This window comes from Salmo trutta, chromosome 23 (assembly GCF_901001165.1).
Source record: "Salmo trutta chromosome 23, fSalTru1.1, whole genome shotgun sequence".
In the NCBI taxonomy this organism is placed as follows: Eukaryota; Metazoa; Chordata; class Actinopteri; order Salmoniformes; family Salmonidae; genus Salmo; species Salmo trutta.
In genome coordinates this window covers 17,704,313-17,776,401 of record NC_042979.1, presented here as the reverse complement: position 1 = coordinate 17,776,401, position 72,089 = coordinate 17,704,313, and the positions used below count along the sequence as shown (strand labels likewise).

The 72,089-nt window shown below is 42.9% G+C and overlaps 1 protein-coding gene across 1 annotated transcript; it reads left to right on the top strand.

Annotated features, from left to right (window-relative positions):
- The first annotated feature begins 12,347 nt into the window (after positions 1-12,347).
- On the top strand, positions 12,348-50,268 carry LOC115159506 (hamartin). The gene is made up of 22 exons (XM_029709291.1): positions 12,348-12,438; positions 31,466-31,711; positions 31,869-31,972; positions 32,156-32,308; positions 32,496-32,640; positions 33,753-33,907; positions 34,058-34,131; positions 34,283-34,461; positions 34,792-34,910; positions 36,070-36,235; positions 37,736-37,851; positions 37,979-38,072; positions 38,223-38,330; positions 38,514-39,141; positions 39,784-39,827; positions 43,457-43,623; positions 43,959-44,141; positions 44,265-44,375; positions 44,578-44,700; positions 45,654-45,841; positions 46,067-46,240; positions 46,634-50,268. The coding sequence occupies exons 2-22, from the start codon at positions 31,603-31,605 to the stop codon at positions 47,295-47,297; spliced, it is 3,804 nt and encodes a 1,267-aa protein (XP_029565151.1). The 5' UTR covers positions 12,348-12,438; positions 31,466-31,602; the 3' UTR covers positions 47,298-50,268.
- The last annotated feature ends 21,821 nt before the right edge of the window (positions 50,269-72,089 follow it).

Sequence of the window (72,089 nt, the reverse complement as noted above, 5' to 3'; positions counted from 1 at the left end):
CATGTCATCCTCATGATTGTATTTTGTTTGGCCACATATAGGGCTAATGGTTTTCAAATTGTTTCAAATTAGTGACAGAATATTTTACAAACTTTAATATGGATTAGAGAAACAAAAATAAATCAAATCCAAATGTTTCACTCCTTAGCCTACAATTTGCAATATTTGATTTACAAGATTTACAGTAGTAGTTTCATTCTCACTGTTGTGTAAATGAAATTGCCAATACATCTTGGGAGGCTAAGATTTAAATAAGCAAAACTGGGCCCCAGCACCTCCATAGATACACACACCAAACCAGTCTCCTGCGATTATTCATGTTTACACAGTCTTGTTTGCACTGTACTGTATTTTGTGTATAGCTGTTCATCAGTTAGCCTACCGACATAGAAACAAATCTATCTAAACTCTGTCATAACTTTTGTCAGTTGGTCTACTCTATCCAAACTGTCATAAAGAAGGCTATTTCACTTGAGGGCAGGGATACTCTTAACGAAAATATTATTTTGAAAAATATAATACAATAAAGTATAGATATATAAATATATGTGTTACAATAACAGTATGTATAAAACAATAAACGGCACATTTGTAAGCTACACTAATTATATCTTGCCAAGACAAGAATTCCTTTTCAGTGCATGAACTCACGATGTCATGAAGTGCAGAGGCATACTTGCGACATCATGTGGCTGTTTTACGTCAATATATTATTCTCATGCGGGCGTCTCGACGACTCTAGAGCAGGAGTCAGGGGCGAAAATCTGATATCAACTTTGGAGGGGACAATTACATGAAATTTTCTCAAGAGCAATTCCTGAGGGGGACACCAAAAGTAGTGCTGTAACACATAGTCTACGTTGTAATATGGTAAATGTATATTGAGGAACCAAAGAAATAAGGTGTTTGCCGTACTCCTAACTACCTGTACCCAAAACTACACAACTAATCACAACAGCAATACCATTGCCTTTAACAAATCTTAGTTCAGTCACCAGTTTAAGTTGAGAGTGGGGGTATCCATGGCATTTTCCAATTATGTTCCTATTTTACAAGTAAAAAAAAATTGAGAACCTTTCATAATGTTGCCAAGCAAAGACTCAACAAACTTACCTGAGACTCCCTGTCTCTGCCAGTCTGTCCCTGCATATCTGTCCCCAACTCTGCTGTCTGTGTGCCATCTGTTGCCTGCTCTGCCTAATGACATCATTGTGAAACATTTCCATTAGAATTTCATTTCTTTCTTATGAACATTTTATCAACTAGTCTTTGAGATATTAGGCTACTAGGGTTCTTACTATGCGTTTTGGTGTATTGAAAAATACTCTGATGTCCGTCTTTTATTTTTCTGCCATTTTTCTACCTGGCTGGCTGGCTGGCTACACACACAGTGTGTAGGTTATTTACAGTAGGAGATGGGCTTCTATCATCTTCAATCATTCTATTTGGGCTTCGATCTAAAAGGTAGCTAGCAAATGTGAAACGGATTAAAATGACAAGAGTTGACAGCTGTATGAGTTCACCATTTACACAACATATGCTGCAACCTTTTGTAATTTTAATAGTTTGTTTCATATTGGCTGGCTTCCAACAATAGCTGAATTTGCAAAGCTAGCGAGCACCAATTCAGTTTCAGTGGTGTTTGCTATAATCTTTGCTACCCAAATCAAATCAAATTTATTTATATAGCCCTTCGTATATCAGCTGAAATCGCAAAGTGCTGTACAGAAACCCAGCCTAAAACCCCAAACAGCAAGCAAAGCATGTGAAAGAAGCACGGTGGCTAGGAAAAACTCCCTAGGAAAAACTCCCTAGAAAAGCCAAAAACCTAGGAAGAAACCTAGAGAGGAACCAGGCTATGAGGGGTGGCCAGTCCTCTTCTGGCTGTGCCGGGTGGATATTATAACAGAACATGGTCAAGTTGTTAAAATGTTCATAAATGACCAGCATGGTCAAATAATAATAATCATAGTAGTTGTCGAGGGTGCAACAAGCACGTCCGGTGAACAGGTCAGGGTTCCGTAGCCGCAGGCAGAACAGTTGAAACTGGAGCAGCAGCATGGCCAGGTGGACTGGGGACAGCAAGGAGTCATCATGCCAGGTAGTCCCGAGGCATGGTCCTAGGGCTTAGGTCCTCCGAGAGAAAGAAAGAAAGAGAGAAAGAGAGAATTAGAGAGAGCATATTTAAATTCACACAGGACACCGGATAAGACAAGAGAATACTCCAGATGTAACAGACTGACCCTAGCCCCCCAACACATAAACTACTGCAGCATAAATACTGGAGGCTGAGACAGGAGGGATCAGAAGACACTGTGGCCCCATCCGATGATACCCCCGGACAGGGCCAAACAGGCAGGATATAACCCCACCCACTTTGCCAAAGCACAGCCCCCACACCAATGGAGGGATGTCCACAACCACCAACTTACCGTCCGAAGACAAGGCCGAGTATAGCCCACAAAATCTCCGCCAAGGCACAACCCAAGGGGGGGCGCCAACCCGGACAGGAAGACCACGTCAGTGACTCAACCCACTCAAGTGACGCACCCCTCCCATGGACGGCATGGAAGAACACCAGTAAGTCAGTGACTCAGCCCCTGTAATAGGGTTAGAGGCAGAGAATCCCAGTGGAAAGAGGGGAACCGGCAAGGCAGAGACAGCAAGGGCGGTTCGTTGCTCCAGCCTTTCCGTTCACCTTCACACTCCTGGGCCAGACTATACTTAATCATAGGACCTACTGAAGAGATAAGTCTTCAGTAAAGACTTAAAGGTTGAGACTGAGTCTGCGTCTCTCACATGGGTAGGCAGACCATTCCATAAAAATGGAGCTCTATAGGAGAAAGCCCTACCTCCAGCCGTTTGCTTAGAAATTCTAGGGACAATTAGGAGGCCTGCGTCTTGTGACCGTAGCGTACGTGTAGGTATGTACGGCAGGACCAAATCGGAAAGATAGGTAGGAGCAAGCCCATGTAATGCTTTGTAGGTTAGCAGTAAAACCTTGAAATCAGCCCTTGCCTTAACAGGAAGCCAGTGTAGGGAGGCTAGCACTGGAGTAATATGATCAGTGTTTCCTTCATTTTGGCAGTTACCTGTAGAATGGACGGCAAGGTATCGCTTGAGTCGCAACAAAATGGAATATAACATTGCGGATAAGGTTTGTAATAACAATGTCGTGTATAACATCTAAAGACCTTCAGCACTATACTGAGAACTTTGCAGTTTCCAAAAGGACATATTTGGGTGTTTTTGGAGCCTTTGTTCATGATTTTTCAGGGCCCCCATACAGCACAGCATGGATGAGGAAGTGATTTTATGTTTGGGGTAAGTTTCTAAAAATCGTGAAATCCCAAAAAAGGTGTCTAGACTCTTCTGTAACATGCCCTGTACATCAAAAATAAAGATTTGGTTGTGAAAAGAAAACGTGTTTTTAACCAGAAATTGTGGCAAGGTGGAACAGAATTAGAGGAAACTTCACAAACTGATGTACATGTATATATACAGTCAGATGTTCTCTCAAAATATCATAATGTATCTGTATCTGAAGCTTCCTATAATTCCGTTCTACCTTGCAACAATTCCTCTAAACAGGGGTTTTGTTGTGTGTAGGTGTGGTTGTGAGAGGGAACGAGACGAAACCTCGAGGGGACCATGGCACAACGTCCCAAGAATGTTCTAAAAAGGTCCTGACATGGTCCTCAGTGACGTCCTGGGAACTAGACAAAGGTTTCCCAGAGAACGTTCCCTTGGGACATCATGCAATGCCCTAAGGACTAGTAAAATAAATAAACATCCTAAGAATGTCCTAAAAGGTCCTGACATGGTCCTCTGTGACGTTCTGGGAACTTACAGGGAACTAGACAAAGGTCCCCGAGAGAAAGTTCCCTTGGAACCATCATGTGATGTTCAAAGGACTAGTAAAAAATGAAAGTTCTAAAAACGTCCTGACAAAATTATAGGAACTAGATAAAGGTCCCCAGAGAACGTTCCCTTGGGACCGTCACGTAAAGTTCTTAGAACGTTCTCAGAACTTCCGAGTGATAATGTCTTTATCTTTAACCTAGCGATTACATCACCAAAACAGTTGCACTTGAATGATAATATTGCTAAGAAAATGCATTTTAAGACTGAGTAGCACAGCACTACAAACTAATGGTTGGCACGCCCAAAACCAAATGGCTGTCGGCGTGAACTCTAATGTGCATTTCTCTTTCGTTACTGGTGAACATTGGCCGCACCGAAGGACATAGCTGAACACATTAAATTCAATAAATTAATGTGCATTCTCATAAACCCATAAAGCGTTTCAAATGTCTGGTTATTTATATAAGGCATGTCTTTAGATTATGTGACGGGATCATAGGACAATCGTCACATTAACAATGAAGTACCTTACTGTGATTGTTTTCAATTAAAATGGTCAAAAATTAACAAAATAGCTTCTTAGCAAAGAGCATTTTCTCAAGCAAGAATTTTGCTAGGACTGTCTGGGAGTGGTCTGAGTGGGGAGGGATAACTGAAAACGAGCTGTTATTCGCAGAGAAGTTTGGAACTCCCTTTCTTATTGGTCTATTAACTTTTCAAAGATGCTCTTACACTAATATGGCATTATCATCATTTTCACAATTCAACAGTATTTTTACAACCTCATTGTGTGGAAATATAAATAAAACACAAGAAAATCAAGTTGAAGATTACACTGGGCCTTCAACAGTTCACATGTCCAAGCAGTCCACTGGTTGTTGTCAGTTCTTCTGGTGAAGGTATAGAATAGCAAGGATTTAATCTCTGATTTATCTCAACAAACACTACATGAAATCACGTGATAAGAACAAGCTTCAAAAAGACAGCATAATATTTGAAACTGTCTTTTAATTGAGTCTTGAGTCTTTAGTATGTTTAGAGGGGTGCATTTTCAAAATGGTAAAGATTATTTTGAACTGAATTATCCATTGAGTTTGCTGAGTACATATTTGTAACGGCCCTTTAATTTAGCATTTACACTGAACAAAAATATAAACGCAACCTGTAAAGTGTTGGTCCCGTGTCTCATGAGCTTCAATGAGTCGGACGGGGGGGTATATAATACAAACTCCCGACCAGGCCCAGATCCCCGTTAGGCGACGAGCTGAAATAAAAAATCCCCAAAATTTTCTATAGACACAGAAAGCTTATTTCTCCCAAATGTTGTGCACAAATTTGTTTACATCCCTATTAGGGATATTTGTCCTTTGACAAGATAATCCATCCACTTTATAGGTGTAGCATATCAATAAGCTGATTAAACAGCATGATGATTGGGCTCCCGAGTGGCGCAGGGGTCTAAGGCACTGTATTTCAGTGCTAGAGGTGTCACTACAGACACCCTGGTTCGAATCCAGGCTGTATCTCAACCGGCCGTGATTGGGAGTCCCATAGGGCGGCGCACAATTGGCCCAGCATCGTCCGGGTTTGGTCAGTGTAGGCCGTCATTGTAAATAGGAATTTGTTGGATAGTGGATAGTTAAATAAAAAGAAATAATAATATTACACAGGTGCGCCTTGTACTGGGGACAATAAAATGCCACTTTAAAATATGTTGTTTTGTCACACAACAGATGTCTAAAAATGCTTTGAGTCCATAACATAGAGAGTAGAGTAGTTGTTCTACATGAATCCATTGAGTTTGCTGGCAAAGTATTTGAAAGGGCCCTTTAATTGTGTCTCCAATATAGGATAAATGCCATTATCGCATATGCAATGTAAATAGGTTTGGAGGGGTGCATTTCCAAAATGTTAAATTAAAAATGCTTCTAGTGCATAACATAGATAGTGGAGTACTTGGAACCCTGACTTGTTCACCGGACATGCTACTTTGTCCCGGACCTGCAGTTTCGACCCTCTCTCTCTTTCGCTCTCTTTCTCTCACTCTCTGTTTTTCAGCTGTCTCAGCTTCTGAATGCTCGGCTATGAAAAGCCAACTTACATTTTCACCCTCTTTAACCACTGATTATTATTTGACCCTGCTGGTCATCTGTAAATGTTTGAACATCTTGAAGAACAATCTGGCCTTAATGACCATGTACTCTTATAATTTCCACCTGGCACCCCTCAGAGCCGGGTTCCTCTCTAGTTTTCTTCTTAGGTTCCTTATTTTCTAGGAAGTTTTTCCTAGCCACTGTGCTTCTACATCTGCATTGCTTGCTCTTTGGAGTTTTAGGCAGGGTATGTATATAGACTGTTTTTCTGACCTATTTCATGATTTCCAAATGCAATCAGAGTTATGTGCAATATCAATCACTGTAAAGGGTTGCGCAACTGGTGGCAGTGAAGTCAGACACAGGAGAGCAGAACTAGGTAATAGCCGGAGCAGTTTAATTTCAAAACCATCGGCATAAAGAAATAACCGACATGGGTACAAAACCCGACGCGCACCAGTAAACATGCGCACAAGCACTTACAACAAACAATTCCACACAAAGACATGGGGGGGAACAGAGGGCTAAATACACAACACTTAATGAGGGAAATGAGAACCAGATGTGTAGGAAAAGAAGACAAAACAAATGGAAAATGAAAAGTGGATCGACAATGGTTAGAAGACCGGTGACGCCGACCCCCGAACGCTGCCCGAACAAGGAGTGGAACCGACTTCGGTGGAAGTCGTGACAATCACTAAATAGGGACTAACCGAACTACCTCCTGGGAGGCATGTGCTTCCTACCGTTTGGGAGGCATGCAGACCCGGCGTCAGAACGATTCAGTTGGATGGGCCTTTGATTTCCATAGGCGGGCCCATTTTTCCACGCGACCTCCTATGTGTGCACGTGCTTTTTAAATGGGTATAATAGTACAAGACAATAGGCAGCTCATGAGTTTCAAGTTTGGGGATTTGATTTATCCTACCATTTCTACCATGCATGCCAGGTATGATTATTTTTATATGCACATTTTCGTGGAACAGTTTCATTTCAATAATAGGGCCTAACATTTTTGTTTCTCAAAATCATTGTCACGTGGTTAATCATACAGATCTGAAGTCAAATCTAAAGTAAAAATGCAACTATGGTGAGAGCACTAGCCTCTGCCATATGGACGCATTAATCCTCTGTGATCCATTGGCGGCTAAAGAAATGAGAGCATAGAACTCAGAGATAGCCTATAGGCCAATGCAGCAGTAGGCTCATAACTTTCATCATCAACTAACTAAAATACATAGGCCTAAAGCCGACAAATAAAAACAGCAGAAAATATCCTGATGAAAATGTTGGTTCTTTCAATCACATGCATCTCCGCCTTCCTTTCTATCTGTCTTGACTTGAGCTATTGCTAGTGAAGTTCAACATTGCATCAAATCATCACAGGGTCCAGCCAGAAGCTGTTGCTAATGAACTTGCGACATTGTATCAACTAGCCTATTACGGGCTCTCAAAGTTTCCTGCACCAGTGAGCTCGGGACAGAAAGCTATTTTTATGACGTTTCCAATGAGTGGTGAATGTGGTGGGTTAAGACAATCAGAAACGAGACATTGCCAAATGGGCACCTTCCTACATATTCATTCTGGAGAAAGATGCACCATATCTTTGCCCCCCCACCTTCTTCTTGATGCAACATTTTAAATTATACTCAAGACACATGATCATCACACATATTTTAGACGTTTTTCATTGACAGACACAACTCAATACTACCCAATTTGCGGGCTTCCCAAACACACTTGTTATTTGAAACAGTCCACAGCCATTTTTTTTAAATAAGCTAATGAACCTCTGTGGCTAAGTCATGCTCCCTGGTGAAGTATTTTGAATGACTTTATTTAGACAGGATTATATAATTATTATATAATTTTGGTGAAACAATTTACTTTAGGGCCTTCCAGCATCCTAACAGGGCACACTGTGCACCCGGCAACTTTCCTTTTAAATTCGCAAGAGGCTGAAACCAGAGATTCTTGTATATAATGACGAGATGCTCATGTCTGCCGCCCTAACAATGGGAGTCGTTGTCCCAAAAGTGGGAAGGCAGGCGACAAGCTTAAGTCTGCATATTATTCCTATAAAAATGCATTGGGCTTATACTGGACAGATTTTAGCGAGAGTGAGGTCTCTCGCTTCCCCTCTTCCTTTCCGCTGAAACTATACCACCGGAGAAATCGCTTCTTCCCCTCTGCTGAAACTATATCACCGCAGAAAGCATCTGAGCGAACGAAACAGCGCCCCTCTATATGTAGCCCATGTATCTGATGCTGTCTGGTCAGAAATGGTATGACATGCCATGATATTTTGGTCCAGACCGTATCAGGTACAAGGTCTACACATACTGAGACAGAGGGGCACTGTTTCGCTTGTTCGGATGATTTAACTGAGATTGATGCGTCTTTCTGTTTGCAAGGAGGTACGGTAGGGCGGGCCAGGCACCCTAAAGCCCACCCTTAACTCCGACACTGGAGGCATGTGTTTCCAGGGATGATGCATGATACTACCAAACTGAAACCAAAAGAGTTTGAATAAAGTCAATACAATTTGCCTCACTTTTTGAATGAAGCTACTGGGTATAAACATCACATCATCATCATCATCACACAATTCACTGCTGTCAATTATAAATTACTCCTGTCAAGCGTATTCCCCGTAATACCATAATGTGCAGTGCATGCGCGCACACTAATTCTACAGTGCGGATGGCTTGATCGATAATTTTCATTTGCAGGATAGGTTGACCGCTGTTGGCTATTGTTGAGGGTAAAACAGATATTTTCTTGCAAACATTTGAGTCTGCTTTATTGCTCTGTGTATAGACTATTGAATTGGTTACAGAGCAGTCGGCCTATAAATCAATCCATAAAAGGGAACTCATAGTTTTAAGAGGCTTGATGACTAGTAGCCTACAATTTTGAGTTAGTTGCAGGATGGTTTGACTGACACAATGTCTGAAGAATGTTGGGGAAGGAAGGATTGTGAGTTTAAGCCTTCATCAAGAGAAATAGGCCCAGTTACATCTTATGTGCCTTGTATTTCTATTGCCATGCTCAGTTAGGACATGTCATGGGAGCACCAATTATCCTGGGTGGTTGATTGTAAAGGTGACCAAGTCCCAAGGGGCAGTGTAGGCTATCACAGTATATTACTGCTTAATGCAGGGTTCTACTTAATTGAAGCATAGGGTAATTGTGGATGTGTAACCTTATTTTTTAAATAAGATTCCATGCTTAAACCAGATAATTATTGATTGGTTAATAATGGTATGGTCCTATTGATTGAGTGTTCCAGCTATGCTATTTACCCCAGGTCATTCCCTTTCTGACGAGACAGGGGTAACGTTGCCATACTCAGGGTATGTTTCAGGTATGATTGAAGCCTCTTTGATTTATTGACTGGTCAGCTTGTTTTTTAGTTTATCTTGAGTGTACTCTGTGTCCTTTTATAGTCCTGTTTGTTATTTTTGTTCTAAAAGTGTGTAGTTTGTCGCCTTTAATTCTTCATTAATAAAAGCCTTCACATTGGGCATTTCACTGGATCCATCCATTTGTAGGCCTCCACTGAAACCTCCACCGCCAAGAGCGCCTCTGTCACAGAGTCAATGTTTTTATTGACAATATCTTGATCATCTTGGGATATTTTCTGGTCCCAGAAGAGGGCAGTGCAAGCATATTGAATGGTTTGATTATTGGTTTATCAAGCGGCATTGTGGGGCAGTAGCGCCCTTATGTGCAAGCCAATAATGTACTATTGGGTTTTGGTATCTCCTGTATTATTTTAAGCTTCTTTTTAAATATACAAAGTCATAAACAACATTATGCTGCCATTGTTTGTTCACTACTACATTGTAGCCCTTGCCTACTGTGCACTTTTCACGACAACATTTAGTTAATCAAATGTAATGTCCATAGAAAGCTACTAATAGGCTAGAAAGAAGGGAGGCATGGTTTTATAGGGAGGCAACATCTGATGGAACAGTTAAACAATGCCTCCACATAAAACCATGTCTCCCTCTCTCCAGCAAAACCTGGGATCTCCTGCATTAGATTTATGTTCACAAATCTTTCTTTATCTAAACTAATAGCTGTGGTCAAGGAAATCATATTGATAGTTAAACTGCTTTGAGTGGTAAATAAATTAAGAGATGCTTGGTTTGTATAATGTAATAACACCATCAGCTAACATTTTGAAAATATTTCTGTGTTGCAAATTTCAATTTGTGAGCACAAGAATCGGCTATGATTCATTGATTGGATAATATTCCAGAAATGTTTAAAAAGAAAAAAGTTTGCCCTGCCTACTATTATGATTATGGTCTTTCCGGGATCCTTGGGATAGCATCATACCCTAAACCCTAACCTTATCCTAACCATAACTATAACTCAAACCATTTTTCATTTCTACTTCAACGGGAGTCGGAACTAGGAAACTCTTTCATTTCCGACTTGCTAACTGCTTGTAATTATACACGTGCGGCGTTCAATCAGTTAGCAAGTCTGGAATTTCCGAGTTTCGACAACACGTGAACCCGGCATTACTGAGGGATTCTTTTAATCTAGCCTGGGAGTGTTTTGCAACGGGTGAATGTTGATTGTATTTATTTTGGAACCAGGTTCCCCGTTCAAATCCCATGGCGAAATTGACTAAAACAAAAGTGACGTAGTTAAGAACGTGGAGTAGACTAATTAGTAGGATTCTGTGTTTTCACATGCATGTGATTGCTTTTTATAAAAACGCGTTATCTGCCTTCCTAACGAAAATGACGTTGAAAATTCAAACATGTATTTTATGGAAAAGAGATGTTTCAGGACGATGCACCATGCTGCCTTTTTGACGGAGATAACGCAGATTAGGCTACTGTTAGATTTGAGAATGGTGCTCCTCCTTCACCGTTTTTGCCCATTCACGTCACGGGCCATTGAACGGTGCCATGAAGGATTGTTTTTTTTCCCCAAAAAGATATTGTATATGGAATAATGGGGACATATTGTAAAAAAATACTTCTTCGTTTTTAGAATATTGGTTCCGAAATAATATCCAATTGGTGAGCCAACTTGTAAGGGTATTTTACAAGGCATTCTTATCACTTTACAAGATCCTTGCAACACCTAAAGATTTTGCAATTGTTTTAGATGCCATTCCCTCAGGTGCAACCCTGTTGACTCATCAGTAGGAAAGATTTGTTTTTCTTTAAGTCCATTCAACAACAATAGAGCTATATATGAGCCTTGTTTCAACAGGATGTTGTATCTAAACCTTATGTCATGCCTTATTGGAATGGTTTTATTGATAATATCTGTTGGGAAAAAGTGTGGATGATTTTTACATTTTACATTTTAGTCATTTAGCAGACGCTCTTATCCAGAGCGACTTACAGTAGTGAATGCATACATTTCATGCATATTTTTATTTATTTTTTATACTGGATGATGCCACACACACCTACTTTTTAAACAAATGAAGGAAGTTTCCTTTAAAATTATTCAGAAATATTATCCTGCCAACCACTATATGAAGATGTTTTAATAAAACATCAATTAAAATTGTACCTTTTGTAATGACCACACAGAAACAGTGTTGCATCTTTTTTGTCATTGTATTAATGTAAGGAATCTGTGGCATGACATCAGTAGATTTATAATTGAATACATTTATGAAGATCTTACACCATTATGGAGAGATGTACTGATTGGATTCTTTACTTATGATATAAGATTGTTTCAACTTATTTCTATAATTAATTTCATATTCACCAAATTTCATATTCATATTCACCAAATTTCATATTCACTAATGTACATTTACAAACTAAACACCACATTTTGTTATCTTGCAAAAATAAATTGAACTATATTTTAAGACAATTAAATACTCTGCCAACAAAAAAGATGTTAGAATTATAAATGTGTGTATGTCCCTTAGGTCCTTGTGTAATGGGATATTGTACCCCCTAGCACAGATGTCCTTTGTATATTCTTTATACATACTTGTGTTCGCCATGTACTTTTTGTATTGATTTGTTGTTAATAAAAAAAAAATTAAAAAAAGGATTGGGAACTATTTCAAACTGGGAAGATTTTTAAATGACACTGTGTTTTAGCATAATCGAATCCGGCCATTCTTAGAAAGTTACCATTCTATTCAGCGCATGCGCTCACTACCTGACTCATGCCCGTCACGCGAAAACCGCAGTACACATAAATTCATCCCTCCACCTATGACAAAAACAATGCCAAGTTTCTCGTGGAGTGAGCACATGAGGAGTGTGGTTCACTGAAATATGATTGAAGCAGAATGGAAATATTTAAATGAGCCTAGCTGTAGCATTATTTAGGTAAATAGACTAGTCAGTGTCAGATTCTGAATGGCTCGCTAATAAGGGATTACTTTGTGTGCGAGTCAGCGGAGGTCGATTAAAGAGGGATGGGCTGTGATGTGTTCAAGATGGCGGCGCCCTGTGGAGTGTAGAGACTCTAACAGGTAAACAGGTCCAGTTATTGATATATAGAAATATATACTGGTGAATTTCAAACGGGAAAAAAATCGTTAGTGTAAGGCATGTGCATTATTAGGAATTTCTGATGCTCTTTCATGACTGTCAAATATATATATTTTTTTTCTCCTGGTAGTTGTCGGTAATGACTTGTTTTTCTGAATGACAGCTACCGTTAGCTATATAACGTGTATTATATTTCTACAGACACTGACAATAATGGTTTGAGTCATCGCTACTTTCATGAACATGTATCTGTTGAAATCGTTTTCAGCTTACCAATAATAATTCCTGTGAAACAATCGGCTAAAACAACAAAAACCCTGCCCATTGTTCCCCTGAGTTGTTTACGACAGTCAGTGGTCATTCCAGATAGCTAGCCTGCTTGCTGGCGACACAGCCAGCTAGCTAGCATTTGACTGTCATGGTGAGTTTAGTTACAGTGAATGATGTAACTAACCATTTTGTATTCAGCTGCAACTTCTTGAAATGTTGCAGCTGCTTTCTGCGTCACCTCCTGAGCAAATATTGAGGCGTAACGTAGCTACATCTCACATCAAGCTAGCTAGCTAGGCTAAAGCTAACCCATTCATAGACGCTAGCTAACTACCTTCAGTGCCCATTGAAGATAACTTCTCCGGCCAGAAGATACTTTAAGAGCCCGACGTTCTTTCTGAACGTCAAAACGCATTGAATTCGTACAGTTTTGTTAACATAAGGGACGTATTTTTCATATCAGTAATACTTTTTTTCTCGTAACTGTGCTAATTGGCTATCTGCGTCTTCGAACACCTGTGTGTTAACGAGGACGGATGCCGACTTGTCCCTGAAAAATACTGTGTTAAAACCAGTTAAAACGGTGTACGGCACAGTAGTTTGCTGAGGGGAGGATTGCTCATATTAGTGGCTGGAATGGAATTGTATTAACCAAATGGAAACCATGTTAATGTATTTGATACCGTTCCATTATTCCAGCCATTACTTTGAGCCCGTCTTCCCCAATTAAGGTGTCACCAACCTCTTGCTCTACAGTAAGTGTATATTTTGTCTTTGTGAAATTATTTTTATGTGATATGGAAGTAGAGTGCTTTGTTTCTAGAACAGTCCCGCAATTAACAGTCGATTCACGTTTAGATGGACTATTAGTCTGTTTTGGCTGTCAAAGTCAATTCACCTCTAAACAGAACATGTAAGGTCCTTGGACCATAAAGAGTTATGTTAGGCTCCTTTAGTCCATTATTAGGCCAAAGCTACTGCAATCCTAATTTTACTAAGCATCTTCTGTTGTTACCATACCAACATTTTGACTTCGATACCAGGTTTAGCACTAAGATACTTGATACAGTCACAATACTCGATACCACAGCTAAAAAGAAGGCATATTAGCCGAAGTCACAGAATATTAGTTAAATATCATTACATTGTAATTTTTTTTATGTCAACATTTGAGAGGCATGTATGCATTAATGAGTCAACTAAACAACCAATTTGACTTTGTTATTACTAATCTAACTACAGAACACCCTAATGGTAATAGTTTATTTGAATGGTAAATCTTTGTCAAACTGGGTTAATCAAGATGTAGCCTAGGCCTATTCACAGTACAGGTGAATGTATATTTAATAGTAGTGTGTGCATTTATTGAGCTTGTTTTGGCTTATTTCATGGGGCTACAGATGACAATCTGTTTCCCTTCCTTTTGGGTCTTTTCTTGTACTGATCAACAACATTTGCATAGATTTTATAAAAGTGTATGCTGTCTCTTTAACCAGTAATGACATCATTCACGAGGTAAGAGGGGGTGGCCCATCTGAGCCCTATTTTTCTCTCTCTCTCTCTCTCTCACACACACACACACACACACACACAGTCTTGTACAGCTAAACTTGTGGGGACACACAATTCCGTCCAATTTAAAATTCTATTTTCCCTAACCATAAACCTAAGCCGTACTCTTACCCTAGCTCCTAACCCTTAAACTAACCCCAAAACCTAACCCTAGCTCCTAATTCTAACCTTAACCCTTTAGAAATAGCATTTGACCTTGTGGGGACAAACAAAATGTCCCCAGTTGATCAAATTTTAGTTTGTTTACTATTCTTGTGAGGACTTCTGGTCCCCACAAGAGTAGTTAAACACGTCCACACACACAGGAATCATCTTCTTGCCTCCTTAAAACCCATTGGAGGAGAAGGTCAGAGGAGAAGGACCTATGACTTTCTCAAACAATTGGTTTTGAGGAGTTGAATGCAATTGAGATTCTCTGTCAGTTCGCTGAGACAATAGATCATCTTTGGAAGAGACGTGAGAGAGCAACTGCAAATTAATATGGTTTTGGTGGCATCAGCTTTAAAATCAGCTAATTTTGCGTTATGGTATCACAAAGTCCTAGGATAGTAAATAGATTTTTTAGCTTCAGCTGTGAGCAAGCAAGGAAAGTTACCACTAGCTTCCAGCTTTGTAGGCTGGATTCTTGCATTGTAAAGTAACAAATTCTAGTTCCAAACTGTTTTTTTATGTTCTATTACTGAAAAAGTACCTAAATGTCGGTATACTGTGCAACACTACTAGCTACAGTAGATGACCATACTATAGCTAATTAATTCATTGCATTCAACTGTAAATAAAAAGGCTTAGCTAGCTACCATAACATAATCATTATTTATTTTCTTTGTGTATTTGGGATTGACAGTGCCTTCAGAAAGTATTCATAACCCTTGACTTATTCCACATTTTGTTGTTACAGCCTCAATTCAAAATTGATAAATAATTTTTTTTTTCACCCATTTGTACACAAAATACCCCATAATGACAAAATGAAAACATTTTTATAGAAATTCTAGTGAATTTATTGAAAGAAATACAGATCTAATTTACATACGTTTTAACACTCCTGAGTCAATACTTTGCAGAAGCACCTTTGGTGCCTGGATTGTGCAACATTTGCCCATTATTCTTGAGAAAATTCTTCTTACTCTGTCAAATTGCTTGTTGATCATTGCTAGACAACCATTTTCAGTTCTTGCCATAGATTTTCAAGTAGATTTAAGTCAAAACTGTAACTCGGCCACTCAGGAACATTCATTGCCTTTTTGATAAGCAACTCCAGTGTAGATTTGGCCTTGTGTTTTAAGTTATTGTTCTGCTGAAAGGGGAATTAATCTCCCAGTGTCTGGTGCAAAGCAGGCTGAACCATTGTTTTTGCTTGTGCTTAGCACCATTACCTATATATTTTTTAAAAACTCCCCTGTCCTTAATGAGCATACCCATAACATGATGCAGCCACCGCTGTGCTTGAAAATATGGAGAGTGGTACGGTAATGTGTGTCATTGGATTTGCCCCAAACATAATACTTTGTATTCAGGATAAAAAGGGAATTGCTTTTCCAGATTTATCTGCAGTATTATTTTCGTGCCTTGTTGCAGACAGGATGCATGTTTTGGAATAATTTTATTCTATGTACATTTACATTACATTTAAGTCATTTAGCAGACGCTCTTACAAATTGGTGCATTCACCTTATGATATCCAGTGGAACAACCACTTTACAATAGTGCATCTAAATATTTTAGGGGGGGGGTTAGAAGGATTACTTTATCCTATCCCAGGTATTCCTTAAAGAGGTGGGGTTTCAGGTGTCTCCGGAAGGTGGTGATTGACTCCGCTGTCCTGGCGTCGTGAGGGAGCTTGTTCCACCATTGGGGTGCCAGAGCAGCGAACAGTTTTGACTGGGCTGAGCGGGAACTGTGCTTCCTCAGAGGTAGGGAGGCGAGCAGGCCAGAGGTGGATGAACGCAGTGCCCTTGTTTGGGTGTAGGGCCTGATCAGAGCCTGAAGGTACGGAGGTGCCGTTCCCCTCACAGCTCCGTAGGCAAGCACCATGGACTTGTAGCGGATGCGAGCTTCAACTGGAAGCCAGTGGAGAGAGCGGAGGAGCGGGGTGACGTGAGAGAACTTGGGAAGGTTGAACACCAGACGGGCTGCGGCGTTCTGGATGAGTTGTAGGGGTTTAATGGCACAGGCAGGGAGCCCAGCCAACAGCGAGTTGCAGTAATCCAGACGGGAGATGACAAGTGCCTGGACTAGGACCTGCGCCGCTTCCTGTGTGAGGCAATGTTGTAGAGCATGAACCTACAGGATCGGGTCACCGCCTTGATGTTAGTGGAGAACGTCAGGGTGTTGTCCAGGGTCACGCCAAGGTTCTTAGCACTCTGGGAGGAGGACACAAGGGAGTTGTCAACCGTGATGGTGAGATCATGGAACGGGCAGTCCTTCCCCGGGAGGAAGAGCAGCTCCGTCTTGCCGAGGTTCAGCTTGAGGTTGTGATCCGTCATCCACACTGATATGTCTGCCAGACATGCAGAGATGCGATTCGCCACCTGGTTATCAGAAGGGGGAAAGAAGAAGATGAATTGTGTGTCGTCTGCGTAGTAATGATAGGAGAGACCATGTGAGGATATGACAGAGCCAAGTGACTTGCTGTATAGTGAGAATAGGAGAGGGCCTAGAACAGAGCCCTGGGGGACACCAGTGGTGAGAGCACGTGGTGCGGAGACAGATTCTTGCCACGCCACCTGGTAGGAGCGACCTGTCAGGTAGGACGCAATCCAAGCGTGGGCCGTGCCGGAGATGCCCAGCTCGGAGAGGGTGGAGAGGAGGATCTGATGGTTCACAGTATCAAAGGCAGCAAATAGGTCTAGAAGGATGAGAGGAGCGAGAGTTAGCTTTAGTAGTGCGGAGAGCCTCCGTGACACAGAGAAGAGCAGTCTCAGTTGAATGCCCAGTCTTGAAACCTGACTGATTAGGATCAAGAAGATCATTCTGAGAGAGGTAGCAGGAGAGCTGGCCAAGGACGGCACGTTCAAGAGTTTTTGGTGAGAAAAGAAAGAAAGAAGGGATACTGGTCTGTAGTTGTTGACATCGGAGGGATCGAGTGTAGGTTTTTTCAGAAGGGGTGCAACTCTCGCTCTCTTGAAGACGGAAGGGACGTAGCCAGCGGTCAAGGATGAGTTGATGAGCGAGGTGAGGTAGGGGAGAAGGTCACCGGAAATGGTCTGGAGAAGAGAGGAGGGGATAGGGTCAAGTGGGCAGGTTGTTGGGCGGCCGGCCGTCACAAGACGCGAGATTTCATCTGGAGAGAGGGGGGAGAAAGAGGTCAAAGCACAGGGTAGGGCAGTGTGAGCAGGACCAGCGGTGTCGTTTGACTTAGCAAACGAGGATCGGATGTCATCAACCTTCTTTTCAAAATGGTTGAAGTCATCCGCAGAGAGGGAGGAGGGGGGGAAGGGGGAGGAGGATTCAGGAGGGAAGAGAAGGTAGCAAAGAGCTTCCTAGGGTTAGAGGCAGATGCTTGGAATTTAGAGTGGTAGAAAGTGGCTTTAGCAGCAGAGACAGAAGAGGAAAATGTAGAGAGGAGGGAGTGAAAGGATGCCAGGTCCGCAGGGAGGCGAGTTTTCCTCCATTTCCGCTCGGCTGCCCGGAGCCCTGTTCTGTGAGCTCGCAGTGAGTCGTCGAGCCACGGAGCAGGAGGGGAGGACCGAGCCGGCCTGGAGGATAGGGGACAGAGAAAATCAAAGGATGCAGAAAGGGAGGAGAGGAGGGTTGAGGAGGCAGAATCAGAAGATAGGTTGGAGAAGGTTTGAGCAGAGGGAAGAGATGATAGGATGGAAGAGGAGAGAGTAGCGAGAGAGAGAAGGTTGGGACGGCGCAATACCATCCGAGTAGGGGCAGAGTGAGAAGTGTTGGATGAGAGCGAGAGGGAAAAGGATACAAGGTAGTGGTCGGAGACTTGGAGGGGAGTTGCAATGAGATTAGTGGAAGAACAGCATCTAGTAAAGATGAGGTCAAGCGTATTGCCTGCCTTGTGAGTAGGAGGGGAAGGTGAGAGGGTGAGGTCAAAAGAGGAGAGGAGTGGAAAGAAGGAGGCAGAGAGGAATGAGTCAAAGGTAGACGTGGGGAGGTTAAAGTCACCCAGAACTGTGAGAGGTGAGCCATCCTCAGGAAAGGAACTTATCAAGGCGTCAAGCTCATTGATGAACTCTCCAAGGGAACCTGGAGGGCGATAAATGATAAGGATGTTAAGCTTGAAAGGGCTGGTAACTGTGACAGCATGGAATTCAAATGAGGAGATAGACAGATGGGTCATGGGAGAAAGAGAGAATGTCCACTTGGGAGAGATGAGGATTCCAGTGACACCACCCCGCTGGCTCGATGCTCTAGGGGTATGCGAGCACACGTGGGCAGACGAGGAGAGAGCAGTAGGAGTAGCAGTGTTATCTGTGGTAATCCATGTTTCCGTCAGCGCCAGGAAGTCTAGGGACTAGAGGGTAGCATAGGCTGAGATGAACTCAGCCTTGTTGGCCGCAGACCGGCAGTTCCAGAGGCTGCCGGAGACCTGGAACTCCACGTGGGACCACCAGGTTAGAGTGGCAGCGGCCACGCGGTGTGAAGCGTTTGTATGGCCTGTGCAGAGTGGAGAGAACAGGGATAGACAGACACATAGTTGACAAGCTACAGAAGAGGCTACGCTAATGCAAAGGAGATTGGAATGACAAGTGGACTACACGTCTCGAATGTTCAGAAAGTTAAGCTTACATTGCGAAAATCTTATTGACTAAAATGACGAAAATGCTAGCTAACTAACACTAACACTACACTGATCAAGTCGTTCCGTTGTAATGTGATAGTTTCTACAGTGCTGCTAGTCGGTAGAGGTTGGCTATTATACAAAAGCAACTTTGTAGCTAGCTAACATAACACTAATCAAGACGTTCCTTTGTAATGTATTTAGTTTCTACAATGCTGCTCGTCGGTAATAGTTGGCTAGCTATGGAACAATGGCGTTGCGGGGGACGGAAATAGCTGGCTAGCTAACCTCAATAATTACTAAACTACACAATTATCAAGCTATGACAAAGACAACTATGTAGCTAGCTAGCTAACACTGCACTAGTCAAATCGTTCCGTTGTAATGTATTAGTATCTACAGCGCTGCTAGTCGGTAACGGTTGGCTAGCTAGCAAACCCACTAGCTAGCAGTGGGTTTGATGACTAGGTGTGTTGACTAAGTCTGGAGTCAGGACAAGGCGTCGCGGCTGGCTAGCAAGCCTCGATAATTACTCTAAACTACACAATTATCTTAAATACAAAGACAGCAAAGCCAACTATGTAGCTAGCTAACTAACACTAACACTACACTAATCAAGTCGTTCCGTTGTAATGTAATAGTTTCTACAGTGCTGCTAGTCGGTAGAGGTTGGCTAGCTAGCAGTGATGACTAGCTAGCAGCTAGCAGTGTTGACTACGTTAGGAGGACGAAAAAATAGCTAGCCTCGATAATTACTCTAAACTACACAATTATCTTTGATAGCTAAGAAAAATTGCTCAGATCAAACAAACCAAACCGTTGTAATGTAAAGAAGTGTAATATTACCTGTGGAGCGAAGCGAAGTGCGACTGCTCGCTCCGGACCGGAAGTGTATGTAGGCTTCTTTCTTTTCACTCTGTCAATTAGGTTAGTGTTGTGGAGTAACTACAATGTTGATTCATCCTCCGTTTTCTCCAATCAAATCTTTTATTTGGCACATGTGCCAAATACAACAGGTGTAGACCTTACAGTGAAATGCTTACAAGCCCTTAACCAACAATGCAGTTTTACAAAAAAATAAGTGTTAAGTAAAAAAATAACAGTAGCAAATAATTAAAGAGCAGCAGTAAAATAACAATAGCGAGGCTATATACAGGGGGTACCGGTACAGAGTCAATGTGCGGTGGCACCGGTTAGTTGACGGGGGATGGGGCAATGCAAATAGTCTGGTTTGTCTTGATCATCTCCTTTGTCTTGATCACGTTGATGGAGAGGTTGTTGTCCTGGCACCACACAGCCAAGTCTCTGACCTCATCCCTATCGGCTGTCTTGTCGGAGATCAGTGTTGTGTCATCAGCAAATTTAATGATGGTGTTGGAGTCGTGCCTGGCCATTCAGTCATGAGTGAACAGGGAGTACAGGAGGGGACTGAGCACGCACCCCTGCGGGGCCCCCATTTGCGGATCAGCGTGGCGGATGTGTTGTTACTATCACAGCCATTATTAAACTCTAACTGTTTTAAAGTCACCATTGGCGTCATTGAGAAATCCTTGAGCGGTTTCCTTCCTCTCCAGCAACTGAGTTATGAAGGACGCCAGTACCTTTTGTAGTGACTAAGTGTATTTATACACCATCCAAAGTGTAATTAGGGATATACCTCAAAGGGATATTCAATGTCTGTTATTTTTATTTTACCCATCTACCAATAGGTGCCCTTCTTTGCGAGGCATTAGAAAACCTCCCTGGTCTTTGTGGTTGAATCTGTTTGAAATTCACTGCCTGACCTGAGGGACCTTTACAATTATATGTGTGTGTGGGGTACAGAGATGAGGTAGTCGGTAAAAAATCATGTTAAACACTATTATTGCACCGAGCCCATGCAGCTTGTGACTTGTTAAGCACATTTTTACTCCTGAACTTATTTAGGCTTGCCATAACATAGAAGTTGAATACTTATTGACTCAAGACATTTCAGCTTTTCATTTTGAATTAAAAAACATTATTCTACTTTGACATTATGGGCTATGGAGTGTAGGCCAGTGACAACATAACTCAGTTTAAACCATTTTAAATTCAGTCTTTAACAAGAAAATGTGGAAAAAGACAATTGGGTCTATATAATTTCAGAAAGCACTGCAGATAGCTACTCTGAAATAAGTTGATACAAATTGTAGTAGGCTAGATAGGGTCTCCCTTTGTGCAAGTAGTCTATTGCACTGAATAGCCTAGCTAACTCATCATCCTCCCTCCCTTAGCATCAGGTCCATTGTCTCAGATTGTGGAGAGCACAGAGCACAACTAGGAAATAACAGAATTATTATAAAATTCTAGTCCAGTGGAGTCCATAGAACTTGCCTAATGGCTGCTTCAAATGAATTGAGCTAACTATAATGCTTCAGTGATGCCTCTTGCACTGTAGTGACACCTCTTGCCTAAGGCACTGCATCTCAGTGCAAGAGACGTCACTACAGTCCCTGGTTCGAATCCAGGCTGTATCACATCCGGCTGTGATTGGGAGACCCATAGGGTGGCGTTCAATTGGCCCAGCATGGTCCGAGTTTGGCCAGGGTAGGCCGTGATTGTAAGTAAGTATTTGTTCTTAACTGACTTGCCTAGTTAAATATAAATTATAATAGATTTTGTTTCTGGTCATTTATGAGAGAGAGTGAGGGTGGCGCTTAAACGGTAGGAAACATGAGTTTTTACCCCACCAATTTAACGTCATAGTGTGGTCAAAGACTTAGTAACTTAGTTGTCATCACAATCTGGTTACTTGTAAGTACAAACATTATTATGTTTTTGAGTTATTACATATTTCTGAACGTATTTACGGATATCTTCTGAACTACCCACAATGCACTATTTGTCAACGTCATATGGAGGATCTTCTCTACTCAAAAAGCTGGGGTCTTTTAATGTTGACTACTATACTGACTCAGTTTTACAAATCTTTCGGCAATAGTATTTTACCTTTTTGTATTGTTTGTTGGTTTGGCAATTCCACTGTCAGCCAGGAAAATATGTGAAGAAGGATTCACCACAGCACGCAAGGTATTTGGATAGAAATATACATGCTTGGATGAGATTTTTAAGATCAGGGCCCTCAAGACTCAAAAATTACTTTAAACCTGAGCCACACCCTCCCTGTACAGTGGTTTGTCCTTTAAAAGTGGCAGCGTACTGCGGCACAGCGTGTATGGTGCCGCAGAATTCTATGGCACATTATTTAAGTGCCAATCACTGGTACCATTAAGGCTAATTTGACCAACAGCGGCCTTTTTTGAGAAGCATTTGATAGCCTTCAATAGTGGCTGTACTAGGGAATTGAAAACCTTTTTTGTTAGAACATAGTATATGGAACTGATTTTAAGAAATTTTGCTTAATTAATTTGATTAATATTATGGTGTTCTATTTGAAGAAAAACTGAAAAATCCTCTGAGTTTCCGTTAGGATGGAATGGAAAATATGGCGCTGTACAACAAGACGGTCGGGAGTAGGCTACAGTACTGGGCTATTAAGCTAAAGAATCCCCGTGTCGTGCGGGCACATGGGAGACCGGGGGTCAATTCCCCGATGGGGAGGAAGGAGTAGGCTGTCCTTGTAAATAGGAATTTGTTCTTAACTGACTTGCCTAGTTAAATAAAGGTTACACTAAGAGCATAACATTTCTACACCCTAATTGTATAATTGTAGTCTAACCAATCCCCAAATGGAGATTCAGTCAAAATAAAAATCTCAGCGATTTATGAAGACCAGTCCCTAAGCTTGTCTCAGAGTAGCGTGAAACGGTGCTAAAATAGTTGTAGGCTATTGCTTCAAATCCTTTTGCTTCTAACTTCAATATGCTCTTTAAATAAGATCTACACCACTTTTAACAGCACATTACTCAACACTAGTGAGACTCATGTCGCCTCCCGGTGGCGGCCGGCACGGGTATCTGTAGCAACGCATTTTGCACTGCGATGCGGTGACTTAGACAGCTGTGCCGCTGGGGAGGCCCCATCCACAAAGTATCAAAATACAGAGAGGCGTTGGTAAAGGTATATTGTCCTGCTAATGGGCCATAATGGGCTATTTTAATACTGTACATGGTGTCCAGGTCAGGATAACCAAAACATTTCTTTATTAAAGACTATCAGAAAGATTGTTGGTACTTATTTATTTTGATCCAAAGCTATGAATGAGTGAGTCACTCAGCTTTATGTAAGTGCCGGCTATATGACTGTTTCTTAAACTTGATAATATGTAACGATATTTTGGAGGTTATTTTGTTTTTAAAAAAATGAAAGTGAGTGATTGTAATCTGAATGAAGGGTCAAATAATATTTGTAAAGGCCAAAAAATATATTTCTGTTTTTAGAGGGAGAGAAACGCTGGGCCAGTTGTGTGCCGCCCTATGGGACTCCCAATCCCAGTCGGCTGTGATACGTAATAATACTTTTTGTTGTATTATTAAACTGAAATTGCAACAAATCATGGCCGGTTGGGATATAGCCAACCTAAGAAATACATTTGACGATATAATTCTCCCCTTACCCTCTGTCTTGGCAAGTCTATTGTCCAGCTACCTGCTAATAGCCATAATGGCGCTGTACAATGTGACCGTGTGTGTTTGAAAGAGTATTTTTCAGTAAGCAACAATTTGTTTACCTTCAATAGACAACTTTGTTCCAATATTTCTGTAATTCAGTGATATTTATTCCCATAATAATTTGTTATGGATCCGTAACTAAATAAACATTGGCAATTTCAAAGAGTATTTTTATCAGTATTTTGTTAACGAAAGCATGAAGATGCCATTATTAGTTACATTGTTTTAGTTTGAACGTGCAGACTGGCACTAAGAACAGCGGGAACGTTTTCCTAGTCAGCGCCATTATCAGTGCAATGCCCCTTAAAGTGTTTGGGGGAAAAAGGGGGAGGCTTGTAAGTCAAAGAACACCATCCCAACCGTGAAGCACGGGGGTGGCAGCATCATGTTGTGGGGGTGCTTTGCTGCAGGAGGGACTGGTGCACTTCACAAAATAGATGGCATTGTGAGGAAGGAAAATTTTGTGGATATATTAAAGCAACATCTCAAGACATCAGTCAGGATGTTAAAGATTGGTCGCTAATGGGTCTTCCAATGGGACAATGACCCCAAGCATACTTCCAAAGTTGGGGCAAAATGGCTTAAGGACAACAAAGTCAAGGTATTGGAGTGGCCATCACAAAGCCCTGATCTCAATCCCATAGACAATTTGTGGGCAGAACTGGAAAAAGTGTGTGCGAGCAAGGAGGCATACAAACCTGACTCAGTTACACCAGCTCTGTTACGAGGAATGGGCCAAAATCTACCCAACTTATTGTGGGAAGCTTGTGGAAGGCTACCCGAAACGTTTGACCCAAGTTAAATAATTTAAAGGCAATGCTACCAAATACTATTTGAGTGTATGTAAAGTTCTGACCCACTGGGAATGGGATGAAATAAATAAATAAAAGTTGAAATAAATAATTCTCTCTACTATTATTCTGACACATGGGCTTCCCTGTGGCTCAGTTGGTAGAGTATGGTGTGTGCAACGCCAGGCTTGTGGGTTCGATTCCCACGGGGGGCCAGTCCAAAAAAAAAAAAAAAACAATATGCATGAAATATATGAAATGTATGCATTCACTACTGTAAGTCGCTCTGGATAAGAGCATCTGCTAAATTACTAAAATGTAAATGTATATTTCACATTCTTAAAGTAAAGTGATGATCCCATCTGACATAAAACAGGGCATTTTTACTCTGATTAAATGTCAGGAATTGTGAAAATCTGAGTTAAATTGTATTTTGCTAAGGTGTATGTAAACTTCCGACTTCAACTGTACATATGAGATGAGTAATGTAGGATATGTAGACATTATTAAAGTGGTGTTATTTAAAGTGACTAATGATACCTTTTATTAAATCCATTTATTGCATTTATTTAAGTGGCCAGAGATTTGAGTCTATGTAGACAGCAGCCTCTCTGTGTTAGTGATGGCTGTTTAACAGTCTGATGACCTTGAGATAGAAGCTGTTTTTCAGTCTCTCGGTCCCAGCTTTGATGCACCTGCTCTAACCTTCTGGATGATAGCGGGGTGAACAGGCAGTGGCTCGGGTGGTTGTTGTCCTTTGATCTTTATGGCCTTCCTGTGACATCAGGTGCTGTAGGTGTCCTGGAGGGCAGGTAGTTAGCCCCCGGTGATGTGTTGTGCAGACCGCACTACCCTCTGGAGGGCCTTGCGGTTGTGGGCGGAGCAATTGCCATACCAGGCAGTAATACAGCCCGACAGGATGCTCTCGATTGCATCTGTAAAAGTTTGTTTTAGGTGACAAGCCAAACTTCTTCAGCCTCCTGTGGTTGAAGAGGCACTGTTGCGCCTTCTTCACCATGCTGTCTGTGTGGGTGGACAATTTCAGTTTGTCTGTGATGTGTACGCCGAGGAACTTAACTTTCCACCTTCTCCACTACTGTCCCTTCAATGTGGATAGGGGGGTGCTCCCTCTGCTGTTTCCTGAAGTCCACGATCATCTCCTTTGTTTTGTTGACGTTGAGTGAGAGGTGATTTTCCTGACACCACATTCTGAGGGCCCTCACCACCTCCCTGTAGGCCGTCTTGTCGTTGTTGGTAATCTAGCCTACCACTGTAGTGTCGTCTGCAAACTTGATGATTGAGTTGGAGGCGTGCATGGCCATGCAGTCATGGGTGAACAGGGCGTACAGGAGAGGGCTGAGAACGTACCCTTGTAGGGCTGAGAACGCACCCAGTGTTGAGGGTCAGCGGGGTGGAGATGTTTCCTATCTTCACCACCTGGGGGCGGCCCGTCAAAGTCCAGGACCCAATTGCACAGGGCAGGGTCGAGACCCAGGGTCTCGAGCTTAATGACTCGTTTGGTGGGTACTATGGTGTTAAATGCTGAGCTGTAGTCAATGAATTGCATTCTTACATAGGTATTCCTCTTGTCCAGATGGGATAGGGCAGTGTGATGGCAATTGCGTCGTCTGTGGACCTATTGAGGTGGGTCTAGGGTATCAGGTAGGGTGGAGGTGATATGATCTTTGACTAGTCTCAAAGCACTTCATGGTGACAGAAGTGAGTGCTACGGGATGATAGCCATTTAGTTCAGTTACCTTAGCTTTCTTGGACAGGAACAATGGTGGTCATCTTGAAGCATGTGGGCACAGCAGACTGGGATAGGGATTGATATTGAATATGTCCATAAACACACCAGCCAGCTGGTCTGCGCATGCTCTGAGGACGCGGCTAGGGATGCCGTCTGGGCCAGCAGCCGTGCAAGGGTTTTACACACGTTGGCCACGGAGAAGGAGAGCCCACAGGCTTTGGTAGTGACTGTGTCAGTGGCACAGTATTGTCCTCAAAGCAAGCAAAGAAGTTGTTTAATTTGTCTGGGAGCAAGATGTCGATGTCCCACGGGGCTCGTTTTCTTTTTGTAATCTGTGATTGACTGTAGACCCTGCCACATACGTCTCATGTTTGAGCCGCTGAATTGTGACTACTTTGTCTCTATAGTGTCACTGCTTGTTTGATTGCCTTGCGGAGGGAATAGCTACACTGTTTGTATTCGGGTCATGTTTCCAGTCGCTTTGCCATGATTAAAAGCGGTGGTTTGCATTTTACCCGAATGCTGCCATCAATCTACGGTTTCTGGTTAGGGAAGGTTTTAATAGTCACAGTTGGTACAACATCACCGATCCACTTGCTAATAACTCCCTCACCGAGTCAGCGTATGCGTCAATGTTATTGTCTGAGGCTATCCCAGTCATATAACATATCCCAGTCCACGTGATCGAAGCAATCTTGAAGTGTGGAATCCGATTGGTCAGACCAGCGTTGGATAGACCTGAGTAGCAATGGTCCAGAATTCTACCAGCTCGTGTCATGCATTTGATATGCTGATATAATTTTGGAAGCCTCGTTCTCAGATTAGCTTTGTTAAAATCCCCAGCTACAATAAATGCAGCCTCAGGATATATGGTTTCCAGTTTACATAGAGTCCAGTGAAGTTCTTTCAGGGCAGTCGAGGTATCTGCTTGGGGGGGGATGTACACGGCTGTGACTAATCGAAGATAATTCTCTTGGTAGATAATGTGGTCGGCATTTGATTGTAAGGAATTCTAGGTCAGGTGAACAAAAGGACTTGAGTTCCTGTATGTTATGATTACACCATGAGTCGTTAATCACAAGGCATTCACCCCCATCCTTCTTACCAGAGAGATTATTTTTTCTGTCTGCGCAATGCATGAAAAAACTGGGTGGCTGTACAGACTCTGACATCATATCCCTAGTGAGCCATGTTTCCGTGAAACAGAGAATGTTGCAATCTCTGATGTCTCTCTGGAAGGCAACTCGTGCCCTCATTTTGTCCACCTTGTTGTCTAGAGATTGGACATTGGCGAGTAATATGTTCGGAAACGGTGGATGGTGTGCTCGCCTTCTAAGTCTGACCGGTAGGCCGCTCCGTCTGCCTCTCCTGTGGCAACCGCACTGTTTTTGGTCGGCCTCAGGGATAAGATTCCATGTCTCGGGTGGAGGTCCGAACAAATGCTTCGGGAAAGTCATATTCCTGGTCGTAATGTTGGTAAGTTGACGTTGCTTTTATATCCAATAGTTCTTCCCGGCTGTATGTAATAACACTTGAGATTTTCTGGGCTAACAATGTAAGAAATAATACATAAAACTAATTACTGCATAGTTTCTTAAGGACCTGAAGTGACCATCTCTGTCGGGGCCATTATATTTATATATATTTTTTTTATTAGCTATTTTGTATTGTCAATTATTTATTTTTTTTACTCTATTTAAACGACACTTTAAATGTGTACATGATACTGCAACAAAATTTCCCCACGGTGACAGTGAAGTACTCCGTGCTACAGAGTTCAGACGCTAGCTCGGTAGCTAGCTCAAGCTGGCTAATGTTAGCCACTAGCCATGCTAGCATGTAATTGCATTTCAGACCAAGTGTTTGTGGTGAGTTACAATCCACCAATCACAAGGAAGTGTGATGTAAACAAGGGGCAGATGGGGCACGTGCGGCCATGCAGCATGCTCTTCACGGACCTTATGGTTGTGTTATCTAGTGGGGACCCGTTAGAACACAGGCTATGTTGACTTTTTGCCGTGGGCTCACAACGGAGAAAATCATACCTGCTTGCTTTAATTGTGTAGTACCTAGTCTGTTCTCCTTTTTGTTTTGTCTGCTTTTTCACATGTTCTCTGTGAAGTAGGCTATGGGAGTTTTGTAACTTTTTCCACCTTGGTTTAGCACGGAAATCTGGGATCTATCTATTTTGGATTTCCCTTACTCCTTCAGCCCCGTGGGGCGCCCACCTCCCTGAATTGGTAGCTAACTCAATCTGCGCTCCTTTAAAAGTTTTGCCATGGGATAGGCCCCAGCCATCAATCTGTAAGTCTCTGTTCTCTCTTTGCTTTTAATCTGCGGTTATGTTTTTGTGTTCTAGCTGGTCTCCAGGAGTTGGCCTCTAGATTGCTGACCATAACTGTGGTTGTTGGCTAGTCTAAGATGCTGGCTAAGATAACTGCATATAGCTAACACTCTTTGATAACTGGTAAGATGGAGTTATGCATTTCCAAAACGTTGGTTTACTTTAATGTAGCTGCAAGCTAGGGGTTGATAGCGACTGTCTGACTCATGCACTGCTAACATATCGTTAGTAGGCTAGTTGGCTAGCGACTTTGCAAGTTGTAACAATAAATACATTTATTGAAACCAGTAGTCATGAGTGAAGTTATATATTTGAAGTTATTTCTATTGGAGTTTATATTATAGGGAATAGGCTTCTGACATTTTCCGACATGACTTTGGCATTCTTCGGAATTCAGATCAGTTTTATGTAGTAACTTGAAAAAGAGAAAAGTGAGATGTAACTTTGCATTGGGACTTTTGATGTGTATACTAATTCCAATCCATATGTTACATGTGGTTATGTTTGTGCTACCTACCCTTCAACAGCTTGTACACAGCCAAATGTAAATTCCGGTGTTTATATGGAAGTTCATGGGGCTGCATAAAGGCTCTTCCTGAGTGTCCCGGAGCTGCTGCTTCTTGAGGTCACTCTGGGGGTTGTTCCTGTTTGTGCCACTGATTGTGGCGCTGGCCCTGCAAGACGTCAAACATTGAAAACACTCCAACACACCCAGCCCAATACTAAGACAAAGGAGCTAATTGACAACTTGGAGACTACTGGGGGAGAGCCTCAGAACAGTGATGTCTAACAGTTGTGGCTGCCTGTCAACCTTCTCAGCAGGTGCACACACTGACTCACAGTAAAGAATCAAACAGGAGAGTAGCCTAGTTACAGGATGGAGGGTAAAAAATAGGCTTAACGCAATCATGTCACTGGAGTGGGAATATGAGTTAATAATAATGCTTACCGTTTTGTCCAAAATATTGAGACCAGGGGTGTGGCCTGATTTGAGAATATAGCTTCAATGAACGTAGTATGCACTTCTGATTTTTAGTTTCTTTCTGCTCCTGTTGGTTGTGTTGTGGCTTGCCTTTATTAGACTGTGTAGGCTAGGCTAGATGTTGAGGGGAGAGCGGTGTTAAGACTTCTGGCTGATTCATTACTCCTTATAAAGCATTAGCAGGGCTGTTGGACACCCTGGGGATAATGACCTGTCTATTACGATTATTTATGGCCTCTTTTCCTTTGAAAGGTTGAGTCACTGAAAGGAGAAGTTCTGTGAAAACACTCACAGAATGTTATGACAAACCGCTGTGGTAGATGATATCATAGAGATTATTAATATTATGTTTTTGTCTGTTCCAGTGGGCCAAATGTGGTCAGAGCAAATTTCTTAGAATTTGTCACTGCTTTAGAACTAGTGTGGTAGATTTCACATGGCGTTATCAAAACTACCATTGGTACCTACTGGTTTCCTTATTTATACCCTTTGCACTTAGGAACTGCATTGTAACAAGCCTAATAATACCAATATGTATGTAGCTAGTCTAAAGGCCATTTAGAACATTGCTCATGTCCTACATTTTGTCAGTACACTGTATGACTTTTTAGATTAGGCTATGTGAGGGTCATAATTATGTGGTATTGGGCTGCAATTGATGCTTTTCTAGAATGTTTTATCTAATAGCCTACATGCACTACATGGCCAAGAGGATGTGGACACCCCTTCAAATGAGTGGATTTGGCTATTTCAGCCATACCCGTTGCTGACCGTTGTATAAAATGGAGCACACGGCCATGCAATCTCCATAGTTAGGCCATTGTACTGACAATGGCCTAACTGAAGAGCTCAGTGACTTTCAACGTAGCACTGTCATAGGATGCCACCCAACAAGTCAGTTAGTCAAATTTCTGCCCTGCTAGAGCTGCCCCAGTCAACTGTAAGTACTGTTATTGTGAAATGGAAATGTCTACGAGCAACAGCAGCTCAGCCGTGAATTGTAGGCCACACAAGCTCACAGAACGGACCGCTGAAGCGCGTATACATGTGAAAACCTTCAGTCCTCGGTTTCAACACACTCTACCGAGTTCCAAACTGCCTCTGGAAGCGACGTTGGCACAAGAACTGTTCGTTGGATGCTACATGAAATGGGTTTCCATGGCCGAGCAGCCACACACAAACCTAAGATCCCCATGTGCAATGCCAAGTGTCGGCTGGAGTGGTGTAAAGCTCGCCGTTATTGGAAATGCATTCTCTGGAGGGATGAATCACACTTCACCATCTGGCAGTCCAACAGACAAATCTGGATTTGGTGGATGCCAGGAGAATGCTACCTGCCAGAATTCATAGTGCCAACTAAAGTTTGGTGGAGGTGGAATAATGGTCTGGGGCTGTTTTTCATAGTACGGTCTAGGCCCCTTAGTTCCAGTGAAGGGAAATCTTAACGCTACAGCATACAATGACGTTCTAGACGATTCTGTGCTTCTAACTTTGGCATCAGTTTGGGGAAGGCCCTTTCCTCTTTCAGCATGACAATGCCCCTGTGCACAAAGCGAGGTCCATACAGAAATGGTTTGTCGAGATCAGTGTGAAAGAACTTGGCTTGCCTGTGCAGAGCCTTGACCTTAACCCCATCAAACACCTTTGGGATGAATTGGAACGTCGACTGCGAGCCAGGCCTAATCTCTCAACATCAGTGCCCGATCTCGCTAATGTGCTTGTGGCCGAATAGAAGCAAGTCCCCGCAGCAATGTTCCAACATCTAATGGAAAGCCTTCCCAGAACAGTGGAGGCTGTTTTAGCAGCAAAGGGGGACCAACTCCATATTAATGCCCATGATTTTGGAATGAGATGTTTGACTAGCAGCTGTCCACATACACTAAATGACCAAAAGTATCACTGAAGTTCTCTGACTTGTGCTGAGTCAGGTTTGACCCTTTACTGTCCTGTTGCTTGCCCTGTCCCGTAGTGGTGCCTGGAGACTGTATTGGCCGGAGGCCCAGGGAGCCCTCCAGGCAGGACGCTGTGAGAGAGACGACTGGGACACCTGCCCTCCTCAGGCCTTGACGGAGACTGTCTGCCACCACCTCACCCTCCGCTGTCAACATGGCCAGAGAGCAGCCCAACGTTGGGGACCTCCTCCCTCTCCTGGAGTCCTCTGACATCCGCCAACTGGAGGAGATCAAAGGCCTTATCAATGAGCACCTCAGCACTGGTGAGAACTCTGCTTTTAATACAGTGTTTTTGGACTTGGTCAGTCATCCTTTTATCATGTACTCTGTAATAGAGGGCTATGGCAAATACTATTTTGCAGCCATATTGTGGGCCTTAATGTGGATGTTGGAACTATGTTCATTCTCCCTTCTGTGCAGAGCGAGGGTCAATGCTGCTGAATGGACTGGTGGACTACTTCTTGGAGACTAACTCGGCCCAGGCCATGCATATCCTCTCGTCAGTCAGAGAGCCACATGATAAGGTGAGACCTGCCTTACACCCCCATCCCCTTTATCTGAAGAGAGTAATGTACTCCCATTTTTCATCTGTTGTTAAGTAACTTTAACTCTCCATAATTTATCAAAACAAATCATAAAACATTAAGTAACAATGAATAGAATGAGTGTCTTAAAGCCCAATGCTGTTTATAATTTGCCCACCTCAGCACCTGCTGGACAAGATGAACGAGTGTATGACCAAACAGGCCTGCCGGCTGCCCACCCTCACTCTGCTTGGCCACGTGGTCCGCAAGCAGCCGTCCTGGATCCACAAGATCGCCCGCTACCCGCTGCTGCTCTCGCTGCTCAAATGCCTCAAGGTATAAAAAAAGAAAAATACAGAAAATGTTTTATTGTAGGTAGGAGGGAAAGATAGCCACAGAGGTCTCTTTAATAGATGTTTTTTGTTCTAGGAATACATGGAAGCACAGGCGTATTATATTAAGTGTCTTGGACCTCTTTAATTTGTATCCTCATGTTAAATGTTTCTCTTTCCTTGGTGTCCAGACGGATTCAGACGTTGTGGTCCTCATAACTGGAGTCCTGGTGTTGATCACTCTGCTACCCATGATCCCCCAGGCTGGCAAACAACACCTATATGAGTTCTTTGACATCTTTGGACGCCTGGCTTCCTGGAACCTGAAGAACCCAGGTAATCAAAAAAAGACGGAGGAGCTGTTTTATTAAGTCTAAGCCAGGGGCAGTACTAAGTTATATGGAATTGTTTTAAGAAGGTCATACCAAGGATAATTTTGCACTTTGATTTTGAAGTTATTTGAAAAATAGTTTTTGGCCTTACTGCTATTGGACCATACAAACTCATTGAATAACAGATTCACTATATGGAACAACAGATAGTCCCCCCCCAAAAAATCTAAAGGAAGTTTGTTCTGAAGTGTCTAAATCAAATCAAATTTATTTATATAGCCCTTCGTATATCAGCTGAAATCTCAAAGTGCTGTACAGAAACCCAGCCTAAAACCCCAAACAGCAAGCAATGCATGTGAAAGAGGCACGGTGGCTAGGAAAAACTCCCTAGGAAAAACTCCCTAGAAAGGCCAAAAACCTAGGAAGAAACCTAGAGGAACCAGGCTATGAGGGGTGGCCAGTCCTCTTCTGGCTGTGCCGGGTGGATATTATAACAGAACATGGTCAAGATGTTAAAATGTTCATAAATGACCAGCATGGTCAAATAATAATAATCATTGTAGTTGTCGAGGGTGCAACAAGCACGTCCGGTGAACAGGGAGAGATAAGACAGATCAGGAAACATTTTTTGTATTTAACCCCTTATTTTGTTTCACTAAACAGTCACCATACTGTACTTCCATAAATGTTTTCAGCTGGTTCTGGGGGACCTTCAGACAAGTCTTGTCATATTTCCATAAAGGGGTCATAATAGTTTGCAGGCCAAACTGTTCAGAGGCTACCGACGATTTTGTGAGAAGACCGATTTTTGGTATGTCTCATAGTCTGACAGATACCGCTCTATCTCTGACACCTTTCACCGCAGATGCGGAAATGTTAGATTGGCAGATGTAGTGGTTTGAGATGCATTAAATGCCAAAAAAACCCACCTCTTAGCTTAAACCGGCGGATTTTTGTATTATGCGAATAAATTCTCTCATAGAGAATTTTTCTCTCTATTAGAATATTGGAAATGGTAGAAAGCCAGGTATGGTTTTAGATGGACTGTTTTTGTTCACATTGCTGCCCCTGACCTGACATCATGTTCTCTCCTTCTGTTCTTCTTGCCTACACCAGGCCACGTCTCCGAGGTGTACCTCATCCACCTGCACGCCAGCGTCTACTCGCTCTTCCACCGCCTCTACGGCATGTACCCCTGCAACTTTGTGTCCTACCTGCGCTCCCACTACAGCATGAAGGAGAACGTGGACACCTTTGAGGAAGTGGTGAAGGTGAGCGATCACAGCTGTTTCATTTGATCAATCTTCAATTTATTATGTTGATTTGTCTTCAGGAAGAGATTCTACCCATAGATGTATAATACGATGGTGTATCTAAATGGTTCTGTAATTATTTTTGTTTCTTTCCCATTTTTTTTGCAGCCGATGCTGGAACACGTCCGTATACACCCGGAACTAGTGACTGGAACTAAGGACCATGAGCTTGATCCCACCAGGCCAGTCAATCATAGCTCTCAAGCTTCACTCTCTCGTTTTATATACAATTCTTTTGTCAACCAAATCAAGAGCTTATCTGCTGTATGAACAAATTAGAAATGATTAATACATTGTTTTCTCAATTAGATTGACTGTTCTGTCCCTTTGCAGATGGAAGAGATTTGAGATCCATGACATTGTCATAGAATGCGCCAAAGTGTCTCTGGACCCCAAGGAAGCGTCGTGTGAGGAGGGCTATGCGACCATGCCTGAGAACCTCTACCCCCAGATGCAGCTTTGTCCACAAGACTCAGCCTCTAGCCCCTACACAGACTGCCACAGCAGCTTCGGTGAGATCACTCCCCCCCCCCCCCCCCACCACACCTCTCACCTCCCTTTGGTGGATAGGAATGTCATAAGTTTGTTTGGTGTTCTCACGGAGTATTGTTCATATTCATAATTTGTTTCCAGTTTTTTCACTCAGTCGTGTGAATTCTAACTATCAATCATCTGAAAAAAAATTGTTTCTAGCGTTGTTTGGCTGCCGGACGGCATAGTTGGTTTGTGATGATTTGTCATGAGGTGATTATGGTCTTGTTGATAAGTGGAGAATGAATGGAGATTTATTTAACACATCAATGTAAGAGTGAGTCAGACTGTTCCTCTTCGTCTCCCCATAGGAAGCTCCTCTTTGACCCCCTTCTCTACCCCACGCCAGCCCCAACCACCACCCCTGTCCCTGCTCCCTCTGTCAGGGACCCAGTCTTCCTATCGCAGCCCCCAGACCTCCAGACGTCAGGTAACACAGACACACACAGCATTTCTGTTGCACACATTTTCACTGCACTGACCCATAGCAAATGTGTCCAGATTAGTTCCTAGATAGAAAGTGTTTGTTGGAGGCCAGTGTCAGCCAGAGTGAGCAGCTGCTGCTGCTGCTTCTTCTCTATGCATTTCTTGTTGTTTTGCAGAGGGTGTTTACACTTGATATATTGGCTGTGTCAGATGTTCTTAGTCAATCGCTTGTCCCTGAACCCACTGGCCCCCCCGTTCTCCCCTCCGAACCTATGAATCGCCCCCTTGTTTTTGGAGAGGAGGGAGGGAGTGCTTTATAGAGGGAGAGCTGAGGGAGGAGAGGCTTTGAGTCATCAGAGTGGGCAAGACTGGCGGGCGGTGGTGTCAGGCTTTAGAAAACAGAAAACATGCCCTTACACCCCCGTCCTGCCATCCCACCATTGTCTGTCACATGGGCTGGTTGCCCTGGCGACGCTGTCTGTCCCTCTATTTGTGAGTGGCCCACGCAGGGGATCCTGGTGTTGTTCAGCCCTCTGAGTCTGTCTGTTTGGCTGAGGATTTGTCTGTAGGAGCCTGAAATCCTGTAAAAAGTAATGTAGCCTAATTTCCGGGTACAATTAATACTATATCACATCATTATCAACAATTTGTGGAATTAATTCTTAAAGCCCTGTGCAATCAAAAACATGATTTTATTGTGTTTTTATATGCATTTCCACAATATGAGGTTGGAATAATACTGTGAAATTGTGAACATTTTGATAATGCCATTTTAGTGTAAGAACTGTTTGAAAAGACCACCTGAAATGTCAGCCTGTTTTGGTGGGATGGAGTTTTGACCTGCCTGGTGGCATCACCAGGTGGTAAGTTAGTTAATAGACCAATATACCAATAGAAAGAGTTCCAAACCTCTATGCCAATAACTGCTAGTTTTCAGTTTTCCCCTCCCCACTCAGACCACTTCGACAGTCCTAGTAAAATTCTTGCATGAGAAAATGCTCTTTGCTAAGAAGCTATTGGAACTATGCTTTTTATTTTTGACAATTTTAATTGAAAGCAATCCCAGTAAGGTGCTTAATTGTTACCCAGACATGATTTGATATTGGGATAAAAATGGCTGCATTGGAACTTTAACTGGTAACATTGTGAATGTCTTCCTTCAGAACTCTAGCTGTGAACTCAACTCCACCTGTGGGGGAAAAGAACTGTGGAGCCCCTCCTCCCTGTGTGGAATGGCCACACCCCCTTCCTCCAGGGGCATGTCACCCAACCCAGAGCTCTCCCATAGTGCCTCTTACCTCTCAGGCCACCGCGTCCACAGCACATCAGGTGAAAAGGGATAATTCATCTATACAACATACTGAACAAAAATATAAACGCAACATGCAATAATTTCAACAATTTTAGCGAGTTACAGTTCATATAAGGAAATCAGTCAATTGAAATAAATTCATTAGGCCCTAATCTATAGAGTTTTGACTGGGCATGGGCACAGCCATGGGTGGGCTTGGGAGGGAATAGGCCCACCCACTGGCTGGGCCTGGCTTCCCAATCAAAAATAGTTTTTCCCCACAAAAGAGCTTTATTACAGACAGAAATACTCCTCAGTTTCATCAGCTGTCCGAGTGACTGGTCTGATGATCCCGCAGGTGAAGAAGCCGGTTGTGGAGATCCTGAGCTGGCGTGGTTACATGTGGTCTGCGGTTGTGGGGCCGGTCTAAAATTACGTTGGAGGCAGCTTATGGTAGAGAAATTAACCTTCAATTCTCTGGCAACAGCTCTGGTGGACATTCCTACAGTCAGCATGCCAATTGGACATCTGTGGCATTGTTGTGACAAAACTTCACATTTTAGAATAGCCTTTTATTGTCCCCAGCACAAGGTGCACCTGTGTATTGATCATACTGTTTAATCAGCTTCTTGATATGCCACACCTTTCCGGTGGATGGATTACCTTGGCAAAGGAGAAATCCTCACTAACAAGGATGTAACCAAATTTGTGCACAACATTTGAGAGAAATAAGCTTTTTGTGTGTGTGGAAAATTTCGAGGATCTTTTATTTCAGCTCATGAAACATGGGACCAACATGTTGCCTTTTTGTTCAGTATAGATTTCATAAACAATATTGACTTGTATGATATAACCAACATGCTTTAGAAACCTTTAAAATATGTGAACCACTGTCTTTCTTCAATATCAGATTTTAAACAGATCTTTTTGCACTCCTTACATAGCTTCATGTGTGTCTGCACCATAGAAATAGAGTGGTGTCGGAAAGCCATTGTCTTTACACTATTCAACTTGGGCTTATGTGGTGTAGAAGTGTGTCCCCCAAACTACGTCCAGATGTGGCTTGGGGAAGTCGGATTGGAAACCAGATCTTTACACCCTAAAAATATGGAGGTGTTTAACATTGGGCTGTCTGTGTAATCTTTTTTTAACAAATTGGTCTTTTGACAAATCAGACCGGTTTCATAGAGAAACTGGTTCCACGACACATATGCTACATATACACAGGCAGTCCAATTCTGACTTTCATGCACAATTATTGGCAAAAGAGCCAATAATTGGGCATGACACAATCCTGTGGGCATGAAAGTCAGAATTGGACTGCCTGTGTATATGTAGCATATGTGTCGTGGAACCAGTTTCTCTATGAAACCGGTTTCAAGCCGGTGTAGTGTAAAAAGGCCTATTACAATATCTTATTTAATATGGATTTGATAAACAATATTGATTCTTATGATATAATGATCATGCTTAGAAAGTGATCCTACATGTATTGGTGATGTTGGTATTTGTTCCTAATAGCTGTTTTCTGTAAGCAGGAGGGAAAGGAACGCCTGCCTCAAGTACTCCTGCCACCACCTCCCCGCCCCCCAGCCTCTCTGATGAGTTCCCCACCATCCCCCTGACATCCAACACCGCTAGTCCACCACGGAAGGTAGAGTATGACATCCATGCCCACGATGGGCGTTATTGGCCTTGGTAGTGTAGTAAGAAGGGAACTTGGGACTTCGTGCTTAAATAAAGGTTTAATACGAATTACAATAAAAACGGTTCACTTTCAGCATGGCGGCCCTGTAGAAGCATCCAAACCCAGCCTGGTGAGGCAAGAACCAATCAGAGATCCTGAGAAAGGTGGAGAGGTCATCAACAACAGAGGTCAGTCATCATCAAAAATGTGGAGTTGGATATTACATTTGTATGCTTTTTACCAAGTCGTTGGTTCTTAACCTTTGTCGGTCCATGTTCTCTGGCGGAAGATTGTTTTATGTAAAACTGTATGTTTATTGTCTGTCTTCTGTTTACTAGATGCAAGTGGTGGTGAGCCCATTTCCATGACGCTGACAGAACTTTCAGTCTTTATGAAGGAGCAGGAGCTGGAGCTTCAGCTGAGGACAGAGAAGGAGAGGGAAGAGGGTGAGTACACAGACTGAGAAAAGGAGCGTGCTGGTCTAAATGAGGCTGCCATAAAATGTCAGTTGAATGAGAGTGAACCATATACATTTCATAGCAATAGTCTTAATGCACCAATGACTCAAAAGCCTGTTTCACTACAAGTGTCCTCATGTCCCCTGTTTTACCTCTCCAAAAACACACTAGCTGCCATCACAGAGGAGCTCCTGGAGATCACGGAGGACAAGCGAGACTTGGCTGCCCTGAGGGGCTTTGACTCCCCGTTCTACCGCACCACTGAGACCCTGACAGGTACCCAGGAGAAGCCCCTGCCCAACCCCCCACTGGGTGGCCTCATGCTGCCCCGGGACCCCCACCATGCGGTGTCCACCCCAGACAAGGCACTGGAGAATGCCCAGGGCGCTAATGGTGGTGGGGACAATAGTAGGGGCTCGGCCCTAGAGCAGTCCTGGTCTTTCCAACCCATGTGTCCCTTCAGCCCCATCGAACACCCACTCCACCAGAGCCCCTCTGCCCCGGAGTACGAGATGGCCAAGTTCGGTGGCCTGTTCTCCCCCAGCCCCTCCATCAAGAACCCCTCCCTGCCCTATGAGGCCCTGTTTGACCTGGCTCTGCCCCGGGCCGCATCCCTCTTTGTGGGGAGGAGGACATCGGAGGCCCTGGGCAGGGCTGCTCTCGAAAGGCTGTGCCAGCGGCAGGAGGGGCTGGAGGACAGGGAGGAGGAGGGTGAGGGGAGGGTGTCGGCTTCCCCCCTGGAGGTGCTGGATCGTCTTGTTCAGCAGGGAAGCGACGCCCACGACAAGGTGCTCAACAGGTGAGGGGTCCAGCTTTTAATATCTGTGTGAGATCACAACTGCATGACCAACTTTATGCTTATTAGTCTCCATCAAAACCATCTGATTATGGTTCGTCTTAGTACCTAGTCCAAGAACATGGCTTTCAGTGTGCTGTAAAGGTTGAAGGCAAGGGAAAGCCAGAGTATGTGATGTGAGCTCACTGTGTAGAACTGGGCTGGGTCCTTTCCAGTCCATTGCCCTGGCCCACGGGTAAAACTCAGTTGAGGACAACTACAGGCATTGTCTGACCCCCCCCCACACACACACACTGTCCTCGCTCCTAAGCCAATAATACAACAGAAGGGACCAGTGTCAGCAGAGTTGGAGCTCTGCACAGAACAATCTGGCTCTGCTCATTTCATCCCCCGCTGCCCCCACCTCTTTAGTATCTTCCCCAAAGCTCAATAGCAGGCCATGCCCTGCTTGAGGGATGTAATTGACTGGGACAGAGGCCACGTACACAGAAAGGTGTGTCTCCAAGCCCAGATGGGTCCAGAAGACTGGGATCTACCATTCAGATCTTTTTATGGGGGTGTCTGAGTCTGATGTACTGTCCCAATGCTGACTGTTGAACTGACCCAGTTATTTTAAATAGTCATGACTCTCCCTCTCTCTTCCAGATTACCTTTGCCAAGCAAGTCAGCTGACTGGACGCATTTTGGAGGTAAACAACCACCACCAGAGTACAGCACCAGCACTGTACTTTCAGCTAGTGCAACAGTGGAACACTGATAAAACTTTCAGGACATTTAGGCCTCATGATGTGTTTACCCTACAATGACTATAATGTAGTTTTCCTACATCAGTCAGAAACTGAGGCTATTTGACAGTGTTCTCCTACTCATAAGAGCCTTTGGAGGTAGAATTAGTGATGCACCGATATGACATTTTTAGCCGATACCGATAACTAATATTTTCCTAACCAAAAGAAACGATAACGATATTTTTAATTTGAGCAGCATTTTAAGCATTCTAGTACAGTTAAATAGTTAACACACACACATATGGATGCAGCGGTCTAAGGCATTGCATCTCAGTGTAAGAGGCGTCACTACAGTCCCTGGTTCGAATCCAGGCTGTATCACATCGGGTCGTGATTGGGAGTCCCGTAGGGCGGTGCACAATTGGCACAGCGTCGTCCGGGCTAGGCCGTCATTGTAAATAAACATTTGTTCTTAACTGACTTGTCTAGTTACTTGCTGTGCTGTTTCGTTGTTCAGTCGTTTCATTCTCAACCAGGATTTCTCTTACTATTGAACGCCGTTTGGGTCTTTGAGTGTCAATAACACTATTTGACGTGTCAAATAAGCTTGTTGACCAATCAGGGCCTGAATATGACTGCACTGCTCGTTCATACATTTTTTATGTTGTTATTACACATTGATTACACTATCACTCGTATGTCGTACGATTCATCGATACGTATGCTGTGATGCTCTCGTGAACCTACAGTGCTGGTCATAAAAATATATATTTTTAAAGCTAGTTCTTCCCCAAAAACATAGCAAAAAGACATATTTCAGTAGCTATATAGTTAGCTAGCTAACTATATAGCTCGGTGTCATGTAAAATAAACCCTAATTTATAAGGCAGTTCTTATTTGATTAATGGTGGGCGGACCATCTGTGACGCTAGCCACAATAGTGGACTTTGCAGTTAGCCTTCAAAATAAAAGTATGTCATTGACAGTGATGCAAATGAATACAAATAGTAGATTTATGCTATAATTCAATAGATCATGCTAAACAAGGTTGGAATGTTATATAAAATCAACAAAAGACAATTTGTTAATTTGACATCTGTTGAAATCATACTTTAGTATGCCCTCAATGCAATTGTAATTTCACTGTACAGCATTACCTATGGATTGTTCATCAATGACATTGGGTATCAGTCTACTCAGTGACACCCAGAGAACATTAGCGTCATAGGTCTTATTGCGGGACTCTGAAACAATTGTGAATTGAGCCACATGTATTGTCAACTTATGTGTATTGAACACTATTCCTGAGGAAAAACAATACTGTGTGGATGTTTTGGAGTCTGATAACTCTGAGGAGGACGTTGGGAAAAAACATCTTGGGTATTGAGTAGACTGATACCCCATTTGATCCCAAATCCTTAGGTAAAGCTGTACAGTGCAATATGAATGTCAATACACACAATAGGCTGACTGGGGAAGTGATTTCACAGAGTCACAGTCCCGCGATAAGAGCTACAACGCTACTATTTGCGTAAACTTTTCACAGTTGTGTTCTGTGGGTGTCACCGAGTAGACTGATAGCCATTTCATTGCTTCACATTCCAAACTTGTTTTAAATTATCTAGTCTAAATATGGCATGTTTCCACCAATTGTAACCTTCTGCAGCACTTTCAAAGAGGTACTTTTATTTTGAAGGCAAACCGCAAATTCCACTATTGTGCCTAATCCATATTGTGGCTAGCTTCACAACACATAACCTGTTCCAGTCAAGCCTTACTAGCCAGATGAAGCTAGCTGGCTGCTTATAACGTTAGCTTTGGGCAACAGGGTTAAGTAGCTGGCTAGCTATTTTCATTAACTGAAGTTAAATTTCAATAGGCGAACAACAAGTGACAACCTAGCCAATACTTACTCACAAGGATTCCTAAATCATTGCTAATAATAATCAAAATGACTGCAGTTTATACTGGTCATTGTTTTCAGGCTGGTTGTATTGGTGCTAGCTAGGTACCAAGATAAAGCTAGCTACCCCAGAAGTTGCGGTCAAACAAATAATAATTTATTACCAACGCGGTATTGTAAACACATCATTCGTGGCCGGTGTTTGCAGACTTTTTGTACAGCTTTGACAGTGCGACTTATAGTAGTGGTGGCACCTGGCTTGCACGTGCAAATTCTGCCCACACAACATTCTATAATAGAACTATGTTATTTGACGTGTCAAATTAAAAGCTTATTTAATGCGTCAAATAGTGTTATTTGACCGATCTTTTTTTGACACGCAAAGACCCAAACGGCATTCCATAGTATGTATGTCGTGAAGCTAATAGCAGTGACGCTATAACTGTGTAACTCCGGTAGGGCAACATGTGTACCGGTGGTCAACCAGTCGGCGAAAGCCAACATCACCCACAACAGAGAATGGTTGATTGTCAAGGGAAATGAATTCCATTATCTTTGCTTTTTGCCTTTTGAGTTGTCTGAATTAAATGTTCTTACTCTTTCAAATGACTGCTCGACTTGTTGACTGCTCGATTCACACAGCAGACATTGTGGGCTAGGTTAGGAAGGCTGTGTTGCACATATAGCGCAACATTTTATGTGGCGTCATTACGTCATGTACCTTCGTTATAAAGGTATGCACGTCAGCGTTGACATCGGATTTGCACATCGGTGTTGAACTAGACATCGGGCCGATACCAATGTTGGCATTTTTAGCTAATATCGGCTGATTCCGATATATTCACCGATTTATATCATGCATTCCTAGGTAGAATAGTATTAAAAAGGTACAGAAGCAGTTGAGATGATCCTAGCTGCTATGTGACATCTTCCCTGGATGGGAACAAAAGTCTGTCTTAACCATCGCCAGCTGCTGATCACTGTATAACAGTCTTGTGTATGGGCCAAACCTCCGTCTCCGCCTGCCAAGTTAGAGCATTGGAATTGAATAAGTTTATATAAGTAATGTATTTTTGATTGTGTGTGTGAAACCAACTCCACATAGAGCTTGTGGTTAACTTATGTAAGTTCCCTCATGACTGAGAGGCCTTGGTGTAAAGTTCTCAGATTTTATCTGCCAGTTTTATTTCATATACACCTACTCAGTTCCCTTTTTTCTGTGTTAGTGTGACTACATACAGTGAACTAGTCGTACCACTTTCATACATAACTAAAGGATTCTGAATAATCAATGTTCAAGATATTACTTTATGTAGGTGTTATGTACTGTGTATGTGGGCCTGATGAAATTAGAGCTAATGAACCATAGAAACAAAGCTATATCTACGTAATGAACAGTACTACTGTTTGAGCACAGAATAGCGCTAGGAGAGGGTCAGAAATTCAATCAATCCATCATACAATCAATCCATCATAAACTTCACATCTACCCAGTGAAATAAACCACAATTTATACAATGTGGAGTTAACAGTTAACTCCCGCAAACAATGTGCTCAAAGTTCCTTGTTGACATTGCATGAGAAGAACCAAATGAATTCAGTATTATCCTGATAATGATCATTTTATGACGGTCATCATTTTCCTGGTTGTTGTTAATCTGCTGTGTGCATGTCCTCCCTCCCCCAGGCTCGGCTCCGCTGGACGAGCTGCACACGTTGCGTAGCCAGCTGCTCCTGCTGCACAGCCAGCTGCTGTACGAACGCTACAAGCGAGAGCAGCACGCCGTCCGCAACCGACGCCTACTGCGACGCGTCATCAACGCCACCGCACTGGAGGAACAGAACAACGCCATGGTAATAAATGCACCAGATCCTCCCCTCCTGGATTTGTCCTGTAACTTCTCAGAACTAGTGTGAATTGGTTGGGGGGTAGTGGAGTTGAAATCGTGGCGTTCTAAGACGGTTATCTTTGAAGGTATCATGAAGTAGATGTTTTGATAAGTATCACAAAACAGGAGCCTGCTCTTGATCCATTTCACTCACCGACTTTGTTTCATGTAGTTTTCCTCTGTTGCATATGGTGAAAAAAAGTTTCACAAATGAACTGTTTTATTCAATCCTTTGCCGATGTAGATTTAGTCAGAAACGGTGAGCGGTCTGTCATCCTCTCTCCCTGTATCTGCCTGCAGAAGGACCAGCTGAACCTCCAGAGTGTGGACATCGTGTCTCTGAAGGAGAGTCTGCGGGTGGAGCAGCAGCGCTGCAGACAGCTGTGGGACGATCGAGAGACCGTGGTCACCAGACTACACAGCCAGGTCCGCCAGCTACAGCAGGGCCGGGACGACTACTACACCAAGAACCAGGAACTGCAGGTAGATACATGACTACATTTACACAGATCGTGCATGCATGCACGCGCGCGCACACAGACATAGAATAATGTGTATCAAATCGTCCATACACTGTATTGTACCCTCTCTAATGATCCTTTCCAGAGTCAGTTGAATGAGTATCAGAAGAAGATGAATGAGCTGGAGGCAGATCTGCAGAGGTCCAACAACAAGGTGTGTCACACGGGGCACCTTCTCAACCAGATGACTACCAAGGTGAGGCACCTCATCTAGTTCTACTTGCTCTGCTGTTGTAAAATCAATCAACATGGATAATCTGCTTGCCACTTGTAGTAAATCAGATGCTGTATGTGCAAAGATAAAGGAACTAAGAACATAGTGTATCCATAAATAAACCAAACCGAGGGCTTTGTGAGGTTTGTCTCCATTCTGATTGGTTGTCCCATGTGTCCTTCAGCTGAGCACCAGTGAGCGCACCCAGCAGCAGATGAGCTTCCTGAACAAGCAGTTGCTGCTCCTGGGGGAGGCCCACAAGCTGGCTGTACAGCGGCAGCAGCACACAGGCTCAGACAATGCCATGGTAAGGGACCAAGGGCCACTGAGAATATATAGGAGGAACTTAGGGGGAAAAGAGGAACAGAATCAGTACTACTGCATGGGTAAAGCTGTATTAATAAAAAGTTGCTATCGATATCTGCGCCATGACAGAACACCTGTCTTCCGTATTGTGTTGCATTGCATTGTGGTAAAAGTTGTCAGGGGCGTATGTATTTGGAGAGGAACAACAACCTATAGACCCCCACAGTGGATGTGTCATAGTATGTGTCGTAATAAAACCTAGCAGTCAAACAGGGAAATGGGTCCAATAGTTTTTCCACCTTTCATTTTTCCATTGGGGATTTTTGATAACCGTGTAAATCTCTCTCAGACAAGGTGACTTTGATATATATTCAACTCTATTTACTCTCAGGTTTGAAAATGCTCATTAGCATCAAAGTAGACATCATGTAAGACTACAAATCCCTTCAAGCTCCTGCACGTCATCTCTAGTTGACACCTTTGCTAAACAGGTATTGTTTAATTTTAAAACTTACCCAAGACCGTTCACAGAATTGTACATTTTATAGAAATTTTGCCAATTTATTCATTACTACATTTAGTTAACATTAGATAGTTAATCCAGAGATTCTTACCTTTGCCTCGATTCGGCAGTCTCATCCAGATCATCACGGTATTTGTAGTTCTGTATGATGGCCACATTAGCAGCTTGTCCGAGGGAGATTTACACGGTTATCAAAACGTCACGCCAGGGTAAGCCTACACGAAACACAGCTCTTAATTTAAGTGTTTCTAAAATCCACTACGGAAAAATGAATGGTGGAAAACAATTGCAACTATTTCCCTGTGTGACCACTAGGTTTTATGGGTACTATGGCTCTATGACCAGACGATACCTCTCATGGAGGCCACTGAGCAAACCCTGGCCAGACTAGTTTAACAGTCCCCACACCACCACCCTCTTTCTCCCTGTAGGAGGCCCAGATGGTGCAGGTGTCCTGGGGGAAGGAGGTGGAGAGGCTGAGGCAGAGCCTGCTGCAGCAGGGCCAGAAGCTGGAGGCAGCGCAGCAGAGGGTGGGCGAGCTGGAGACACAGCTCACCAAGAAGGAACACCTTATCGTGGAGCAGAAGAAGTTTCTGGAGGACGTCAAGGGCCGGGCCAAGTATGAGCATTCCGGGTTTAGAGGTGGAAAAGTCCTCTAGACTTATTTAGAAGCCCCATTTAGAATGGGGATTTAGGTTAATTGTGTTGTTTTAAGGTGTCAACCTTTGGATCAACGCAGTTGGTTTGTGGGTTTTTATGCACAACTGTATGTGTTAGCACAGCAGCTAGCTCTGTTTTTGTCTCTAAGTGTGTAATATGATCATGTCTATCTGTCTCTGTGCAGGGGCGAGCTGCAGGCGTCAGACAGCAGGTACCAGGCCCAGAGGAGAGTGACCCAGCTCCTGCAGACGGAGCTGCTGCAGCTCTACAGTAGACTGGAGATGGAGGGTCATGCCACCCTGACCACAGCCGCAGCAGGGGGCAGCTGTACCGATCCTGGCCCTCCTATAGACTCTAGGTGAGATGGCAGTCAAACTGTTGAAGTTCCTTTTGCTTAACTTTATGGAATGCACATGCAGAATGGTGTGTGTGTGTGTGTGTGCCATTTAGAAGCTAAATGTATATCTAAGCAATAAGGCCCTAGGAGGTGTGGGATGTAGCCAATATACCACGACTAAGGGCTGTTGTTATGCACGCCGCAAGTGCCTGGACACAGCCCTTAGCCTTGGTATATTGGTCATATACCACAAACCCCTGAGGTGCCTTATTGCTATTATAAACTGGTTTCCAATGTAATTAGAGTAGTATATGTTCTGATATGCCACCAGTATTCAGGGCTTGAACCACCCAGTTTATAATTGAAAGTAATCCCCTTCCATGTTTTCCTCCCCTGTCTCTATGGTAATGGCAGTATCATGGAGCCAGATGGACCAGTCACATCAGGAACCAATGAGTGGTCAGATAACGGCAGACCACCTCAGTCCCCACAACGCAACGGCAGCACTTTATCTCCAGGGCAACCAAAGGCCAACAACCCCCCTGTCAACTCAGTCAATGGCACCCAGGAAGTCCCCAAGTCTCTCCTTGTGGAGCCTTCCTGTACCTATGCCCCCCCACTGCCCGCCGACGCCACCCCCCACACTGTTGGCTCCTACCCCAGCGCCAAGAGCTTCCTGGGCATGCGGGCGCGAGAGCTGTTCCGGAACAAGAGCGAAAGCCAGTGTGACGAGGAGCCGCCACCCCCCCGCCTGGCCGGCCTATCACAGGGCCTGAAGACTGAGCTGTGTGTGGAGCCCTCATTTCCCCCACTGGGGAATTCTCTGACGTGTCCTGTCTCTAACCCTGTCCTTAACCTTACCCTTTCCCCTGCCCTTGCCTCTCTACTGGGTGCCCCTCTCACTGTGCCCGCCAAGGAGCACCCGCCTGAAACCAAGCAGAGAGCTACCAAGCAGGAGACCACCAGACGGAAGATGGGAGGAGCAAGGGGAGGGGGAGTGGTGGCGGCCAGTTCAGCACGACCCAGACAGCAACTAAGGATCATGGACTACAACGAAACGCATCACAAGCACAGTTAAAATACAAGAACTGAGAGAGGATGGAGAGTAGAACGAGTGGTCGGCCGGAGCAAGAGCTCCAGACAGTAAAAGTTCAAGACAAAGCTCTTTTTTAAATTCAGTGTTATTTATCCCATTCCCTCAAGTGGACAACAGGATTTGAACCACTGATTTTGATTTACTCCCTTGTCAAATGTAAAGATGGGAAGGAAGGTTTTAAATAAGGATGTAATGTTACAATATACCAGCAGAGACCACATTATCTTTATCTGCTTTGATTTCACTTATACATTTGGGAGTTTTTCAAACAATTTCATATAGACACCCTATTTCCAAACCCGTTACTTGATGTTATAAAAAACCACAAAACAAATTAGTCTTGTAGGGATGTTTCTGAAAGCCTGGTTTAGGTTGACTAATGTCCCTCTTGAGCACCTGTACTGATGTTGTGTGAGGAGTGGGGTGATCCTCAAGGCTTGGAGAGTAGATATACCAAGCGTGGGATTGTTGTCCGTAATTCCAACTCCTCTGCTATTCTTGGGGAGGAATCAGGGATTTTGCCTGTTGCTACAGTATAGTTTATATACAATGCAAGATGATTGCTTTTCCATGCTAATTTCATTAGGCCTGCATTCCTGACAGAAATGTCCTTTAGTATGTGGGTCGTTTCACCAATTCGGTGTAACATGCCAAAAAAAACTACGGATTTCACCTAATTTTAACATTATGTCATAAAGAGCACATGTTAAATTTAAAGAGATAAAATAATTACTATAGTAAGTGCTTATTAAGTGACAAATAAAGTAAAGGGTTGACTATTTCATCTTAAATCAGCCATAAATCTCCTTGTGACAGGAGGAATGGAAGCTTGTTGTGTGTAACAGAGTAGTAATTGAATACAAGCTTCACATTTTGACTTCTTGTTAAAACATTTCTAGCCTGTATCTAAGGGTGACATGGTTGATGTTATGCTTGACCCACTCAATTTTCCGCCACAAAAAAACAGAAAATGACAGAAAAGAGTAGAACCAATTCAACTGCTTTTACACTGTATTGACTTAAATGTTCAATGTTTCTATTGGGAAGAGAAAAAAAAGGAATAGTTTCAAATTAAAACGAGAGTTCAAGTTCATGTAACAGGGTTGACCTTAAAATGCGGGACAGACGTAAATTAATCACCAATCACATTAAATAAATAATGATCTTCAGAAATTACTTTGTCAAAGCAACAAAATAACTAGGGCATTACAATGATGGTGAAAATTTGGAGAAATGTTGGGATTAAGTGGATTAAAATCTTCCTAGAAGTCACAAGGTGCACGGAGGGACATGTCAAAATGCTGAAAAGTCTTTATTCATATAAAAAAATGGATTTATTGAATTCTCCATGTGGTCTATAGTAAAGGGCACTTCATTTAATATAACAGGCTTTTGAAATTCAATATCGGTGCAAAAGAATGTCTACTTAAAATATCAAAGGGCACCCTTCGCAGAACAACCCATGTGTTGAAGACAGAGAGACTGTGTGTTTGTGCCTAGTTTGTATGTATGCAAGTGTATGTTGTTTAAGTCAAGTTGCAATAAGAAAAATTTGCAACATTTAGAAATGCTTTTTTATAAGTAGAGTTTTTTTTAAATGATTTATTATTTCATGATCACTCCCTTCCCCAAGTAGTCCTAGCCTTGCAAGGGGCTTTGCAACCTGTAAGGAGAAGGATTTTGGGGATATATTCCATTTTCATTCCTGTTAGTGTTGATGAACGTTACTGAAACTTCCAATAACATTTATTATCACTCTGGAATATTGATATGACAACAGCATTTTGTTAAGAGTTCAAAATACCTACAAGTTTCTGCAACTAATGTTGCTCACGATATCCACATCTTGAATTTAGGTCATACTCATGCTATGTTAATTCCAACAAATAATTTGCAATACATCTACCTGTATAAAGCAGTGTGTTCGAGTTCACTTACAGAAAGACACTTTGAACGTGCCAAACATTTTAATCAGATACTAAATACAAGCATTTCAGAATGACACGTTCACCTCACGTGTTTCTATTCTAGTTGATGCGTTATGTATCTGGGGAGGGCTGGGTAGGTTTCTTTCTAAATGTAATCCCTTACTAGTCACCTGTTCAAAATTGTAATCAGTAATGCCATTTTTGGATAACCCTAACTCAGTGACGTAATCTGATTTTACTTTCCCCATAAGAGGCATAAGAAGAATACAAAAAGTATCCATCGAACGCATTTGGCGTGTCATAGTGGTCTCTGACTTGTGGTCAGATTTGCTCCAGAGGAACAAAACTTTAAATTGCGCCTTTTTTCAATGCTGAATTGAATGTCGTTGAGAAACAGAAAGATGTTAATGTTTTTCACAACATCCTTTTTTAAAGTAATCCACAAAGTAATCATCTAGTTTTTTAAAGTATCTGTAATCTGATTACAACATTTTTGCCGGTAACGCAACTGATTACAGTTGATTTTAAATCAGTTACTCCCCAACCCTGTGTCTCGGTGTCTCTCGAATGCTGCATAAAAGGTTTACATGTGTCATCTGTTTTCTGAGAACAGAACAAAAACAGAAGTCTCTGCCAATTGATTCTTATTGGTCCTACTGACCTATGGCAGTAAAAAGTGGAAGAATTTTACTTTGATGTTGACATTGAAAGTTGGTTCCTTCCATGTGTTGAAATGGTCATAAATCCTGTTGTCCACTGAACTTCAGCTGTCATTCCCTCTGCCTTGCTATCTAAAAGCATGTTCAACAATCCACTTTAATGCCAACAGTACAGTATAGTAGTAGGAACTACAACAAACCAAGATAGATGGTACAATCAAGCGTGAACTGAATGGAAAGCTTGAGTTGGGACTCCTTTTGGAGTTGGAGATTTTGAAAAAAGGCAAAAAACAAAGTTATTTAAAGCAGTTGCTTGTGTTTAACTGTGAACAATAAAAAAATAAAAATCGTCTTCAATGTTTTGCACTACAGATCCTCTTAATATTTTTATTTTTCATTAAGTGTTCTATAATCATAAAACTAAGGGACAGATTGCAATTAACTGGGGGGTGGGGAGGTATTTAAAAAAACACAATGTATTGGTCACAGGAGAGGGTAGTGTTTTTTTTTTTTTAACATTTTATTTATTTTATTTTTTCCCCTTGTTTACATTTTCTCTTTTGCAGGGTTTACCATATATTTCTCCCATCCTAGCCACATTTTCGAATCTGCTTACATGCGCCTCCCCTATATCAAGGTGTTTTGGCACTTCCCTTATGCACTATTCTTTACCATGTGCTAACCTTTTTACTACACTAAAGGTCAATATAGTCCATCCTGCCCTCTTTACACCATTCATAGTGGCAATCGTGGTAGGTGGATTGTTTGTTAGGATCTGCAATAGGCTACCTAGCAGTCATACCACACAACATTCAAAGCTGCATTTAAAAAAATATATTAATCGACAAGAACAAATAGGAATAACTGATAGGCAGCGGAGAGGCCAAGTGCAGCATTGCGCATGAAAGAACAGTGAAGACATGAGACACAGCTCAAAAATCCAGACTAGCCTACAACACCACAATGCAATGAATAATTGCATTATTGTTTTCAAGTGAGTACAACATTCTATCCTACTCTAGGCTCCAGTGAAAATGTCATTTGAATAACGGCGCAAAGGCCCTGTGATTTGAATATGTCATTCAATTTGGTCTACTCACAGTATTTTATAAGGACCAGAAAGGCACACTAGCAGGCCAGTCTGACTATTTTTACTTCTGATACTGAATGTTCTGTCTTGCAGATCATTCTCCCAAGTCGTCCAAAAATAATGTGTCCACATATGCTCCCGGCAGGCCCAGTTATTCAGGAAAGCTTAACACATGCACTGCCTCCTCTCCAATCAAAGCGGCTATTCGTAACGCTTCATTATAGCCTACATATTTAACATTTCACTTTAATGTATTACCTTTTATATGTGGCAAAAACTCAACCAGTCACAATGTTTGAATCTGATAAGGCAACTGCAAAAGTCTCCTGTAGCCATGAACCTGTTCATCCAAAATGTAATTCCAGCGTCCTCAAAATGGCTTGACATTAACAAGGTTTCAATCAAACCTTTATGAGTAAAGTAACCTACATGTCTGATAAATGTCACCACATCTTGGGAAAGCATGCAGTTTATTAGGATACAGATGAAATAAGTTATGAACTTCACAGAGTGGCGAAAGTGCACAGTGATAATGTTGATTCTCCTTTCAATAAATATCAAGGGTCTTATTCTGGTGACATGATGATCAATGCTTGGCTGCCAATTGACATAATAATCTCACACTTTTGTCAATAATCATTTTGTAAATAATTTAATGTTGTAGGCTATACCTGTACTACAGTGCATTCGGAAAGTATTCAGACCCTTTGACTTTATAGCATACGTTACATACTTATTTCTCCTCAATCTACACACACTACCCCATAATGACAAAACCAAAAGTTGTAGAAATGTTGGCAAATGTATAAAAAATTATGACATTTACATAAGTATTCAGACCCTTTACTCAGTACTTTGTTGAAGCACCTTTTGGCAGCAATTACAGCCTCAAGTCTTCTTGGGATAACGCTACAAGCTTGGCACACCTGTATTTGGGGAGTTTCTCCCATTCTCCGCAGATCGTCTCAAGCTCTGTAAGGTTGGATGGGGAACGTCCCTGCACAGCTATTTTCAGGTCTTTCCAGAGATGTTCGATCGGATTCAAGTCCGGGCTCGGGCTGGGCCATTTAAAGGACATTCAAAGACCTGTCCCGAAGCCACTCCGGCATTGTCTTGGCTGTGTGTTTAGGGTCTTTGTCCTGTTGGAATGTGAACCTTCACCCCAGTCTGAGGTCCTGAGCGCTCTGGAGCAGGTTTTCATCAAGGATATCTCCTGTACTCCGTTCATCTTTGCCTCGATCCTGACTAGTCTCCCAGTCCCTGCTGCTGAAAAAACATCCCCACAGCATGATGCTGCCACCACCGTGCTTCACCATAGGGATGGTGCCAGGTTTCCTCCAGATGTGATGCTTGGCATTCAGGCCAAAGAGTTCAATCTTGGTTTCATCAGACCATAGAATCTTGTTTCTCATGGTCTGAAAGTCTTTGGGTGCCTTTTGGCAAACTCCAAGCGGGCTATCATGTGCCTTTTACTGAGAAGCGGCTAACTTCTGGCCACTACCATAAAGGCCTGATTTGATGGAGTGCTGCAGAGATGGTTGTCCTTCTTGAAGGTTCTCCCATCTCTACAGAGGAACTCTAGAGCTCTTTCAGAGTGACCATTGGGTTCTTGGTCACCTCCCTGACCAAGGCCCCTCTCCCCCGACTGCTCAGTTTGGGCCGGCGGCCAGCTCTAGGAAGAGTCTTGGTGGTTCCAAACTTCTTCCATTTAAGAATGATGGAGGCCACTGTGTTCTTGGGGACCTTCAATGCTGCAGACATTTTTGGTACCCTTCCCCAGATCTGTGCCTTGACACAATCCTGTCTCGGAGCTATACAGTCAATTCCTTAGACCTCATGGCTTGATTTTTGCTCTGACATGCACTGTCAACTGTGGGACCTTATATAGACAGGTGTGTGCCTTTTCAAATCATGTCCAATCAATTGAATTTACCACAGGTGGACTTCAAGTTTTAAAGCATCTCACCTGTTTTTGCTTTGTCATTATGGGTTATTGTGTGTAGATTTGCTGAGGATGATTATTATTATTTTTGCCTTAAGTAACCATCTGCCGTTTTTGCCTTAAGTAACCATCTGTTTTATGTAACTTTACCAAATGTAAATGGAGTGTCTCGGATTTACTTACAGAATAATACGAAATGCTCGGAGACCAGGTTGGGCTACCGCACATTATTCATGACAGAAAAACATAATAGCTCATAGATTTAGCTCTGATAAAAAAGCCAGATGGAGATGTGTAAATTAGACATGCATTCAGTCCTGGAAATGGAAATACTTTTGTATATTTAGTGTATGTGGACACACCTTCAAATTAGTGGAGTCAGATATTTCAGCCACACCCATTGCTGACAGGTGTATAAAATCGAGCACACAGCCATGCAATGTCCATAGACAAACATTGGCAGTAGAATTGCCTTACTGAAGAGTAGAGTGACTTTCAATGTTGCACCGTAATAGAATGCCACCTTTCCAACAAGCTAGTGAGTCACATTTCTGCACTGCTAGAGCTGCCCCCAGTCAACTGTAAGTTCTGTTATTGCGAAGTGGAAACATCTAGGAGCAACAACGGCTCAGCTGCAAAGTGGTAGGCCACATAAGCTCTCAGAACGGGACCGCCGAGTGCTGATGCGCATAAAAATCGTCTGTCCTTGGTTGCAAGACTCACTACCTAGTTCCCAATGTCATCACAAGAACTGTTCTTCGGGAGCTTCTTGAAATGGGTTTCCATGGCCGAGTAGCTGCACACAAGCCTAAGATCTCCATGCGCAATGCGAAGCGTCAGCTGGAGTGATGAATCACACTTCACCATCTGGCAGCCCGATGGACGAATCTGGGTTGGCGGATGCCAGGAGAATGCTACCTACCCAGATGCATAGTGCCAATTGTAAAGATTGCTGGAGGATGAATAATGGTCTGGGGCTGATTTTCATGGTTTGGGCTAGGCCCCTTAGTTCCAGTGAAGGGAAATCTTAACACTACAGCATGCAATGGCATTCTAGATGCTTCTGTGCTTCCAACTTTGTGGCAACAGTTTGGGGAAGGCCCTTTCCTGATTCAGCATGACAATGCCCCCGTGCACAAAGTGAGGTCCGTACAGAAATGGTTTGTCGAGATCAGTGTGGAAGAACGTGACTGGCCTGCACAGAGCCCTGGCCTCAACCTCATCGAACGTCTTTGGGATGAATTGGAACGCCGACTTTGAGCCGGACCTAATATCTCAACATCAGTGCCCGACCTCACTAATGCTCTTGTGGCTAAATGGAAGCAAGTCCCCGCAGCAATGTTCCAACATCTAGTGGAAAGCCTTCCCAGAAGAGTTGAGGCTGTTATAGCAGCAAAGGGGAGACCAACTCCATATTAATAACCATGATTTTGGAATGAGATGTTTGACCAGCGCGTGTCCACATACTTTTGGTCATGTAGTGTAAGTCTCTGACTTTATTGTGCAATCCCAGTTATTTCTGTATATGTATTTTTGTTTTTACTGACAAATACAATTAATCATTCCAGACTTTGCAGAGGCATTTTGATGAATGGAAAGAGACATCTGTTACAAAACACAAAGTTCAATGACATTCTGAGTTTTCAAGCCAAGCCTTCAATACTGGGTAAGCCTACAAGGTAGGGAGGGATGTGTTTTCTGTTTGTCAAGATTGACTTATTTTGGTGTTGCAAACCATGTCGGCATGTTTTGTTTATTGGTGGTGTGATGCATTGGCACAGAAACCTGTTGGTGGAAACTTTGTTGCATATATTTTATATAATTCTAAATATAGCATCAAAATGTTGAAAATCTGATTTCCCCTTAGCTGATCATTGTTTGCATCCGGATGTAATCATCAATTAATGAAACTGGCAGGGAGAGGGAGCTCCTCTGTGGTGGTTGGCAAACCCTCAACCTTCTGGCCCGTAGCCCTAAGTGGTATTGACTGTTGCACAAAAGCAAAGTAGATATCCATGTTTATAAACACAGGGTCGTTATTGTTATTTGTGGTCGTAAACATTATTTGGAGTTAATTATATGAGTGGGCAGAGTGTTCAATTTATTTTACAGTACAAGGGGAGGGTCATGTGAAAATATTTATGTGGGACCAGCCCCCCCATCCCCAGTAAATTTAGATATGTCCCTAACGTCAACCAAGGGTGAAAGTGACCACTAAACATCATTCTCTATCTCATTCCCCACTAGAGAGCACTGTTGTTCCAAACACTTAGCCTTTTCCTGCAGTGGTTCAATCAACAGGTAAGCCGGTCTGGTAGATGTGATGTATAGTTGATGATTGGAGCTAACAAGTCCTTAGACAATTATTGCCAAGTTCAAAATACTGTCAGTGGTAGCTACAGGATCTATTTAAAATGTTAAATTCTGTTATTTAGCTGTTGCATTATTCCTGGTCCAATCTATGGTGGTGATTAGTGGTACAAAAAGACAGCATAGAACGTAATAGCCATGTATCAAACTAGCTCAATTGTATAACACTTCAACCTAAACAGTTTAATGGCTGCCTATTTTCAGCCTATTACCTATTTCAGCTTTTCTCTCCTTCCTATTACCCGAAACTGTTTTTTATTTTGTACATTTCTAGTCCATATATTAACATATTGGGCAAAGAGATTAACTGAATAGTGACAGTTGTTGTATGCAGATATTCAGTGTGTGTGTGTCGTCGACAAAGCTCAGTTTTATGGGTTAATGCTACGGTCCTATGTGTGTATCGTTTCGGGAAAGGAAGGGAATCATTGTGGGTATAACTGAGCAAGTACGATTCGTTTATCAAACGTGTGCCTATGTATTTCATGAGTGAATAAAAAAAAAAAATTGTATGATTAATTTACCAGTACTCGGCGGGGTCAGGCAAATTGATGCAGGATAATTGGGCACAGAGGGAATCCTTGGCAATTTGTGATTTCAGACTGTACTCAAGAAATTAGATGTCAGTGCAAATGTGAAATTGCTCCTCAATGTTCTCAAAGATTTCATGAAAATTTAAATATAAATCTTAAGTATTTCCAGCAAAGGGATTCTTCTCTTTTTGCCAACTTGAAATGAGCCCTGTACAAATGATCTGAATGAGGAAAAGGGTTGCAGAGAAATAGACAGCAGGCTATGCAGAGTAAGGATTGGGCTCCAAGGAGAATGTCTATCTCTTGGCAACAGTAAAGTCCTGTGGTTTCATTCCTTTTAAGAGAATTATTTGGAAATTATTTGATAATTTTCAGAAATATACACCTGTAATGCAGTGTACTGTATTTCTGTGACTTTGCTACATTTCCTATAACACATAGTTGATTTTCAAACCTTAAATCTGCAATTTTGTGTAAAATTTTCTTAAAAGGTTCAAACACAGGTGCTTGAGCAACAGAAAACATTGATGTATTAAATTGCAGGCAGACAATGAATCTATAAATACGGGACGCCATCTCTCTTTTTACAGCAACTATCTCCATGCATTATATCCACATTTTCAAATGAACTGGTGAATCTATTAGATTCATGTGGCCAGTGAAGTTTACAACTTAGCAATACTTAAATTCCTCCTTGTCCTAACGACATCATAATGGCATATTTAATGACCAGGAAAGATTATTTGAAGCAGTCCAGAAGAAGTAAGACTGCTAGAACTTTGTCAAGTGCCTATAGACTTTTCAATCTTATTATAGTAATGAGTTTGAGGTGGTTCATTCCCTCAATTGCACTGGACATCAAACTCAGTTGTACTAATTTGAGCTTTTTTCTAAAATGATTGAAATAATCTACATTCATAGAAATATAATTTAAAGACAGAAAATACAATGCTGCGTTAAGTATCATGATTAGAGCCGGATCAGAATTTCTAGGGACATTTTGAAGATAAGGAATTTATGCAGGATCAAGTTGAAATCATCAATGTTTTAAGTCTCCCTCCAAAAGTCTAGTTATATTTAAATGTTTGTGTTTATTCCACATGGACACACACGGGAAGAGAAATGCTGACAAGACCATTTTTGGTAAGCATACTACATTCTGACACTGTGGAAAACGGCTTCATTTGTTCTCATTAAAAGCTTAAAAGGCCATGAATAAATAATCATTAAAGAGGATACTTTTTCATTTTTTTTAAGCAAGGCCTTATGCAAAACACACTACAATAGACTAAATAAATATGCACTATAAAGTATTTTTTTATTACACATGCCTTTCCTCCACTATCACATTTAGACAGCTGACATGCACCTCTGCATCAGACTCTACATTGGGTGCTGTTTTTGGTGGAAAAAATTGGACCTCTGAGAGGAGAGTTAATGCAATTAAATGAGGGTGGTGAGGCTCTCCCACTTTCTCTCGCTCTTGAATCAGTAAGCAAAGCAGATTCAAAACTTAAAAAAGGAGAGAAGAGAAGAAAAGAGAAGGGAGAGAAGAGGAGCATGCACAGGCCAATCCCTATGGTTTAATTATTTTAATTATCTTTCTTCTTTCAGCTTTCCTAAAAAAGAGGCCATTAAAGGATGCCCGTTTGGGTTAATGTGATTAAAAAAACAAGATGGAGGGGAAGATGAAAGGCTGCAGATGTCAGAGCTAATCAGGGGAGTTAAAACTGCTATTTGTGAACTGGGACGGTTGTTAAAGTGGGTAGAAAGTGTTTTTTTCCTTCACTTCAAAACACCTATTTCCTCATTCTCTGTTAAAACTTCAGTCAAACAGTGAAGCTCTCTTCACTCTCCCCGCAGCACACTGCCAGTGTATTGACTGACACAGTGCTTGATATTCTGGTGTGCTCTAGAACACTGATTCTTGCCAGGAGAGACATGGGAAGATTGCTGAAAGATTGAGTTTTTCCCATAATGATACTGAGTTTTCATTTAAAAAAGCAATTATATGGGCAAGTGAGTAATATTAGCTTAGCAATTAGCATCACTGAAATATTTTACGTTTATGACAGCAGCATTATCAAATGGAGTATGCACCCCTTAATTCAAGTTCTCTCCAACTGAGTAAGTTTTCCAGGCTGTAATGTTGCCTCTGCAGCCAAGTTAAATGTTCGGTTCAAGCCCACTACCAAGTTTTTGTAGACATACTGTTCATCTAGTAATCAGAACATAAACATCTAGTCAAATTAACTATTTGCTGCATAATATTAGGTCTTACTAAAGATATTCTGTTTTGAGAGCTTGACATTTGTTATTGCCAGAGTGAACACAAAACCAGCACAGGTGTTGAGCCACAGCACGGAGAGGAGAAAAAACCCAAAGATCTACTTTCAAACTAAATCAAGCATAAGGAATGTCCTGTGTGTGTAGAGAGATGGACGGGAGCCCATGTAATATTAAAACGCCGTGTCTGGCAATGCCAACAGTGCCACTCCTTTCCACGGCTCCCGCCCTCCCTGCTTCCCGGCCATCGGCTCTTCCCTCAAGGTGACACTTCAAAGCAGGCACACAGACGTGGCAGGCCTTGCTGCCGGCATGGAGCCAGCCCCCACCCTTCGCCTCACTCCCTCCTACCCCCCTCTATCCCCTCCTCTCCTCAAAGACGCAGCGCGTACCCCCGCTGGGCCAGGTCAGCGCCAAGATCCACACCGATTGCCACTCGGGAGCCGCTGTCAAAAACTACCCACAACCTTAATTAATAACAGTCCATTCCTATTGCAAACACTTGGAATCTAGCTGCATCTTATGGGGGATGGTTTGTGGGATGGATACAAACCATTAGAATTTTGATGATTGGATTCTATAGAGTATGCATTATTCTCAGTGTTTCCATGGCCTACAGTATTTTACATGTCTGTGCCTTTAGTTGTTCTCTTTGGGGTGTCCTCTGGATGATTGGAACATATTGGGTAGCAGCATCTGAGATTGAATAAAAGAATAAGGACTGCCCTCCTAGGCTTCTCTTTCTGACACAAGGAACTTCAGATTGTCATTGCACGCACACATACGCACGCACACACACACTCACCACTTTCTGCATCAGCTGGGCTTGGGCCTATAATCACCTCTCAAACCTGGAGGGAGAATTTTACGGAGCACACCATGATCGATATTTGACGATCCGTCCTCCCACATCAACCCCAAATAAAAGGAGAGAGCAGGAGACAGGGCAGTGGAGGGAGGTCGCGGGGAGGTCTGCCGCGGCCTGTTTGATGTTTGTGGAAGTGCTCATCAGTGTGTAGAGTGGGCTTCACCTCTGCTGTGAAGGAAACAGCAGGTCACTCCTGTCTCACCCCGCGCAGCGCATGGCTGATTGTCTCACTGTTGGGGCGTGTGGATTGGTTTTTCCACGACGAGAAGACATGCATCCTTACGGCAAGCTGGGCTCCAGTTTTAATAGGGCCTGGGCTCCAGCACCTTGGTTCTTGCTCAGACCTGCAGGGTGATGAGGGGGAGAGCTCGTACAGTTTTGGCTGCCTCCCTCCTCGTTGCCTGGAATCTGTATTTTCATTCACTGCATGTGGCGCAGCTACCTAGAAATTCTTATTTCAATTTGCCTTTTTTCGGCTCCATTGAAAGGCTCAGTGGAAATGGCGCTCATGTGAATCAATAGTCATGGTTAGTAGTGTTATGACCTATAGAGGCTACCTTTTCACCATGGCCATGAGAACATTTACAGTAGTTAGGGCAGGATGTTGGACATTTAGACGCCTTATGTTTAATTAGGTTGTAATACGCGTGGCAGTATCAGCTCAGCTAATGGAGAACCTCCACCTGATAAGGACTCTATGTCCCAATTCCACAGCCATTCAGCCTATCAGTTAGCTCGTCCACTAGCTAGTGCACTGCAAACAAACTGGGGAGACTGTAGTAGGCCCAAATTATTCCAATTAGTACATTTACTGCACAGCTAGGGCTGGCATGACAGAGACAGATGCATCCCTGCTCTGCAGTGTCTTTTATACTTGGTCCATTTTAGCCAGCATGAACACTAAGGAAACTATTGACTTAATTAGCTTTTGGCATGGTCTGTTTGGAATGTGTGCTGTGTTATAAGAAATAGTATACAGTATTTACAGTATCATTTCACACATGTTCTCTGTCATTATCTCACGTTAGGTGGCCTAACAAATCAGCCATGGCGTTTTAATAAACAGAGCTTTACCCACAGACATCCATCCATCATTGGCGCCCATGTTCAACAAGAGACCTAAAGCACGGCCATTGATTCATTGGGCTCAGCCCATATCAGAGGGAATGAGGGGAGGCCATAGACTTATGATCAAGCGTGGTGACAAAGGGAGGAAGAGAGCATGCATATGTTAATCCTCTGGCTGAACGTTGATCAAAGGCTGGAACAAGCCTGGCCCTGCTGATCGCCTCGGGGCAAACGATGCTCCTCTCCTACACTGGGATGGAGTGGAGGCAGACGAGGAGTAAACAGAATCAATACATGACGTTTGGGGCCGCAGCACGGGTGAAGGTCAAAGGGGGAGGACGGCGAAGGCATGTGGCGAGGGCTGGAGACCCAGGGTAATTTGACAGCCAATTTAAGGGAAGCTTCAACTTATGGAAGAGTTGAAGCTTTATTGGTCAGTTCATTGAGAAAAAATATATACAGTACCAGTCAAAAGTTTGGACAAACCTACTCATTCAAGGGTTTTTCTATTGACTATTTTCAACATGGTAGAATAATAGTGAAGACATCAAAACTATGAAATAACACATATGGAATCATGTAGTAACCATAAAAGTGTTAAACAAAATCAAAATGATTTTTCAAAGTAGCCACCCTTTGCCTTGATGACAGCTTTGCACACTCTTGGCATTCTCTCAACCAGCTTCACCTGGAATGCTTTTCCAACCGTCTTGAAGGAGTTCCCACATGTGCTGAGCACTTGCTGGCTGATTTTCCTTCACTCTGAGGTCGAGCTCATCCCAAACCATCTAAACTGGGTTGAGGTCGGGTGATGGTGGAGGCCAGGTGATCTAATGCAGCACTCCATCACTCTCCTTCTTGGTCAAATAGCCCTGAAGGTGTGTTTTGGGTCATTGTCCTGTTGAAAAACAAATGATAGTCTCATTAAGTGCAAACCAGATATAATGGCATATTGCTGCAGAATGCTGTGGTAGCCATGCTGGTTAAGGGTTCCTTTGAATTATAAATAAATTACAGACAGTTTCACCAGCAAAGCACCCCCACACCATCACACCTCCTCCTCCATGCTTCACAGTGGGAACCACACATGTGGAGATCATCCGTTCACCTACTCTGCGTCTCACAAAGACATGTCGGTTGGAACCAAAAATCTCAAATTTGGACTCATCAGACCAAAGGAAAGATTTCCACCGGTCTAATGTCCATTGGTCGTGCTTCTTGGCACAAGCAAACCTCTTCTTATTGGTGTCCTTTAGTAGTGGCTTCTTTGCAGCAACTCGACCACAAAGGCCTGATTCACGCAGTCTCTGAACTGTTGATGTTGAGATGTGTCTGTTACTTGAACTCTGAAGCATTTGGGCTGCAATGTCTGAGGCTAACTCTAACAAACTTCTCCTCTGCATCAGAGGTAACTCTGGGTCTTCCTTTCCTGTGGCGGTCCTCATGAGAGCTAGTTTCATAATAGCGCTTGGTGGTTTTTGCGACTGCACTTTAAAAAACAAAGTTCTTGAAATTTTCCGTATTGACCTTCATGTCATAAAGTAATGATGGACTGTCATTTGTCTTTGCTTATTTGAGCTTTTCTTGACATAATATGGACTTAGTCTTTTACCAAATAGGGCTATATACACCCCTCCTACCTTGTTACAACACAACTGATTGGCTCAAATGCATTAAGGAAAGAAATTCCACAAATTAACTTAACAAGGCACGCCTGTTAATTGAAATGCATTCCAGGTGACTACCTCATGAAGCTGGTTGAGAGAATTCCAAGAGTGTGCCAAGCTGTCATCAAGGCACAGGGTGGCTACTTTGAAGAAGCTCAAATGTATTTTGATTGGTTTAACACTTTTTAGGTCACTACATGATTCCATATGTGTTATTTCATAGTTTTGATGTCTTCACTATTATTCTACAATGTAGTAAATAGTAAAATAAAGAAAAACCCTTGAATGAGTAGGTGTGTCCAAACTTTTGACTGGTACTGTAGCTATAACGACACAGGATGAGACCCAGATGCAGACACGAGGCAGATGGTTCGAGTCTCAGAGATGTATTATATACAAGGGGTAGACAAATGGCAGGTCCAGGACAGGGAGAGAACAGTAATCCTAATAAAAGTCAGGCAGGCGTAGAACGGCAGGCAGGCTCAGGGTCAGGGCAGGCAAAAACAGGTCGGAACCGGGAAGACTAGAACACAAACTAGAGAGAAGGAAAAAACACACTGGGACGACTTGACGAGACAAGAGACAAAGGGCTGTGTGAGAGGTTTAATTTTAGACACATGAAAAGTGGGATGTATATGGAGGGTGCAGGGAAACAAAGACAAACAACAGTGTGGCTAAGGATTTAGAGATAGGGAACAGGGCCGATAAAGCGGGGGGAAAGTTTATGGGACTCCACCCTGATGGGCAGATCCCGAGTGGAGAGCCTTATCCTCTGCCCGAGACAATCGCGGGGAGCCAGGGTCCGGTGGCGGTCCGCCTGTCACCGATACCTGTAGGTGGTCTTAAGAAGAGCGGACTGGGCTCTCTTCCACGTACACCGACAGCAGTGGACGAACATCTGGGACAAGGGTATGCTGACTTATTCATCTTGCTCAGGGAAAAGCGGAGGTTGGTAACCCAAGGAACACTCGAAGGGCGAGAGACCAGTGGCCGAGCAGGGAAGGGTGTTGCGGGCATACTCTATCTACACGAGTTGCTGGCTCCAGGTGGTGGGATTGGCAGAGACGAGGCAATGACGAGTCATCTCCAGGTCTTGATTGGCTCACTCCGACTAGCCGTTAGATTGGGATGAAACCCGGAGGACAGACTGGCCGATGACCCAATCAGGGTGCAGAATGCCTTCCAGAACCTGGACGAGAACTGAGGACTACGATCGGAGACCATGTCGACCGGAAGCTCATGGATCTGGAAGACATGCTGCACCATAAGCTGGTCCGTCTCCTTGGCTGAGGGCAACTTGGGAAGGGGAATGAAATGTGCGGCTTTGGAAAACCTATCCACAACCGTAAGGATGGTGGTGTTGCCGTCTGACGTGGGGAGACAGTGACAAAGTCCAGGGATATATGGGACCAGGGGCGGTGAGAAACAGGGAGTGGTAGAAGGAGGCCAACCGGAGCTTGCCGCTGAGTCTTGTTCTGTGTGCACACTGCAGGCGGCGACGAATGCGGAGACGTCCGGAACCATGGTGGGCCACCAAGAACGTTGTCGGATGAAAGTCAGGGTACGATGGGAGCCGGGATGACAGGTAAGTTTAGCGGAATGATCCCATTGATCCTTATGGTCAGGGCTATGAGGGGGTCGAGGTCCATAGGTAACTCCCGAGCTGCGAGCTCGCTTTTAATTTCCTCTGATAATCCATGAAGGAAGGTGTCAATCAGGAACTCTATGTTCCAGGCACACATGCGAAAGTCTACCGCATAGTCTGCCACACTATGGAAGTCTTGACATAGTTGAAGTAGCTTCTGAGCCGCGCCTCTCCCGGACACCAGAGAATCGAACACCTTTCTCACTTCCGCTACGAAATCCTCCAGACGAAGGCAAATGGTGGATTGTTGCTCCCACATCACTGTAGCCCAAGCGAGAGCCCTTCCAGACATCAGCGTTATGAGATAAGCTATCTACGAACGATCTGAAGGAAACCGAAGAGGACTGCAGCTCAAAGATGAGGGAGCAGTGGGAGAGAAATACCCGGCAGGTTCCAGGATCCCCAACGTAGGGCTCCGGATGAGGTAAGCGGGATTCTCGGGAAGCTGGGAAAAACCACTGCTGGTTGCGGGGTTACTGAGCATCCGGGAGGTTTCTGTTTTAGCTTGCTGCCCGATAGATAGTCCGCGGAATTGCTCCAGTAATAAGTTAAAACCCTGGTCATAGCATTCCGCCAAGGTATGGAGTCCTTCCATCAGGTTCTGAAGTAGCGCTTTGTGTCTTCCAATGGTGGCTCCTTGCAGGCAGACCGCATTGCGGAGCTGGTCAGAGTCTGCTGGGCCAGTACGTACTATAAAGACACAGGATGAGACCCAGATGCAGATGGTTCGAGTCTCAGAGATGTATTATATACAAGGGGTAGAAAAATGGCAGGTCCAGGACAGGCAGAGAACAGTAATCCTAATAAAAGTCAGGCAGGCGTAGAACGGCAGGCAGGCTCAGGGTCAGGGCAGGCAAAAACAGCTCGGAACCGGGAAGACTAGAACACAAACTAGAGAGAAGGAAAAACACACTGGGACGACTTGACAAGACAAACTGGCAACAGACAGATATAAATACACAGGGTCTAATGGGGAAAATAGGAGACACCTGGTGGTGGGTGGAGACAAGCACAAGACAGGTGACAAGTTGTGACAATAGCCTCGTTATTGTTATTTTATTGTTGCTCTTAAATTTGTTTTACTTTCGTTTATTTTTCTTAAAACTGCATTGTTGGTTAAGGGCTTGTAAGTAAGTATTCAGCGCATGTGACAAATAACATTTGATTTGGCAAACACTGTATGGGGCCCATTTATTCATTGTCTGTTTTTTGTTGCATTCTTCTGTGGACTGACCTTAAGTATTCCCTCCAGACTACTACCTCTGGTTTCTTCATTGGCAGACTGCTCAGGGAGTAAGGGTTGTCCCAGTAGGGAGGTTTTGTAGTCCACCCCCCAATGTTGTACCTGAAACCACAGTAAAGGCATGATGGATATAAGGTCTGTCAGTAGCACTCGTCTGTCGTCAAGAATAATCATCATCCGTCTGGTGTCTAACTCTCTCTGTTTAAAGAATTAGCTGTCATTAAATTTTACCCATGTTGCTTTTCGTGGTTACATAATGAAATCGTTCTCACAGAGTTAAATAATTAAGACAAAGACGATTTACCCCTAAGCTTGGCATCTTTTGACTTTTTCTACTTTTGAAGAAGATTGCTTTGTTTTTACTTATTTTGTTAAGTCTGGTAATGATGCTATCGCCTCAGGATATGAACTTTATAGTAGGTATCCTTTTATTTAATTTTAAATTGTTTATCTACATAACGACATGGAGCTCCCACAGAATGATTCTCTGATGTCTCTTTGTACCTGGCAATCACAACAGGCAACTCTCAGGGCAATGGCTACATCTTCCCTGTTCTCACCCTATCAGAGCAGAGGTCAGTCTGTCAGACCCCATCTCTCCTCCCTTTCTTATCACACACCGAGGGAGAGACACACGGAAGGAGAGATGGACACACCATTGATTGTCTAGCTTTCTGTCATTATCACATTAAATCAACCTTACAGTACTTACGGAATCTAAGACATGTTCAGCTCAGAGAATTGACTGATTGAGTAAAGGCATCAAACTTCGGACAGACATGAGTAGTGAGGAGAATTTACAATAGCCTACATTGCGTTAAATGTAACTGACTAGCCCTCCTTTCTGACAAGCAGCCTAGTCATTAGTTAATCCCCAAGATGTCAGAAACCTGCTATTTATTGTGGCGCTGCTTGCCGCTAGCCCCTACAGTTGGCCTCTGGTTATTTCATGTACATTTTTCCAAATGAAATGAATGGGAAATAGAAACAGCCTCTGACTAATTGCGACTGATAAAAAATGCATGGGGTGATGGATTGACTGGCTCTGCGCTTGCTACCTCCGTGGTGCGAAAGTTATCTCTCATTACCCACACTGTGATAATGTGCTGTAGCGCCTTCCCCAGCTACTGTGTACTGTATGTTGCTGTGTCTAATAAAGGTTACTGCCCACAATACACATACACTGGCACTTGTGCACCATTTGTGCTGGTTTGTTATTGAGGAGAAAGAAAGTAAGGGACTAATTCTCTCTCTCTCTCTCTGGGGTTTGATGCTTGTCTTGATAGTTAAGAATCACTGCATATGAAGTATGAATGTTTTATTCATGGTTCATGGTGAAATGTAATATATATACAAATGTGTACGCATATAGCCTCCTACTGTATGTCAAGCTTTCCTAATTACACCACCTCTGAAACACTGTTTTTTGACAGACAACCACCATGCTTTCCACCATGACTTTACTAATGAGCATTGTGCTCTGTCCTCTTGTTGATATGTTACCTCATCTGTGCAGATGCTAGACCTCTGTCCTCCTCCTATCCCTCTCCTCTGTGTCAGAAGAACAAGCCCTTATTTATTCTGTCATGGAAAACAGCTGTTGGGAGTCAGGGCTCGATTGTGTGGCAAAATAAATGGTAATGAGAACAACACAACGGCTGTCTCTGCGTGCACCGCGGAGGGCCACAACTCCACCAGACAAGTACCGAAAACAAAACGAACGGAAACAGGCGAGGAGGATGAAGGATGGTGTTGTGGCATAGTTGAATGTGCTATGTAATTTCATCCAGCTCTCTGCTGCAGTAGGAGTCTGTGGAGGAGGGATGGAGGGATGGAGGGAAGAGAAGGGAAGGGGGGATATTTGGCTGGTCTCTCTGGCTCGGACCTTTGGGGAAAGGTCAGTCAAGCAGGTTTGCCCTTCATGCCCATTGAGCAGCCTGACCAGGCCTTCCCAAACTTTCAGGATTAGATACAGTAGCCTACTTTCCTCTGTAAACAAGTGAGCTCAGAGCCGAAGCACTCCCATCATGAGTCCAGAAATGGTAACCACAAAATATGAACTGAATCACGTAGCATGATTTAGCTTGGATTCAGGCTACAAAAGGGGTGTACATTTTGGGAACTCTGTGGAAGAAACAAAATCTCACTCCAGACCAGTCTTGTGGTTATTTTTGAGCAGCGTTAGGTAGGTTACTTTCTAAATGTAATTGGTTACAGTTACTAGTTACCTGTCCAAAATTGTAATCAGTAATGTAACTTTTGGTATCCCAAACTCATTAACGTAATCTGATTACTTTCCATTACTTTTGGATTACTTTCCCCTTAAGTGTCATTAGAAGAAGACAAAAAGGATCCATCAATCGCATTTTTTTTTTTTTATCATAGTGGTCTCTGACTCGTGGTCAGACTCACTCTGGTGGAGTAAACTTAGACTTGCCCTTTTTTTTAATGCTGAATTGAATGTCATTGAGAAAACAGAAATGTGTGTCATTATGTATTTTTTCTGCAAACATCCTTTCTGAATTTAAAACTAATCCAATTAGTAATCATATAGTTTTTCAAAAGTATCTGTAATCTCATTACAATGTTTTTGCTGGTAACATAACTGATTACAGTTTTTTTGTAATCAGATTGCATGTCAGTTACTCCCAACCCTGCTGTTGAGAATAATACCCCCCTTACTAGGGGTCGGCTCCTGCTCATCCCAGTAAGAACTTTTCTCTGTCCTGGCCCCCAAATAGTGAAACAAGCTTCCCCCTAACGTTAGGACAGCTGAGTCCCTGCCCATCTTCCAAAACACCTGAAAAAGTATCTTGAGTAATCCGACAGCGGCTTTATTGAAAAAAATGTTTTCCTTAGGTGAGAATGGGGAAAGTTGTGCCAAAGGGTTAGTTAAGCCACCCCTTGTTTCTAGGAAACCATACTTTTTTTCTAGGAAATCATGGGCTCCCAAGTGGCACAGCGGTCTAAGGCACTGCATCTTAATGCTAGAGGTGTCACTACAGACCCTGGTTTGATTCCAGGCTGTATCACAACCAGCTGTGGGAGTCCGGATAGGGTGGCGCTCAATTGGCCCATTGTCGTCCAGGTTTGACCGGGGTAGGCCGTCATTGTAAATAAGAATTTGTTCTTAACTGACTTGCCTAGTAAAATAAAATAAATATCACAGGAAGAGGTTGTCATTTCATGGAGTCTGTGAAGGAAGAAACCACATGGAAAAAGTGGTAAGCAGTTTAGGTCCAAAAACCTGATTTTCACAAAGTCAAATGAATTTATAGTGTATAGGTTTCATGATACTTGTATCTAAAACAAAGCAGATAGTTTTAAGACATCGGTTGTGGTCTCTATAAGCTACAATATGAGGTCCTGAACCTAGCTTGAAAGTGAATCCTTGTAGCTGTGTTGGCTAATAAATTCAAAATGGTTGCTTTTGGGTAAATTGTGCAATTTGTCCAGGGGCAAGTTGAGCCAAGGGCTCAACACGCCCCATACAAATGATGATACATTTTGTCCGTTTTATGCATAATATGCATAGTATTTTTGTAATTTGTCAAGCATTTGAACTCAGTGCATATTTATTATTACAGAGCAGACATCACCATGCCCTGTGTATACAAATGTAAGCAGGGGACTAGCCCAACTGGAGGTTCTTGAAAGAGCAGCCAAGGAAGTGAGAGAAAGGAAGAAGTCCATTTGAGCAGCAGAAAGGTGCATTGATAAAAAAAAAGAAAATGAACATGTACATGTGCGAAAGAGCTATGAAACTTTAACCCTAACCTTAACCCTAACCCCTAGCCTAGCTAAGATTAGCCACCTAGGTAACATTAGCCACAACAAAGTTGAATTCGTAACATATTATACGTATTACAAATTCGTAACATATTGTTGGGGAGACCGGGATTGGTTGTCTCAGTAATTATTACTCAAAATCCAGCATCATAATCAGAGTTAGGAGGTGGTTGGGGATAGTTGTCACATTGATGTTGGGGTTGCTTGTCACAATCTGACAACCCTCCTCATTGTAACAATGTACCCAGTAAGCTAAATGATGTTGATGTTGAAAAGACGTCTATGTTTCACAAGTTTGGACAGCACAGCGCAGCACAGCACAGCACAGCACAGCACAGCACAGCACAGTACAGTCCAGTAGAGTTTAATTCAGCAGAGTGCAGTTCAGTGCAGTGCAGTGCAGTTCAGTGCAATGCAGTGCACTGCAGTACAGTACCATATATTCTAATAAAGTACAGTAGAGCAAAGTAGAGTACAGTACAGTTGAGTTGAATTCAGTAGAGTACAGTATATTCAAGTACAGTAGAGCAAAGTAGAGTATAGTATAGTTGAGTTGAGTTTAATTCAGTAGAATACAGTAGGATACAATACAGTACATTATACTGTATTCTATACTACTGTGCTGTACTCTATACTGTACTGTACTGAGATATACGTTACTTTACTTTAGTACTGTACTGTACACTGCAGTGGTCTACTGTATACTATGCTGTCCAAATGTATTAAAAATAGACGTCTCTGATTGGTTCAGATTTGGTCCAGTCCGAACCTGCTTGTCAAAACTGTGAGTCATATGACTCCAACTGAGTGAACAACATTCACGCACGCACGCACGCACACACGCACCAGTTCCTCTTTGAAAAAGCCTTTCTTGTTCAAAAATAACATTTGTTAATACAAATGTTTACAGCTTTACTTTTTCCACTTTCACTTTTATTTTCATCCAAATATCAGATGGTTACTGTTTGTTTTAGAATTCATATAACGATTTGAGTGGAGTAAGAACTACAACGTCAAAGCAAATATTCAACAACTCTATGTTGAATTTTTTTTAAACGTGTTTTTTTGAATTATGTTAGATAGAAATACTGTTCAATAATTAAAGTCTTTACATTTTGTAATACTTAGTAAATTGCTTCAATTGTTGCTGAAAAACAAATGGCAGACACTCTGACAACCAACCCCATACTGTGTGTCAATCAATCCCAGGATGGGGCTGGTTGTCACAAGTGGACAGAGTGTGTTTAATGGCATTTAACTCCATGTTGGTAGAAGATATGAGGATAAAATGGGTCCTCATTTCAATCCAAGACCTTATTTTTTCTTCTAATATTGAAAATAGTTTTCTAAGATATACTGATGTGGAGAAATACATGAATTACTCAAATGTGTGACAACCAACCCTGGTCTCCCCTACAAATTGCAATTCGTAACATATATGAATTGCAATTTGTAACAAGCATATGAAACGTAACATATCACACTAAATGGAAGAAGACGGATTTACATTTACATCTATCCCTGAGTCCAGGTTAAATTGGCACATCAAAAGGTGGCTCAACTTACCCTGTCCCTATGCTCAATTTACTCCATTCCTGGAATAAGCTATATTTTCAAAACGGTTATGTTTACATGAATTCGGATTATTTCCAGGGACACACAACTTCCTGAAATATATTTAGATATCTTTGTTAGAAAGAATACTATATTTCCTTGATTTAGTGATGCTGAATGTAAAAAATGTCTCAACATACCCTCCTTCTATGACTGTGATCTGTGGTTGTCCCACCTAACTACCATAAGATGAATGTACTAACTGTAAGTCGCTCTGGATGAGAGAGTCTGCTAAATGATTAAAATGTAATGTAAAAATGAGATTGGACCATTTCAGAAGGGAGTGTTGATGCATTTGCATGCATTTATTGTAAGTGACATTTTAATGTTGTATATATGTGTCTTTTGTAAAGATGCAACATGCTTCACCTGGTGTTAATACTAGTGGAATCGTTGACGTCAACCACTACTTTTAACAGAGCTCTTTGATGACTCATTGACAGCGGGGAAATGCCAGTGTTGCACAGGGCAGATCATAGTGAACTCACCCTCAGCTCTGGGGCTGCCAGCCAGGACAGACAGTGATGACGAAACAGTCCCGGTGTTAATGGATGTGAGAGCCACTCTGACCCTCTTCAAAGAGGAGTATCTTTGTCTCTATTAAAGGGTGGCCTTTCTGTGTGCTGGTGGATCAGTGTTGGCTCTGTGCCACAGGGAATGCTGAGACAAAGGCCCTGAGTACGTCTATCTCTGCTCCGCCACCTCTATGTCCCCAGTCTCCCCACAGCCCAGCTCTGTGACAGGATCCCCACCACCTCTATGTCCCCACAGCGCAGCTCCGTGACAGGATCCCCACCACCTCTGTGTCCCCACAGTGCAGCTCCGCGACAGGACCCCTACCCTCAGGGAGTGCCCACGGAGGACAAGGCTTTTGTAATAAAAAAACCACACAGATAATGATTAGTGCCGGGGTGACTAATTACCTAATTGTACTGTCAAAGAGGGTAGAGGGACGGGGGCCTTGCTGGAGGGCCGGGAGGGGTGTGTGTGACAGGACTGGGGGGTCTCCCCCCTCTCCTTTCTCTCTCTCTCTCTAGAATTGGCTAGAGGTGGGTGGGTGGTGACACAGTCTCTCTCTCTCTCCCTGCGGCCTTTCCCCAACCTGCTGTTCAGGTCCCAATGACATCTGCTCTGCACTCGGCGTGTCCCCCCCCCACCCCCCCCCCACCCCCTTCGGAGGCCGGTGTCCCGCACTCACCTCCCTGTGCAGATGTTGCAGTCCCTGGGTCCTGACCGCATGGCGCGGAGAGCGTCAGGCCTGTTTGATGTGTGATGAAACGGAATGGAGCGAGCCGCTCAGGGGCTCAGGGAGATGTGGGGGGGTGTGGAGGGGTTTTCGGTTGGGAACGGTGCGGTAGGGACTGGGGTACTGGGAGATGTAGAGAAGATAGTAAAACTGGCTCATTACAATACCGATCAGACCCCAGGCTTAGGGCTCAGGGCTGGGACATCCCTGCACTGCAGGTCAGGATCCTGGGTCCCCCTGGAGAAGAGGAGAGAGAGGTGTGAGGAGGAGAGGAGCTGGCCACCACTCTACTCTCTCTGTCCATCTCTCACTGTCTGTCTATCCGCAATCATTTCTTTTCCATTTCTCTCCACTCTTTCTCCATTCTCTACAACTCTTCTATCGCTGCGTACAGTATCTCCACTGGTTCCCCATGCAGCATGTTAATTATTGTTGAGGAAGCAAGCAAGGAAAATAATTATGTTAATGCTGATGATTACCATTTAGCGCGGGCAGTGCCATGGCACACTAAAAAGTTGGATATAGGAGGAAGTGGGTAAAGGATTAGCAGGGGATCAGGTGAAGCGATGGATAGGTAGGTTAGCAGTTAAAGATCAAAGTGAAAAACAAAGGCAGATTTCAAACGGCCCGGAGAGCTTGGCAACAACCCGCAGCTCCTCTGATAATACTTAGATCTATAAATGTTTCCTTTTTTATTTATTTATTTCCTTATTTATTTTTAAAATTATTCATCGCCATAATAATTTGGGCCTAACAAGCACTTGAGGGAGAAGGCTTCCTTTTGCATCTTTCTCCCCCATTTCTTTATTTCCCGCTCCATGTTGCA

What these genes read in the sequence shown, in the direction of transcription:
- LOC115159506 (XM_029709291.1), top strand. Translation starts at nt 31,603, where the DNA reads ATGGCCAGAGAGCAGCCCAACGTTGGGGACCTCCTCCCTCTCCTGGAG. An exon ending in CACGACAAGGTGCTCAACAG is followed by an intron (nt 39,142 to 39,783) that starts GTGAGGGGTCCA and finishes TCTCTCTTCCAG; the next exon opens with ATTACCTTTGCCAAGCAAGT. An exon ending in CAGGCTCAGACAATGCCATG is followed by an intron (nt 44,701 to 45,653) that starts GTAAGGGACCAA and finishes TTCTCCCTGTAG; the next exon opens with GAGGCCCAGATGGTGCAGGT.